This window comes from Dermacentor variabilis, chromosome 3 (genome assembly GCF_050947875.1).
Source record: "Dermacentor variabilis isolate Ectoservices chromosome 3, ASM5094787v1, whole genome shotgun sequence".
Taxonomy (NCBI): domain Eukaryota; kingdom Metazoa; phylum Arthropoda; class Arachnida; order Ixodida; family Ixodidae; genus Dermacentor; species Dermacentor variabilis.
In genome coordinates this window covers 187,495,733-187,567,821 of record NC_134570.1, presented here as the reverse complement: position 1 = coordinate 187,567,821, position 72,089 = coordinate 187,495,733, and the positions used below count along the sequence as shown (strand labels likewise).

The window sequence follows — 72,089 nt, the reverse complement described above, 5'->3', positions numbered from 1 at the left end:
GAAAAGTTGGCAGAGATTGAAAAGCAGTTAAATAGAGAAAAAAATAGGGGTGTATGCGGTTACAGAAACACACCTTAGGGGACTCGGAAGAGCCGCCAGTGATTGAGAATTATGTTTGGTAAGGGTGCGACAGAACGAAATTTGAAAGAAATGGAGGGGGAGTCGGAATGCTCATCCATCAGGGAGCCAAGTGGAAAAAAGTAAATACAAAATGTCAAGAGCATCTTTGGTTATCAAGCACAATGAGTGGAAAGAAAATTTGGCTGGGTGTAACGCTTTTGTGGACTGGAAATAATTGCAGAAAGAAGAATCAAGAGTTAGTGGGATGCCTGAATGTTGATATTAAGGTTTTAGGGAATGATGCCCGAAATACACTATTAGGTGACATGAATGCCCATATACACGAACAATATGGCTATACCGTCAACAACGGGAAGTCAATGCTAGATCTCTGTGACCTATAAAACCTCGTTATCGTGAATACAGGGCCTAAGTGTGAAAGGCAGACAACGAGCGAAGTGAAAAACCGGCAACTGATCATTAAAAACTGTTTGATGGCCGAAATAATTTATTATAAGCTGAGTGAAATGGTCACTGACGAGGAAAGGTATAGCAGAATTGGGAGTGACCATAAACGCACCGTTTTGAAAATGAGATATGCAGTTGGGAATGAGAACAAGGAGCGAAGAAGCGCTAATTGGAATTTCAATGTCGGACAAATAACAAATATAGTCAGAAGAGTCGAGGAAGAACTTGGTGAATGGCCAAGAAAAGACTGGGAATACAGTGAGCTTCTAAGTGTAACTACGACATAAATACGGAAAGAGAAGTAGCATGCTCGTTGTAAAGAAATACAAGAAACTGAAAAGCTGCTTGCACAACGAAATACGAGAAGTAATCGCCGAACGACAGAAAGCATCACGAGGGCACAGCCCGGCAAAAAAAGCACAATTGCCGCAGGATGAAGTAGCCAAAAAAGAAGAAATACGCCGGTAGAAAAAAAAAAGAAACTCTATGGTTCATATACTGGTTCAAGCAAAGATAAAAGGCGAAGGTGAATGTTGGTTGTCAGAAATACGCGAGAAAAAGAAGGCCGTACTTAGAATACGTTGGAGTCACGTGAACTTATTAGGTAGGAAGTCTGGAACAATAAAAGAACCTATGCTAGACGAATATGGAAACAAATTGGAAAGGGACGCGGTATTAAATTACAACCGAAAAATACCAGGCCGATCTTTTCAAGGCGATGGCGTTGTGTTTGAGGAAAGAAGAGCATGAAGGAGAAGCAAATGGAAGAGGAGCTGATGGTAACAAATTTCAACTGGAAGAAAAGCCGAAGAGAAAATTCCTGCGCGCAAAGCCACAGGGCTAGACGACGCTCCCATTAGGCTGAATAATGAACTAGGGCCAGAAAGTAAGGAAGCTTTGTTGAAGGCAGCAGACAAAAATCTTAAAAGAAGATGAATGCCAGGCAGTTGGCGACCAAGTAGAATGAATTCATAAAGGTGAGGGGGGGAAAGGTAGATTTCACTCATATAGACTATTGAAAATTACATCGGTAATACACAGGGTAGCAATGGAGGCAATGAAACGAAAGGTGCGAGAATGGGCAGAAAATAATCATATTTTGGGAGAACTTCAGAATGGCTTCAGAATAGGTAGGCGTTTGGATGATAACTTATTTGTTCGTACTCAGTGTATTGAAATATTCAGAATAGAAAGGAGACCGTTATATGTGGCCTTTTTAGATATTACAGGAGAATATGACATCGCATCATCATCATCATCATCATCATCATCATCATCATCAGCCTGGTTACGCCCATTACAGGGCAAAGGCCTCTCCCATACTTCTCCAACAATCCAGTCATGTACTAATTGTGGCCATGTCGTCCCTGAAAACATCTTAATCTCATCCGCCCACCTAACTTTCTGCCGTCCCCTGCTACGCTGCCCTTGCCTTGGAATTCAGTCCGTAACCCTTAATGACCATCGGTTATCTTCCCTCCTCATTACATGTCCTGCCCATGCCCATTTCTTTTTCTTGATGTCAACGAAGATGCCATTAACTGGCGTTTGTTCCCTCACCCAATCTGCTCTTTTCTTAACCCTTAACGTTACACCCATCATTATTCTTTCCATAGCTCGTTGCGTCATCCTATATTTAAGTAGAACCCTTTCCGTAAGCCTCCAGGTTTCTGCCCCGTACGAAAGTACCGGTAAGACACAGCTATTATACACTTTTCTTTTGAGGGATAATGGCAACCTGCAGTTCATCATCTGAGAATGCCTGCCAAACGCACCCCAGCCCATTCTGATTCTTCTGATTATTTCCGTCTCATGATCCGGATCCGCCGTTACTACCTGCCCTAAGTAGATGTATTCCCGTACCACTTCCAGCACCTCGCTACCTATTGTAAATTGCTGTTCTCTTCCGAGACTGTTAAACGTTACTTTAGTTTTCTGCAGATTAATCTTTAGACTCACTCTTCTGCTTTGTCACTCCAGGTCAGAGAGCATGCATTGCAATTGGTCCCCTGAGTTACTAAGGAAGGCAATATCATCAGCGGATCGCAAGTTACTAAGGTGTTGTCTATTAACTTTTATCCCCAATTCTTCCCAATCCAGGTCTCTGAATACCTCCTGTAAACACGCTGTGAATAGCATGGGAGAGATCGTATCTCCCTGCCTGACGCCTTTCTTTATTGGGACTTTGTTGCTTTCTTTATGGAGGACTACGGTGGCTGTGATGCCGCTATAGATATCTTTCAGTATTTTTACATACGGATCGTCTACACCTTGATTCCGTAATGCCTCCAGGACTGCTGAGGTTTCGACAGAATCAATCGCTTTCTCGTAATCAACGAAAGCTATATATAAGGGTTGGTTATGTTACGCACATTTCTCTATCACCTGATTGATAGTGTGAATATGGTCTATTGTTGAGTAGCCTTTACGGAATCCTGCCTGGTCCTTTGTTTGACAGAGGTATAAGGTGTTCCTGATTCTATTTGCGATTACCTTAGTAAATAGTTTGTAGGCAATTGACAGTAAGCTGATCGGTCTATATTTTTCAAGTCTTTGGCGTCCCCTTTCTTATGGATTAGGATTATGTTAGTGTTCTTCAAAGATTCCGGTACGCTCGAGGTCATGAGGCATTGCGTATACAGGGTGGCTAGTTTCTCTAGAACAATCTGCCCACCATCCTTCAACAAATCTGCTGTTACCTGATCCTCTCCAGCTGCCTTCCCCCTTTCCATAGCTCTCAAGGCTTTCTTCCTCCTTCCGGCGTTACCTGTGGGATTTCGAATTCCTCTAGACTATTCTCTTTTCCATTATCGTCGTGGCTGCTACTGGTACTGTATAAATCTCTATAGAACTCCTCACCCACTTGAACTATCTCATCTATATCTAGTAATGATATTGCTGGCTTTGTCTCTTAACGCATACATCTGATTCTTGGCAATTCCTAGTTTATTCTTCACTGCTTTTAGGCTTCCTCCGTTTCTGAAAGCATGTTCAATTCTATCCATACTATACTTCCTTATGTCAGCTGTCTTACGCTTGTTGATTAGCTTGGAAAGTTCTGCCAGTTCTGTTCTAGCTGTAGGGTTAGAGGCTTTCATACATTGACGTTTCTTGATCAGGTCTTTCGTCTCCTGCGATAGCTTACTGATATCCTGTCTAACGGAGTTACCATCGTATACCATCGTTGACATCGTATACCATAGCATTTTATGGGATATTCTGGAAGGTGAAGGCTTGGGCAACGATTCCGTACAGCTCTTGAGGGATATTTACCTAAAATATCATTTGCTTTGAACGCAAAGGGACGAAGAGTGAGGAGAAAGTTGATATCAACAAGAGACTGAGGCAGGGGTGCCCGTTATTCCCACTGCTGCTTTTGATGTACATGGTTAGGACGGAGAGGGCGCTAGAAGGAAGTAATATCGGGTTTAATATCTCATACAAACAGGCGGCTAAAGAAGTAGAAGAGCAGCTTTCTGGTTTGTTTTATGTGGAAGACATTGTGTTTCTAGCTAATGAGCAGAGTGATATGCAGCATCTGGCTAATATCTGTGGAAAGGAAGGTGCGAATATAGGTTTGAAATTGAGCATTAAGATGTCGGGGGTTATGACAGGCAAGGAAAACAGTGAACAGACAGTGTTAATTCAGGGCCAGGAAATGCCTTGGGTAAAAGAACATAGACGCCTTGCTATATGGATAAAGGAAGGCAATAGATATATATGGAAATAACAGGGGAAATACAGTAACATAAAGGAGGAAGAGAAATGCGGCCATAATCATATTCAGAGCACTATGGTGATGCAGTGCGTACGAGGTGCTCCGGCGTATGTGGAAATGGGGTTCTTTCCTTGTTTCTGCTGTTGTCTGTTTGCAATACTGTACTTAGCTGATTTTTTCTGTTTACTTGTCTATGTTCTTCTCTACCGTCTTCCGTCCCGTCTTCTATAAAGTACCTAGCCGGAAATTCTCAGTTGCCATTGCTTCATTTACATGCCCGATCTTTAGATCGATTGATCGAAAAGTTTATTATTCTACCGAGCTGCGGTGCCCGCCTTTTACGCTACACGCAGGTAAGGGAGGAGCACGAAGCAGTCCCCACGAGTTGAGGACGGTGAGTCTCCACGGCCTCAACGGCCAGGCGAATTGCTCGACGCTGGTCGTCTGCAGCCTCGTTCTGGAGCAAGGCCTCCCAGGCTTCTCTACTGTTAACCTTTTCCTTGACCCCTGGGCAGCCAGCACACTCCCATATTACATGGTCTAGCCTACCTTTCTCCTTACAAATTTTGCAGAGGGCATCGTTAGAGTCCTTCGTCTGAGTTAAGTATAGATCCAATCTGGTGATGTATAATTGTTTCCCTGGAGGCGCCGCCAAATCCGAGCGTCCTCGGGAGAGAGGGACCGATGCGGAGGCGGAAAGATTCTTACTTCGGCTTTGTAATGATCTACTACTTCCCTGTACGTGATGATGCTATCTTTGATCTCTGGAACTCGCTGCTCTAGAGTTGCCCGGTGGTAGAGTGCTCGGGTGAGCTTTTGAGAGGCTTCGTTACCTATCTTTAGAATCCAAACATAATGTGTTTGAATTGTTTATTGCTAGTATTGACGTATTCGTTGATGTTATGATGGTGTTTACAATTCGGTACACAAAAAATTTATTTCCATTTGCTCAAATAGGATATAAAAGGTTTGTGTTAAACCGCTCCAAACGCAGAGGAGGCTGTTGCTGAATAAGGCTGAACTACATGGGAGTATTGTTGAAGAATTTTCTTTTTCAAATGCTGACTTCGAGGTTTTGAGAGTGCGCCGTCGGTCGAATATTTTTGCTGTTGTCTACCTCCCACCCGATGCCGATATTAAAGATTCTTTATAATATTTAAAGAATTTTTGGCTTCATTCCGACCAACAAATACATCGTATTCATTGCTGGTGACCTTAGCATTGATCAGCTAAAAATTTCAAGGGCAAAGAATGACTTGTCGTCGTTACTGTAATCAAGTGGTTTTGTAAATATTATTGTGAACTCTACTCGCTTTACCCATTCATCAAGTACCTCTTCTTGGACTTTTCATCCCTAACACTGCAAAAAATGTTCTCTCTAGTGGTTCGATTGCAAGTGGTATGAGGGACCACCTTCCCATCTTTTCTTTCATCAAAAATGAAGCGCCAAGCAAGAAACCTTTTGAGCCATCACGGCGTTTCCAACATATAAACAGTGCTTACTTAGAGGCTTTTTGTGAGGATCTCCAAGCTCATGATTGGCGCCATGTTCTTGCACAATTTGACACAAATTCCATGTACAAGAGTTTCATTACTTAACTATAAATACTGTGCAAAAACATTTCCTGTGTGTGGCACGCTGTAGAAGTAAGAAGTTAGGAAAGCCACGGGGCTGACCAGTCATCTTCGCAGCCGTATGAAAATAAAAAACCGCCTTTACTGTGATTTTATAAAGAACAGAAACCCTAGCAAATGGGAAATTTTTTAGATTGTTTCGAAGTCGCTTGAATGCCAGACTTAAGAGCGCAAAGGAAGAGTAGTTTTGTAATTATTTCTCGATCGCGGCCAACAATACTGAGGTGCTGTAGAAACGACTAAAAACCATAATTAATCCTGAGGCTGACTGTACAATTTCAGGTCTGTCCATAAATGCTCAACTGAAACATGGAACAGACATGTCAGATGCACTCAATGACCATTTTGTTGCGGTAGGCCAGTCAAATGGTTACAACGTAAATCCGTATCCTATTCGGGGAACCAGTACGTCCTCTTTCACTATGTTTTTTTCCGACAACTGAGATAGAAGTCAACCGGCTCAAGGTGCACATCGAGGCCAATGACATGTACACCCACAATATGATTGGTTTCAGAGCCGGCCTCTCGACACAGGGCGCCATGATGCTGATAAAGCATCAGATCATCGACCGGAGCACGGGAGATACCAGAGCCATCCTTGGATTAGACCTGCAGAAGGCATTCGACAATATCTCACACGAATTCATTCTCCACTCTAATGCAGGTCTCGTGCTCTGGAAGAGGGCCTACGACTTCGTGCCATCCTTCCTTAGCCAGAGAACTGCCAAGCTCAAGATCGAAGGATACCTCTCGGAAGAGATCACCCTCGGTTCACGCGGCACGCCTCAGGGCTCAGTTATCTCGCCAACATTATTTAACATCGCAATGATCGGGCTTTCTAAGGAGCTCACGAAGATTCAAGGAATCAACCATACCATCTACGCAGATGACATCACCACCTGGTGCGTCGGCGGGAGCGACGGCCAAGTTGAAGCCGCCATGCAGAGCGCCATCGATGCGACCGAGCGCTTCCTCCGCCCCACTGGGCTCAGATGTTCTCCATCGAAATCTGAGCTACTTCACTTCAAGAAACGACCCAGAGGCGGCGGCCATCGTGATTGGAAACCGGCGTCCGAAAGCGAAATATGGCTTTTCACTGGTGACGGGTTTCCGGTGCCCAGAGCGGACTCGCTCCGAATATTGGGGATGTGTATCGAGTCTAACGGTGCCAATGAAACCGCACTCAGAAAGATCACCGCCAAGACGGAGAGTTCTCTCTGCCTCATTCGGAGGATCGCCAACAGGCACCGGGGAACCAAGGAAGACAATCTCATCCGCATTATACATGCTTTTGTTCTCTGACACTTTTCATACTCGACGGCCATGCATAATTCGCATGTTGCAGAGAGGAACAAACTCAATTTGCTCATCAGAAAGGTCTTTAAGCTTGCCCTCGGCTTACCTGCAAGCACCCACACCGAAAACCTGCTGAAGCTCGGAGTCCACAACACGCTCGAAGAAAATATCGAGGCACAAGAGCACTCACAGCTGCTCCGGCTGTCCGGCACTCCGACGGGCCGCAGGATTCTCAACGAGATGGGCCTCAATCCTGTCGACCAGTGCCCCGACGCCGTGCGGATTCCCAGCGACATCAGGTCTCAACTGCACATCGCGCCTCTTCCCCGCAATATGCACCCCGCAAACAACGTCGGCAGACGTCGGGCCAGGGGTACAGCTCTACTGGAGCATGTCCGCAATAACCACATTGAGGCAAGCTTCGTGGATGCCGCGGCATATGTCCAACAAGAGGCAATCGCCATCTCCATCGTCGACTACAATTCAAGGCTCACTTGCTGCGCTACGGTACGCACTTCGAGGCCCGTGGTAGCCGAACAGGTTGCAATCGCGCTGGCTGTGCTCGATGGTCGCAGAGAGGCAATATATAGTTATTCCAAGGCAGCCATTAAGGCCTACCAAACTGGTATGGTCTCCCCCCAGGCCCTCCGCATTCTCCAAAGCGTCAAAAGTATCTCTCCGCATTCTGTCATTTGGTTTCCCGCTCACTTGGGGTCGATTGAGGATTATCCCTCTAACCCTAACGAGGGCGCTCACGAGGCCGCGCGAGGACTCACTGACCGCGCCGCCTCAGCAGTCCCCCTGCCCCGCGGGGAACCCTTGCTCGTGTTTAATGAAATCACCACACATGACTATCTGTCAAGACGGGTATCCCCTCTCCCACACCCCGCCTTATGCAGAGCGCGGGCGGTTACCCTTCTACTTTTACAAGCCCGTGCGTGCCCTAACCTCACGGTTCTTCATGCCATATACCCTGAAAGATATCCCAGTGCGGACTGCCCTGCCTGTGGACTAAGGGCAACATTGGACCATGTGTTGTGGGAGTGTGAAGCCATCGGCTCCTCCTTCAGCGAGGATAGGTGGGCTGCGCTCTTGGGCAGCCCGAACTGAACGACCAAACCCTGGCCGTCCAGAGTGCCCGCGATCGGGCCGTCAAGCTCGGCATGGCAGTCCTTACGTGGGACTAGCCGGGTGGCGCGGGGTCTCCCCTGCGTCTTCTCTGGACCGAATAAAGTTACCTCACTCACTCACTCACTCACTCACTCACTCACTCACTCACTCACTCACTCACTCACTCACTCACTCACTCACTCACTCACTCACTCACTCACTCACTCACTCACTGAGATTGAAGTTGTTGAGATATTGAACAGCTTAAAAAATTCAAGAACACTTGACGCAAATGACATGCAAATTCGCCCTATCAAATATATGATACAGATAATCGCTCCTATCCTGAGTCAAATGTTTAGTGCTCGAAACTAGCTGCTTTCCGGAAAAGATGCGAATGGCAAGGCCAATTGTGATTCAGAAGGGCAGTGATGAAAATTATCTAGGAGATTTTAGGCCAATATGTATGTTACCAGTGTTATCCAAAAAGTTGGAAAAGATTATTAACGTGCGACTTTTTTGGGATTCTTAAATAAACATACTCTAATTTCAAAAAGCCAATACGGTTTTCTGAAAGGCAAATCTACAGGACAAGCTATTGCTGCACAAAAAGAACTTATAATTGATGCCTTTAGAGGATAAAAACCTTGTATTAGGTGTAAATAAAGAATTCTCGATAGCTTCTGACTGCATGCAACATAATGTATTATTATAGAAACTAGAACAGTATGACGTGCCTAGGAAGTCGAGCGACCTTCTGCGTTCATATCTGTAGTACCGAAGTCAGTTTGTCTGAAATTGTAATTTCAATTCACAGTCTAAAACCTTAACACTAGAGTCCCTCAAGGTAGTATACATTGGCCGCTCTTATTCGTTGCCTATATAGACGACATTTTCTGTTCTGTTACAAATTGTAAATGGTGTGGCTTTGTAGATGATACAGCACTTTTTTTCAGAGGTATAAAACCAGATAGGATGGTGTACTTAGCAAATGATGCGCTTGCATAGGTATTAAATTGGTCAAGAAGAAATCGCTTGATTATCACCAAACATTTATGGACACACACACACACACACACACACACACACACGCACACACACACAAACACACACACACACACACACACACACACACGCACACGCACGCACGCACACGCACACACACGCACACACACGCGCGCGCACGCACGCTATCGCACTAAGCAGACAGTTATTGAGCTGAGAGAAACCTTGATGATGATGTAGTTAGTATTGTTGACGAGATTAAGGCGTTGGGTGTTACATGTTCACAGACACTATCATGGAGCAAGCCAATGGAAAATATCTGCAACAAATTAATAGCGTCACTGGACTGATTAATAAAAACGGGGAGATATTACCAGGAAAAGGTAAATGTTTGATTTACAATGGATTACTGTATTCAACACTAAATATTGTCATCTTGCATGGGGCTATACATCATCAGATAACATTAAGAAGCTCAGTCTATATCGAAAGCGCGCCGTTCGTGCAATTGCTAACGCTTCATATGCTACTTCTCATACATCTTCTCATTTCAACGCATTTAAAATAGTAAAAGTGGAATTTAACCATGCATTCCGTCTTTCCTATACTTACCGTTTCGCCATTAAAACCAATAACACTGACTTTATCGGTTCATTTGGTTTAGCAAAGCGACACTACATATATAACACAAGAATCCAGGATCCTTGGCTCCAGCGATTATGCCGCTCAAATTACGGAAATCAGTCACTATCATTCCAACTAGCTGCGCTCTTAAACAAATATGCCAAGCATGGCATAATCACTGAGACTGCATCCACGCACACGTTTGATTTGTTCTTATAAGGTCAAGATATGATTTATTTCACATACCCATCAAGCCGTTTAGCCGCTTCTGCTTGCTTAGTTTCAGCAACACTGCTTACTATTTATTGCAGCAGTCGCAGCACGCTTTCAGTTGTATTTGTAGCACATGGATTTCTTAATGAGGGTATAATTCATTTTTTTCTCGAACGCTGTTTTTAGTTTTGGTGGCGCTAACTTCTTACTATATTCTTACAAATGTTCTTTTTGTGTCCTTTTGGCCTTTTCTTGGTATTTATTATCACGGAATTCTGAGGTTATATTAATTTTACAGGTGAGGGCAAATGACAAACTTTTTTTTCGTCGCCTCTTTCTGTTTTAGATTTCACATGCTCGATGCGACACTGATTTTTCAACCTCATATATTGCGAGAAGTTTTCTTCTTTTTTGTTCCTGATATGTTTGTTTTTTATTTCAGAGCTGTGTAATTCGTTTTGATTTTGTATTTCACATATTCCTACGTTGTATGACAAATTAAAACCCATTCTGCCCTTTGTGTAGGTAATTGTAGTTTACTTGTCTATCTTTTGTCAAAGTATATCTTTTTTCAATGAGTATATTTAGGTGATTCTTGTACACATTTATTTAGAAGTGTACCGCGGCTCACTTGCTGCTGGACATTGTAAGGGGCCGGAGCCTCGTCAAGCTGCAGGTAGTGGCTTTTTTTCCATCACCCCATATTGCTCGTGCTGAGATAGAACGTCATTTGAGTGATTGATTGAAGTCATGGATAAAATCAAGAATCGATGGCAACGAAAGGTCAGTGGGACGCCTCGCATTGGGCACTCGAGGGAAGACTACAAATGAAACTGTGCAGGGTGATATGGGATGGACAAGCTTTGAAATGAAGGAAACTCAGAGTAAAATATATTACGGAAGGACGACTGAGGAATATGGAAGAAAGTAAACGGGCTGGGGGAGTGTTTAGATATTTGTACAGGAAAAACATTCATTAATGGCGGAGGAAAATAAATAGCAAGCTTACCAGCAGGTATGGCAGCAGTATAGGGAGCAGCACAGCAACAAAGAACGTCAAACGGAATACCATAGAGGCTCAGTAAATCTCATGGGTGACGGCAATGGAAAAGGAACCTGCTGTAACTACTCAACAGAGAGAGAAAAAAAACGTAATCAGGAAAGAAACAAGTTATGATAACTCAAAGGGAAGCTCATTGCTTTTAGATGAGAGATCAGGATGCTTTAGACATCGCACTTATAAAGCGAGACACAATAAGGAAGAAGAACCATGTGCCTTCTGCGGTACGGTGTTCTAGGCGGTTTTCATAGTGACGAGAACGAAGCGGGAGTCTTTGGGAAGCGCTGTGACAGGGAAAGCTGTCAGCCGCGCGGGGCGCTGCTGCGCTTACGGGAGGGGAAAGCGTGGCAGATTGGGAAGATTTGGCGCAGGCCGGCGTAGCTCAACCCGCGAGTGGCCACTGTGAGTGCACGCTTGAGCTGGGGCGTCCTATTATTCTTTCCTATTTTTGTGTGCCGGAAGGAAATGACGCTCTCGATAGCGTAACGGACAGTAAGGGGAAGTTTTACACCCACTGTATCGCACCGGGTTGCCGGACAGGCTAGCCTGTAGTCCATTGCGCAGGACATGGACCAATGATTTCGTCGTCTTCGGCGCAAACACCGTCGCAAGGACATAAGAACTTCAAAAGTAAGGACAAACCACTAGCCAGCACATCCGCGGTCTGCGAGAAGCATATTTGCAGAACATTTGTTGTTCGCGATCGCGTGCATGCGATCGGTGGCAAGGAAGTACGAATTCAAAAGGCTAGAAAGTCTGGAGAGTTGGTAGGGTGACATATTCTTGAATTATAGCGCGAAGTGACACAGACAGAGACTAGACGCAGACAGGACGAGTGCTAATTCTCAACTAAATTTTATTGAAGCTATCAGCATATATATAGGTGATTGCAAATACCGCAGCATATGAACATGACAAGGTCTAAAGACTATCAGTTAAACAAATCAAGAGGTAAGGAAGTCAAAAAACCAAACAACAACAGGTACTACTTGAGATTAAAACAATCACTGTATATATCACTTGTATATATGTTGATAGTTTCAATAAAGATTTAGTTGAGAGTTAGCACTCGTCCTGTCTGCTTCTAGTATCTGTCTGTGTCTGTTCGCGATACAATCGAGGAATATGAAGTACAGATTTATAGAGGAAGGTCTGCTCTTGCTGCAAATGCGGTGGAAACTCTTTTCCCGGACCTGCCGGCATACGAAGATGAAGTGGTGAAACGAAGACCAGAGAAAAAGCGCCGCGGTGTTCCTTACGTCTGGATGGGCCAAGAAAGTGTGGCTGTCTCGTCACAATGAGCGCCACGCGAGCTTAGTCGACAGTGTTGGATGTGCTGACCGTGCTGAACTACTCAAAGTTCAAATGGTTGAATTTTTAGTTACCACTCGGTTGCCCCTCTTTGTAAAATGGCTCAGCCGATCCAGAGTACAGAATCGTGATACAGCGAAATACCTGAAGCTCAGCCGCTGTAGATAGACTACCCTCAACCTCATTTTGGTGTTGACGTATGTGCAGGAAGACCATGTTTGTTTATTCAATGTGACGAGGCTATCGTGAAGAGGCAAGCTTTTATTAACACCATGTCTGGGTTTTTCGAATTCCTTCCTGCTGTTGTGTGAGAACGCGGTACTTGTGTAAAATTTGTTTCACATATATGTGTGTTAAAACGGTTCCTAAGCGTTCCTGGTATGTCTGCTTCAATACTTGAAAAGTAGACTGTCTGTTCCATATATTTTCCTTGTGATAATTGGTATTTGTGCTACCTAGCAAGCTATTTCAGTTCAACATTTTCTTTGATTTGTTCATTGTCACACCGCTGTCTTCAGGTTTCAGAAAAGAAATAATTTTGTAGTTAGTGTGGCAAACAGAGTAAACCTCATATCAAGTGTTGTTGACGTAATTATTTGTTCTATCATATTAACATTTAATGTGAAAATTCACTATAGCCTATCCATTCATAAAAACTATTCTCTTCGTTAAAATAGAGTGGGACTCTAAGTGCTGAAATCACTACATAACAGGGCTATTCATTTTTCTACAGTAGTGTAGTTGTGCGGATATTGTTCACAAGTAAACCAGTGCCAAGAATCTCTGTACTGTAACATCAGTGTAGAAAGGCAAAAGGAATAGCCATCTAGCCTCTCAAATGGAACGCTCTTAACAGCAGAAGACTAACAAACGAGGCACAGATTTCAGCTCTGGTCAAAGGACTAGTCAGTCAGGGCACAGTAAAGCAAAAAAGAAACAATCGTGTCGAAAAATAGTGCTTTGAAGCTCAGGTGCTCTCGGAAACCACGAGACATATCCGGAAAAATTCCGTTTCCCATTTACTTTCGCGAGGCTGCGCTGGGAAAGTACGACGTGCCTGCGCTGCCAAGACGACGGTACTGCACGTGATGCTCCCGCTCTTCACAGCGCAGCCAGTCGTGCGCAAGTTTTGCTTCCATGTTACTCCTATCTCCCGAGCGAAGCGGAACTGTCCACTAAGTTCTTTATCCGTGTGATTCACTTTGCCGAAAATAACAACAGAACGTACCTTCTGTAATAGTTCTGAAACGAACGCCAGGTGGCTGCATGATTTTCACGTGCGCTGGATCGCAGGAAGAAAGGGAAAATCTCGCGGAGCTGTACCGAGCTGTAGCCGTTTCCTTGCCGCAGCATCTCGCGCCAGCCATCCAAGCGCCGCTGGCGGCAGTCGCTTCTAAAGCCTCACAAGAAGCGCCTCGCATTTGCCAACACAAAAATCTCCTGTTTCACTACAGCTGCGGTAAAGGTAAGGAAATGATGGAGCATGTTTCATTAGACTGTGAAGATACCTGCCCATCGGTCGATTTAGGCACCTCTCGCCTGCTTGAAACCCTTGCGTTCAGCGAGAGCAGGGAGAAAGTAAACATGTCCGCATTAGAGATTCGTAAGATGCGATTGGAAGATTGGTGGAAGAAAATAGGCAAACGACAAACAACGGATGCGTGCAAAAACAAAGTTCCTTATAGGGGTTCAGAAAGGTTGGTGATGGGAATTGTTCGAGAGAGTAAAACATCTTTATTAATAATATTTGAATGGCGAGAGCAGTGTGGGAGGAACCCTCAGTCCAGGGTCCCTAAGATGATTCCGTCGATGTTTCGAGCCCGTTGTATCACAGCTCGGAGGACCTCGGGAGGTCCGCCGCGGAGGGCATCGTCACAGCTCTTTGTTGCGTAGGCGGTAAAGGAGAGTTGGCAAGGAAGGAAAGAGGTTTGCAGTGCACTCAATCGTGACGTCGAAGATTGTGGGCGAGCTGCCACAGCCAGGGCAACGATCTGCATAACTGTGTGGGTAGAATTTATTGAGAGAGACAAGATTTGGAAAAGTTGCGGTGTTTTCTTTCTTTTCTTTTATTAACACAGGTAGGAGATTAGTACTATAATAACAAGTGCTTGGTGGCGCGTCCCAAAGGGGGCCAAAGGGTTCCAAAGCATAGCATCCATTCGTTCATCCATCCCGGCCGGCACCACCACTACAGCATTTCACAGTTTGCGCGTATGGCATGTGCGGCACTTACTTTCCTGTGCGACAAAAACGCAGATGCTGGGCTGTGGCGGTCGCGGGCTGGGCTGTGATAGTGTAAACATTACAGTTGTCAATAGCTTGAAGAGAGCGCTTGGAGCTTGCGTCCCTGACGGTAGCTGTGGTGTTGAAGCATGCTGCGCTGCCGCGTCTGTATGTGAAACGTCCGAACGCTCCTTACCAGCATGTGAACGCACAAGAGCATCTCCCTCGCTGACCAGCCATTGTGGAGGAAATGTTCTGTACACGTCTACCACTACGTGATGTGCCACGCGAGGCAATGATAATGCTCAACCCTCTCGGAGATTATGAGCAATGACGCAGAACAACGACTTAAGCAAACACGTCTCACTGTGTGTTCTGTGGACTACGCAGAGAAACAGTTGTGGTGCACGCAAGATAACGTTTAACATCAACTCACTACTGTCCTATTGGACTAAATGCTGGAGAAATTACACATTCGCCCCGAACATCACGCTAAGTATCGTCAATGAAAGCAAACAGCATGCAAAGCTTCGCTTATACCGATTCCCACAGTGCGTGAGATGCACATATTTTTCTCGGTTCAACGCACTGTGTCCCACCTCTCTCCTGCGACTTAAAGAGGAGGCTGTGAGGATGTCTGGTGACGTGTTCGCATGGTTCATGCTTGTCATCGCTATGCTTACCCGATAACTGAAAGCAGTTGCTTACATTGCGAGCTCTAGTGGACCAGACGTCTAATTTTAAACGCCATTACAGCACGTATCAAATATTGAAGCAATAATTTTTATTTTTCGTGTTTGTTATTCTCGAATATTCGTATTCAATTCGATTAAGAAACATCATTACTCGAATACCTTACGTAAAATGACGTGGTGGCCGTAGTAGACGTAATCATGTTGTGGCAACATAGGAGCTGTAGTAGAACTTTGTTTACAGTAACAGAAGACACCAGTGCCCTCTGGATTGCTGTGCCTACCATTGCATACGCTCCCGATGAGGCACTCTACAAGCTCGCCCTAGTAGACAGAGACGGAGAGAAGGAGCGAAGGACAGGAGATGAAAGCATAAAGGACCGTACAAACCAACTAGCACACAAGTATAGCCTTCAGCAAACTCGTCCATTGTTACTCCTTTCTTAAAGGACAGTGGCCTTGGTGACACTGATTGCAAACCAGGGGCGTAATTCACTAAGATACATTGTTCATACGCATTATCTTAGGCAAAAAATTTTTATGCTAAGATAAGCGTAAATCTGAACCGGCATCGTATGCGAGCCAGGAGTAAGCAAAACTGAGATTAAACAACAAGAAAGGGAAGGAGCACGGTCTATTGATTGCATGATCACACATCATGCATCTGTAGCTGCGGCTATATTCTTACGGCAAATCACTGGAAACCTCTATTCGACAGCTGCCTTCTGCGGGAGCCTGCTACAGCGCCGTCACGCTCGCCCGTTCACCCCACCACCGTCAAAAGAATTGCAGTGGCAGTGTTACTCAGTGTTCTAAGAGTTATGCGCGACATAGAACTTATGAACACATGGCGGCATACTTGGCGCAGGAAAACACGCTCAGCGAAGCAATTGCTGGCCAAGTCTTGAAGGCTGACCCCACCTGTAGCGCCACCACCTCCGCCACCATATTACAAAGCGACTAAATGTCTCTATTTCGATGCTAATTACGGAAAAGGGAAAATAGAAAGTTGCATAGTATAAAGTTCATATGGCCTCAAGGCAGGGTGACCAGCCCCAGTATGTTCATCGGTATGGTATGGGATCACGCTGCAAACGGTTACACGTGAAGTAGTAATGCCGCGCATAGGCTCATTATCAGCTCCCTCGACAGCCGGTACCGCCGAAGGTGCTGGTCGACGAGGCCGCCGAGCGCCAACGGACAACGAAACGCGCCCTGCCTTCGCATAAAATCCCTATTGAAGGCACGGAGAGCTATGGAAGCTGCCGTAAAAGAGAAATGCGGGAAGAAACCATGGCTACCGACACTCCCAAAATTAGGACAGAAAACTTAGCTATGTAAATCAGCACGTGCAAGCTCCACTGGCTATAACACTTTGACATCGTATCCCCCTTCATCGCTTCTTGTTGGCTTCTCCTCAGCTGAGAAAACGCGATTGTGCCTCGGACCAGGTCAAAAGTTTGTTTTGCAGTTTCAGGCGGCTGCATTACGACATAGGCAAAATGCACAAAGGCGCGTACACTTCAATTTTGGAGACCGGCAATAAGTCGTACGTTGATGGCGTCAAGGCCTGCAGCCCCTAAGTACGTTGGCAGGTGGCACCTCATATAAATCATGGGTGGTCGTAACCGTAATTATTAACGCCAACGTCGACATACATTTACTAGACTCATGAGAACATACGTCAATGTACACGTCGGAATACTGCGCAGCACCAAAAACAAAGCCGTAACGGTTCAACAGTCTGGCTGGTTTCAGATTAGATCTGCTCAAGTAGTCGATTTTGCATTTTGTTAGGAGCAGCCACTGCGCATGTATTATGAGGACAACGTCTGAGTGGTGGTATCCAAGCGGCGACAGACATTGTTCTGTGAACATAGGAATGCGGACTCACCGTATGAAGCGAACAAGAGTAACAGTGCGCTAAATTCCTGGAAAATTGGGTTCTTGTAGAACGTTATGAGCCAATTTTTATGTTCATTGAATGTTTATTGTATGACGAAGGCCTCTCCCAACAATCTCTTGCCCCTGACCTATGCTAGCGGATAAAAAGTTGTGCCTGCAAATTTACTTATTTCATTGCCCCAAATAATTTTCTGCCGTCCCCGACAGCGCTTCTTTTCGCCTACACCCACTGTGTATTTCAATTGCACCACTGATTATCTGCCCTGCGAATTACGTGGCCTGCCCCTCCTAATTTCAGCTACCACTACACCTCTTTGCTCTCTGATCCACACCGCTCTCTTTCCGTCGCCTAAACTTAGACCTAACACTTTTTTCTTCCATCGCTTGTTTAAGTGGTCCTCAACTTGTACTGAAATTTCATTTCGAAGGCATCTCGGCGTAACAGAGCGAAAGGGCACAACGAAGGATGGAAGAGCGAACGGCGAGCGCAGCGAGGTGTGAAAGATAGTGATAGCGAAGAAAGTGGGAGGGGAAAAGCGGAGAAGGTGGGTGTAGCGAAACCATGAGGCGGAAAACAGAGAAGGGGTGAGAAGGAAAGCGTAGTGGCCGCGCAAGACGGGCTCAGCGTTGACGACCGCTACGAGATGGCGCCAGAGTAGCGCGCCGTCGTTTGTTCACCGATGGCACGCGGCGAGTGCGTCCACCGATACCATACATGGAAACCAAGCGCTGCATGTCGGAGGTCTGTCTGCGGCGGCTGCTCTGAATCACGCCCACGCGTCACACAAGCGTTGCCTCTCGCGATCTCCTTATTAGCGAGGCAGTCGCGCTGCACTTTGCTACGTCTGTAATGTGCGGCACGAAATAGATTCTCCGCCCCAGTCAATATATCGCGAAATGAAAATACGCATACAGCTGCGGTCAAATTTCGCGTCAGGCAGTATCGTAATCGTGGGTGAATTGTTTATCATAAATGTCAACTAGAATACAGGCTATGCGCGTTTGGTTTCCACTTCACGCCGCTCTCCTGTCTCTTAATGTGGCGGCTAACATTTGCCGTTTCATCGCTCTTAGCGCGAACCTCACCTTCTTCTCTAGCTGATTGCTAACCTCTAATTTTCTGCCCCTTGTTAGCACAGGTAGAATGCAATGATTGCACCCTTTTCTTTTCGACGACCGCGGGGAGCTCCGTCATTATTTGGCAATATCGGCCGTAGGCGCCCCGACCTATTTTCACTCTTCTGCGAATTTTTCTCATGATCAGGGCTCCCTGTGAGTAATTGAGCGAGGTAACCTTACTCCTGAACACGCTCTTGAGGCTGACTGCCGACCCGGAATTCTTTTTCGCTTGACAGATTATTCCACATAACCTTTGTCTTTTCCTTGATAATATTCTACCTACCCTTACACTTTTTCGGTTAGGGTCCTCAATCGCTTGTTGCCATGTGTCTCCAGGGTTGCTGCACAGAGCAACGTCATCGGCAAGCTGAAGTTTGTTGAGACATTCATCGTTGATCGGTCGCTCCTAATCCCTCCCAGAATAACTGGTAGAATATTTCTTTCAAGCATGTAGTGAATATTATTGCAGCAATTGTGTCTCCTTGCCTAAGCACTTTCTCGATAAGTATAATTAAAACATGTGAAGCTGGAACTTTCACTGAGGCAGAGTCGAAGCTTGAGAAGTTGCGGATGCGTGCGCTGTGGCTGAACGTAACTATGGAAGTTACACATGAGTGAAATGGTTTTTGAGTTGTCAGCCTAATGCTGCAGTTACCACGGCCTTCATGTGAAGTTCGCTGAGCCCTTCAGTATAATCCATACGATATGCACTTGCAAGCTAATTACATGCAATTGTAGCTTCGTCCAAGTGAGCTGAATGAAGTGATCGGAATGTGCGCTTCTGGCAGAGCAGACAACATAATTCGAGTGATGCAAACGCTGATATAGCTGATATCACGCGTTTTAGTGACAGCACTTATCGTTGCGCACACTTCACATCGTTCACTTCGCGATACCAGGCCAATGTGGCCGGATTTTTCATCCGTAATGCTGGCCCGACTACTGCGAAGCAGGCGCGGAGCACCCTAAGACCGTCACCGGCTGGAAGAAAATTCTTGCGCTGAATTCACAAACGACTATGATGGGCTTCCTAAGTGAGAGGGAAAATAAGATAGAAAAAACACCGCACGAAGCGATTGAAAGGCGTGAGTGACCTTATTTCACCCCATACTGATTTTAGTCTTGGGTTTAGAATAAGCATATCCAGCCAATCAGGCGACGATGGCTGTCGCCTGCTGTCGCTTTTCTTTGTCGCCCGCTGTTCACACGGCCTGTTGCATCTTTCATTGCGCATGCAAAAGAAAAACGTAGGGGCGTCGTTATGAGGGTGATTCTGCGCGCTTTTTTAAAAACTGAAAACGAAGTGTCTGCAGTGACACGCGTGCGTGCGTGCGTGCGTGCGTGCGACCAAGCGCTGGCGAAGCGGCCGTTAAGCCCTCGCCTATTGACGTGGTACACGGCGGCGAGGCTCGAGCGAGCGCAGCGGCAACGCCTCTCCGCAGCGAATCACGTGACGTAATGGTCACGCCTTCACACTTGGGCGTGTGTGTGTGCGTGTGCGTGTGCGCGCGTGTGTGCGTGCGCGTGTGTGCGTGCGTGTGCGTGCGTGCGTGTGCGTGCGTGTGCGTGCGTGCGTGCGCGTGCGTGTGTGTGTGCGTGCGTGCGTGTGCGTGTGTGTGTGTGTGTGTGTGTGCGTGTGCGTGTGTGTGTGTGTGTGCGTGTGTGCGTGTGTGTGTGTGTGTGTGTGTGTGCGTGTGTGCGTGTGTGTGCGTGTGTGCGTGTGCGTGCGTGCGCGTGCGTGTGTGTGTGCGTGTGTGTGTGTGCGCGTGCGTGCGTGCGTGCGTGCGTGTGTGCGTGCGTGTGTGCGTGCGTGTGTGTGTGTGCGCGCGTGCGTGTGTGTATGCGTGCGTGTGTGTGTGCGTGAGTGTGTGCGCGTGCGTGCGTGTGTTTGTGTGTGCGTGCGTGTGTTTGTTTTTGTGTGCGTGTGTTTGTTTTTGTGTGCGTGTGTGTTTGTGTGCGTGTGTGTGTGTTTGTGTGCGTGTGTGTACTCATGCGACAATTATTGGGTCCGTTTGTGAGGTGTATTTTATTTTACAGCATCACTCTTGTACGAGCAGTCCACATGATTATTGTATCAATGGTGGCAGGTGATGTTATTCCCCATTTAATTTTCAGTACATCATCGCATTTGACCTCCTGCTACATACCATAAACAGGATTGCCGTTCGTCGTTCGCATCCATTCCCTCACACAGTATAGGCCACAGGATGAGCAAAACCGTGAGCATTGACACTTCGTCGATTTGACTTACTGATGAATTCAAACTATGAGCAATATAATAAAATACTGAGGCTAATAGTGAGGAAGTCGACAGAGAATTGTACGAAAGGAATAGGTTTTCATAATTTGAAACGTTTAAGTGTTTCCTTTTTTTGTTGGTAATGTCTCGTCGCGCGTGGACAATTATAGCCTAAAAATCGTCGGGAGAAATAATCAAATATACTCTACGAGCGAGAGAAAGCTCTCTAGAAAAGAAAGAGACAGATGGAAGTGTTCAAAATACACAATTTACAAACGTGATGGTTGTCAGGGACGGATGCCACACTTCTATTTGCTACCATCCAATACATTGTCGAGAGGAGTATGAAAAATCCACCTTATTGGCCGCATAAAGAGACACAGCCTATCAGACGTTGAGCAGGAGTTCTCAGCCCCGCTTCAGTGTTAGTGCTTTCCGCAGCAGCGCACGTTCAATACAGTTACGCACTAAAAATGTTGAATGCACTTAGAGAAGACAAATCAGAGCGCACCACAAAGATGTAAGCGCGCGCCATCCTCGGCTATCAGTTGTGGCCTATGGCCAATCGGCCGCTACAGCGGGTTCCAACGCTTACTCATATCAGCTGGAGCGGCGCAGATAGACGATTACGTTCGTCAGACTGCTACGTGCCCATCGTAGAAATTTCTTATGTCGGCAGCTGCGCTGGCTGTTTAGGTTTTGTGAATCGACTTCCGCTTACTATTGACGCGAGTACTGAAGTTCGCACCTCCGCCATCATTACATAGACGCTTTTTTTTTCGACTACAGCGCTCGTCTTTGCAGCGGCGGGCATCGGAAGCTTGCTGATCTTACGAACAGCTTTAGCTTTCAGAATACGCCTTTTCGTAAGATCTTTTCTACGTCAAAATTTGTTCGTAAGTTCGCCTTAGTGAATTCCTCCCCAGAATATTTCCCTCTCCTTGGCCCGTTCGGACCCATGCGTCAGTTGTCGTGGTAGCCCACGCTCGGCTAAAACGCGGGCTCCAGAACTACGAAGAGCGAGCACTGGCGGCAAACTTGCTATAACAAATGGCCGAGCATTATCGCGGTTGCTGTCAGTACTTCCCGCTGGTTCCCGCTATTCCGTGCGTGTGATGGCTGCTCTGTAGAACTGCAATTTTCTGGTCTATAGATTGAGGGATAGTGGCACAGATAGATTTTTATTGTGGGCAGGGTTTTTGGCGGCGCCGGCTAGATAACAAATGCAGTGACGTCGAATCTTGTTAATACAGGCGTTGAGCATGGTGTGAACTCTGGGAGGACAGCTGGGCTATAGTTTCGGTATCTGGCAAATAGCGTAGCCATGTTTCTGGTGGCCGACGGAAAATGAAATACATTTAAATATTTGGCTCTATCTTACGAGTAATTACAGTAAAACCACAAAACTGTGTGTTGAAAAAACTGCTTTCTCGTATTCTTTTCTTCTCTTTCTGGCGCGGTTTCACGTATTTGGTCGCGTCACTCCTTGCGCGAACGGGCGGTGCATTTGCCTTTATCGCTTCCGCTGCCATTATCTTCGTCTGCTCCTGGTGCACTCCGCACACGTGCCCGCCTTTGACCTCTACTGTGCGCTGCAAGGTTTTGTTTCTGTATCGCACAGTGATCCAGCAAAGTGAACGAAATGAAAGAAAGGTTCCAAGGCGTTCTGCTGGGCTCTATGTTTGTCCTTGACGGGCAGGGAAAGCGGAGCCGCGTTTTTCTGCTTCCGAGAAACTGAAAGGCAAGTGCGTTTTCAGAGCGAAAGCTCTGCTCCTCGAGGTACAACTCCTAAGGTCAATCTCGGCGCGCCTTGTACCTTCAGCCGACGGTGCCCAAGTGTGAAGGCGTGACCATTACGTCACGTGATTCGCTGCGGAGAGGCGTTGCCGCTGCGCTCGCTCGAGCCTCGCCGCCGTGTACCACGTCAATAGGCGAGGGCTTAGCGGCCGCTTCGCCAGCGCTTGGTCGCGAGCTTCCACATGAATGAACCACGCGCCGGTGGAAGCGCGTTACGTCTTCGCCGCAGGCGCCAGGCTGAGTCTGATCACCCTGCGTATGTAGCTCGCCGGGTAAAAGCACCGAAGATGAAGTGTGCTAAATTAGCGACTGAGACAGATGAAGAGCGAGAATCTCGTCTGGAGAAGAAACGCAGGTATGACGGAGACAAGCCTTCGATGTGCAGCAAAAGATTAAAAGATGCAAAACCAGGTCTAACCATGCTTACCAGAGCTTTCGCTCGTATAAACAGGTTCAAGCCATGTTAAATCCCAGCCACTTTTTTATGCACTCATTGTGTAGCAAATAAGCGCTGACCTTGTCGAAACGGCTATAAGACGAAAGGAAGGGTCTTCCGTAGCGGTACATTTGGCTGTGCTGGGCAAATCCATTGAGGCTAAGTATCGACGATACCACACGAACTGAGTGATTGCCACCTAATCTGCTGAGGGAAACTGCGCTTCGCTATGTCTTGGCGTCTGCTGTGCGCTTTCCCCATGACTCATAATTTATCTTTCCTGAACATGTGCGAATTTGTGATGCGCGGACGAGGTTGTTGCGTTAGAGGACACTGTGCTTCCCTGTTCTTGGTTAGCCATTGGAAGCCGCCTGAAGCGGAAACCAATCGAAGAAGCACTGCAGAGAGGCAAAAAAGCACTGCACATGCTTTTTCCGCATTGTCTGCTACGGCACCGGGCGAATTGCCCGTCACTAAGTAAATCGTTTTTTCGTGTGTCGCCAAGAAACAGCATGCTTGTGCATTCTTCCTTATCGGATAATCATCTGTGTTGTTAACGGTTGTTAAGTGAGAACTAAGCAGCCGATGATATTTGGCTGAGAACAGGCGAATTTACTTGCACGGCAAGTCGCGCTGCCCCGCATTGCGTGCGAAGGTGCTTTACACGTCGGCGCGCAGCGAGGCACGCTCTCCAATGTTCCCGCAAAGTTTTGTGCCCCTTTGCGGAACAGGACCCGCCGTGGTTGCTCAGTGGCTCTGGTGTTGGGCTACTGAGCACGAGGTCGCGGGATCGAATCCTGGCCACGGCGGCCGCATTTGGATGGGGGCAAAAACGCTCGTGTACTTAGATTTAGGGGCACGTTTAAGAAACTCCAGGTGGCCGAAATTTCCGGAGACCTCTAATATGGTGTGCCTCATAATCAGAAAGAAAGGGGGTTAACCGAGGGGCCCGATTTTTATTAGTCATATCATAAGAAGCCAACAAACACTGACACCAAGGACAACATAGGGGAAATTACTTGTGCTTAATAAACGAAATCAGGAAACTAAAAATGAAAATTAAAGTGCATAAAAAAACAACTTGCCGCAGGTGGGAACCGAACCCACAACCTTCGCATTTCGCGTGCGATGCTCTACCAATTGAGCTACCGCGGCGCTGTTTCCCCATCCACTTTCTTGGGTATTTATGTGTCCTAGTGGAACCCTGGGAGTGTTAACCAGCGCCACCACTTACAGACCTTGGCGGCGGACGTGGAACGTGGACGTGGGACGTGAATAATCAGAAAGTGGTTTTGGCACGTAAGGCCCCACAATTTTTTTTTTTTTTGGCGCAACAGGAATTCTGGTGGAGTAGGAAATGCTCACGCAGTTTACCAGTGGCTTACAACTTTTGAAAGCTAATCTCTCTCTGATAGACATTCGGCAGAACAAAGCATACAGGGCGTAAATAAAAGGGCGAAGCAAGTATCCTCGAGTGCCTTATTTACAAGTGAATGAGACATTCATGGATCAACATAAATAGGCCCTCAGGAAGTGATCGGTACCTTCAAACACCTGTTGAGGGCTGTTTTCCGGAAACAAGCGTTGAAATTTGTTTGAGCAGTTATGTTGTGAGCAAGCATATAACTTGCTACATGCATTTTTTCCAGAGCACAGCCCAAGCGCGGAAAACTCCACCTTCCCTGAATTTGTGCCTCGTCTGTGTCTGGTTATGCGAAATGTTGTGTATTCAGCCTTTGAACCGGCCTTGTTTAGTAATAATTTTCGCATAAATAATCACAAACGTATGCTGTGACAAATTATTTGATTTTATACGTTTGTCCCATTCAAAACAAAATAAAAAAGAAATACTTTTGCAATTCACAAAATGTAAGAATCTTTGTTATGTGCTGATGCGCCTATAGAATGTTGGGGTTGTACTGCAATTATACGAGATATTCACCTCTGTAATGTTGCTTTGTGTATTGAATCTCTTGCTGGTACAGCATTTGCGAATAAAACGCAAATAACGCACATTACTCTACCTATATTTGTCCTCCTGAAACGCCATAGCCGCATGCTATGACGTGCTTGCTCTATATATACAGAACAGAACAGGAGAAGTATTTACGAAGCATGGTTGGTGCTGCTGGCACTTCGTTAATACTTGAACAATCATACACACAAAAGCAAATTGCTACTGCAAGAACGGAGAGGCTGAAAATGACAGCTGTTAGAACAAGACAGACTGCAACAGCGAGCTGCAGCTCGTGTTCGCTTACTCTGGCGCCTGCCAAAAAAATCGCGGGCTTGTCGAGCGCATAGCGGACGACCAGCGGAATGGTGCGCACCAAGAAAAGCGTTGCCAAAGAGGCGTTTTCATTTCGTTCTTTTTTTCTCTCAGAAGCATGCACTACGAGGCACTAGGGGATAAAGTGATGCAATCCATGTTTGCCTGGGGGCATGCCAGCTGACATAGCCGTGGTATGAATTTGGACTGGTTGGCTCACGACTGCATGCATGTGGGGAACAGCGCAAAGACAGAACACAGCAAGAGTGACAGTAAACACACTAACAGGCATTTGATTTTAGTGGCGCACTTACGACCTTACGTACATGGTGTGCATAGGTTGCAGGAACCAAGAAAAAATAAACAGACGTCAAGCTATAGCAAGCCGCACACCATCAATACATGCCCCTCTTTCAGTGCTCCGTGTTCGCACTATTTAGCCGCATGTAAAAGAGCGGTTCCACGCGTTCCACGCTGTTTTGCGTGCACTCTGGACCAGGCAGCACAGCTTGAATGCTCTAAACAAAAAGGTACCTCCATACTGTAGCAATATAATTCCGCACTAACCGAGCAGTTGTGAATAATAAAAGAAAACATTAGTGATTACAGAACAGGAGAGAACAAAGAGTGAGTGGCATAGTGAGTGCAACAAATGTTCGCGACAGTAAAATAAGAATTCTGGCAGACTCTATGTCACGAAGGCTATCGATGTTAATGCGACTGACATAAAAGCAATGTAGGGACACACCATACTGCTGAAAACGCCTTTATAGAGGATCTGCAAGGATACGGATGACTGCAAAGCGACAGTAGGGTGACGATGTGTGTATGACGACGATGGCGCGACGACTGTAGGAGACAATTGTGTGATGATGCCGGCCTATAACAATGGTGGTAAGCCGAAATTTGGATGACTATGCTGGAATGACGATGATTGAATCACCACAACGGCGTCAGGACGACAGAATGGCCACGAATGCATGAACGGCCGTATACGACGGCTCTACGATGAAGACTGCACGACAACGATGACATGGAAACGCGACATAATCACGATTCAATGACGACAGCATGGTTGCGATGTAATGATGGCGGAATTACGTCGATGGATTGACGGAAGCGGTGGACGACGACGGCATGACGACAGTGCGATGAGGTTTCTGAAATGATGAGATGATACGAAGACGGCAGGACCACAATGGTGCACGACGTTAATGACGATGGCGGAATGACGAGAGTCGAATGAAAAGGTGGAATGACGACGATGGACAGACCGCAAGGGCAGCTTGTCCATGAGCACAAGCCTGCTGCTCCAAGCTTGTAAACACGTTGGGCCACTGGTTTGCCGTAAGAATGCTTTACGGTTAATAGATACACACACACGAACACGCACATGCACACGCGCACACAAGCACAAAACAGGTAGATATGCAACTGGTGAAGCTTTTTGAAGAACGGACGTTTGGCATCACTCAAGTACAGTTCGTTGCCAGATGACAGCTGAAAGGAATACCGTAAAAGAAGGCTTTAATAGCGCGCGAATTGATGTTCATTTCGCCAAAGGAAATGCCGAATAGCCATTTCTTCCCTGCAATAATATTCCTATGTACATATGGCCTACGTGGAAAGAAACATCAGCGTACCGATGTGTCGAAATGAAACATGGCCGAAATTTGTTGGTTTTTCGCGTTAGCGTGCGACAACGTGCCCTACACGTTCATGCGTCAGCAGAGCCATTATGCTTACTTTGGTTTCGGTGGTGCGTACATCGGCTCTTATCGCTAACTTGGGCTCATTAGCTCTGTTCAGTCACGCGTTAAATAAGTTGGGGGAGATGTATTAGTGGAAGTTGCATCGAATGATGGGGTTCATGGGCGTGCCCTGGGCGCAGCCGAATGCGACCCCGAATTCGCGCGTGTTCATCACGGGCGCGTTGCAGCGCAGGAACGGGGGCGGGTAGATGTCGTTCTGACTGAACGTGTAGCCTTGGCCGGAGCAGAACATTAAGCAGCCGCTGACGAAGAACAGCTGCTGCGCCGTGTAGCCCAACGAAGCTGCCGGCCCATTGCCACCCAGCTTCACCTCGGACTCTTGCCGCAGCAGCGCCTTGAATGCCAGCTGAGCCTTCTCGAGGCCCGCGTTGTCGGCGAATGCCTCCGAGATGGAGTTGTTGCCCAGGGTCTGGCTGCCTGAAGCGTCGTTGATCTGCTGCAGCGATCGCGTACGCAGGGTTTTTTAGGGAAAGTGCAGGAAACGAGTGAACATGCAATTGGTAAAACAGAGAACTAGGAGGCCGCTTAAGCTTCGCCTTTAAGCGTGAAACGGAAAGCGTTCAAAAATCCCTGACTGCTTCTCACGCATCCCGACAACTGCAGCTTGTGCATCCGTAATGTTTACCTGGAATCGCTGGTCGCGAACGCTATGCGCGAAGGTGAGCTGTAAGTCTTTTTTCCTCCTTCACCTTCACGTGCCGCTGCCGCGGATGCGCGGAGGCGAGCGCCATCTGGCTGGTGCCTCAAGGAACCTAGCGGGCGGGGTGCGCCGCTCTGTGAATGGTGTAAACACTCGAAAATGGGCATATGTTTGAGTTTCCGCATCACAGAATTATTTTTTCTCGTATGTTCAAATTACACTCCGACGATATCATGTCTATAGGTTGTGTGTAAGTTGAACTTTAGAATTTTTTACGCATTTTACTTTGAGAAATTCAATTAGTTCAGTAACTCCACTGCGCCTTGCGGAGGGCCCGCGTGGTTCGGTATGCGTGGTTCGGAATAACTTTTCGCGCACAAGACGGCCGGTGCCGAGGCCGGACGCCGATATAGGATTTCTTGCAACACTTCATCTTATCGCGTTAAAAAGTGAGCTGAAGGTTTAAGGAAACGCCATTTCACTCAGGTGTTACTCGGTGAACTAAATCACCTGCTTGGCAAGGCAGGCGAGGCGGGTGAGGAACTCCTTGTGCGAGGACGGGCTGTAGAGCATCAGTGGCTGCACGTGCTGGTCAAGGGTCGAATGGGTAGCGTCGAACGCGTGGGACAGCTCGTGTCCGATGACGCGGCCCAGGCTGCCGAAGTTGATGGCCGGCACATCGGCGTCCATCGCGAACGGCGACTGCGCCGTCCGAAGGGCATGCGACACGTTCACAGTTTCCAAACGAATGTCCACGCCAACTTTCGGTGTTGTCCTCGGAGATAATCGATTAAATTTAACACGCAAGATTGCTTGTGGCAGACCGCATGGAGTAGTCAGTCGATGCAGCACCTCTCACCAGCCAGTAATATTGCTTTGTTGCTAATCACAGTTTCATATGCGAATTTTTTAGCAAACGAGAGGAAATACAGCAAGTATAAATAGCGGTTATAAGAGAATTAATTTTGTAGGAAATAAAACAATCTTAACTGAGGATATGAAAGAAATAGGGTGCGGCAGGCAACCGAGAACGAACACACGAGTAAAGGTAGAACACTCGCACTTGTTAGCATCGTGTTCGAACCTGATTTCCTACAAGAGTCCCCATAATGACTACGCTACTATAGTTTATTTGATTAAGCTATCAGAGACATCAATGACGGTCTTGATGCGGTTCTGAAAGCGTTAGTAAACATTGATGTGGCGAATCGTTTGAGTGTTTGCTACTGTGTTTGCAATGGCTGCCTTGAAATAGGGTTGGTGTTCGAGGTTCATTGTTTGATTCCCTATCACCAAGTTTCTGCACGCAGTACATAAGGTTTAGGCCTGGACACTTCGGTAGCACATCTTAGCAGTCAAGTCATCACGAATGCTTGTAGACGAGCGCGTCCATGCCCCGAATCAATGTGCGCATGCGCAGACTCATACTGGAACTCGCATGCTTATTTCACAACATGTTCAGTGTTCATCTGAGTGAGTGACTACTAACTCATTTCCTTCAACGTGCATCGAAACACTGCATCTGAGGATTTCAGCATAGAATGTTGGTGGCATGACGCAACCCTGCTGTAGAAAACCCTAAAGCCGTCACAGATGACTGAAAGTTGGTTTTTTTAATTTTGCGAGAACACACATATAGGGCTAGAACCAAGCAGGTAGTCATTTATTTTGTTGGGTTTCTGAACTCACATACACTTATTCGCCTGCAAAAGGGCCAAAGCATGGCTCGCTTTCGGAATGCTTGAACTTTTTCAGCGCGAGATTGTACATAATTGTTCGTACATAAATCATTGTACAGAATTATTTGCCATTTGGTTGGTCAAGAATTGCTCTCTTTTAATGATTTAAGGCTAGTACCAGTTGTTTATGTAAACGACGCGTCTGATGGTACGCTCATCAACTTGAAGTTCTTCTGCAATCATTTGCCGTGACTTGCTGGTTTCGTCATCAAAGGTCTTTTGTACCAGTTGGGAAGTTCCGCTGCCGAAACCTACCCGCTCGTTGGCGATGGCATTTTTTTTTTGGCCACTGATTTTATGTGTCATTCTGGGTCGACCCGCTTTATTTATCTTTAATATAAATGATTCCCTTTAAAACACTCTTACGGCAGAAGGCAGTGAAAATAAAGTACCCTCAACGTACTTTGAAAACACGCAATTGCCACAGCTTTTGCTGCTTTCGCCAGCAGAAACGTCCAGCAAGATGAGCATTTCATGCGTCCGCCAACAGGGACCTGCGACCGTATCTTCGGCCTACAGGAGCTTGCGCACACCGCGGACGCGAGCCTTAGCATTCCTGCGACGAGTTATACATGTTCTGCATCCCCACGGTCCCGTCGATTCAGAACGAATCTACTATTCCTTTGCAGCGTCCGTCGACAAGAAGGGCAAAAAACTAGTGGTCGCTATGAGAGTGGCTTGTACTTTGCAAGTTAGTAGCTATAAGTTCATCGATGTTTCATTAGTTATTTGTTCATATCACGTGATGTTATCATCCTTTCCTCATTGAATAACGTATTGCTTGTAGAGAAGCCGCTGACTCAACTCTTGCCAGAATTAACAATGTTACCAGAAAACATCATTCGCGGCGGTTGTTTCTAAAAGAAATACAACACAACCATCTCCTGCAGAACGGCCTCGTCCATGTTCTGGCGTGCATTTTACGATTCTTCGACCTTGCAAAAAATTAAGAAAAGTATGTCATGACAGACGCGAACACGATCTAGCAAGACTGAAATGGAGTCACCTTCGAGATCAAGGTGTATCCCATTTTGACACTCGTTTAGCTATATTGCATTGCTGCATTATAAGAACTGTTAAGTAATAAACGAATAACTAACATGTTTTCTGAAAGAGGACGAAATATCGAAGGCTTCTTTTTTTCTTTTCAGCAGCGGAAACACCACCTAACACGCGCTGAAAACTCGTGAAGACGTCATCCGTTACTCGCCTGCAGTATTGTCCCGGAAAGGACGACCACGTTGAAGACCGGCATGTAGTAGGCGTTCACTGTCATGACCGGCAGCAGCATCTCGCTGCGGCGCTTGATCTTCTCCGGGTCGGTGTACATCAGGCGCCGGAGCTTGCGGAAGCGGCGCCGGCGAGCCTCGAGTAGCTGGTCACCGAAGGCACCCGCGTCCCTCGAGAAGGAAGGCAGGAAGTCGTAGCTTTTGTCGGCGGCACCCGGCTCTAGCATGTGAGTCGTGATTCCGTCCACAATCACGAGACTCGTCATCCTGTCCTGTGTGTCGACATGCGTGGACATCAGAGAGAGAGGGACAGGAAATCATGCATAAGTTAGGAGGATTTCTAACGGTACCAATAGTCTACTATTACACTATTATAGCGATTAAATGCGTTAAGTTGATCAATTAGGCATTTATTTTGCAGATGTAAGGCGTCACGGAACGGACAGATTTTGCTAGGGTACTCGCCAGAGTACCACTTCTAGGCAGCGCGTGTGTTGGCTATGGCGGCCGAACCATTTCACAAGCCCACCGTAAGAGTTGCTCTCGCAAAGTAAAATAAAGTATGAAATGTGACCACCGTTATAGCAGTACCGAGGTTACAGTAGTCAGTAAAGGCTCGCGTTTTTTTTTTTTTTGCTGACTCCAACGCTTTACCTATTAACGTGTTTGCACGGTGGTGATCTCTTATGAACAAATATTTTCACTGCTTGGCGTTCAACTTTCTCAGATCTTTTGATGAGCGGACACTGTATGCTCCCTCGGACGAAACCCCTCGAATAAGGAGCAGTTATAGCAAGGATATATTTGTTTATCAATAAATCTTGAATTCAACAAGACGCTAGTGGAATAGTCATGGGACGTGGTACGCAAGATACGCATAAGTTGAAACGTAGTTCCCGCTTAGCGCCATCTGTGGATATTACGGGTGCCACTTCACTCTATATTTATCGTTATTTGCAACAGCACATGTCTAATTTTTCTCAATAATACTGCCAGCCTGCATCTGACGTAAGAAGTATGTGCGAACTTATTTTAGCGTGTAATGTATAATGGCTGACAATATAGAAGTGTGTGCTTTATTCTATACCGACTTTTACTAAATATCTATGCCACACCTCTCTCTGCCTATTTCTCTCGGATTTTCGTGCACTAGCTTTGATAGTGTAAGGAAGTGTTAGGTGGCGATGCTGAACATGTAGTCGACCAGTCGCATGCTCGTGTCTGTGAATTTCCTTTGTAGCTGCGCGCTACATTCTGGTGCACGACAATTTTTCGCTTTCACAGATTCTTGTCGAGCCTCGCTAATTCAGTGTCAACCTCCTTCCACTGCAGTAAACTAGAAAGAAAGTTTTCAACCATTCCAAATGTGGTAATTCATCGAATCTCTTATTGCGGACCTTTGCTGCTGGAGACTGGCTTTGTGTCTGCCCGAGGTGCTGTGTTCACATGGCGGGATCACTTAATACACAGCATGCTATATACGGGCAAGCAGGAATTATAATGGTGTCGGCAAGAGCTGCGAGTTTTTCCAAGAAGTTAGTACTGACAGGCGGGTTGAGTTAAGCTTGGGACAATGCCAATAAGCGTGCAGCGCATCGGATTAAGTTCAGCGTGCTGGTCAATGTGGTGCGCTCTCAAGATGGCGCTGCGTGAACGCTGCGTGAACGCTGCGTTCGGTCGCGTTCAGTGTCCGCACGTTGCGCATTTGGTCAGCGGCCTCTCGTGCGCGTGTGCGGAAATATAATGGCAGGAGCACCTTGTTTTCGCAGTGTGTGCGTGCGTGTGCGCGCGCGCGCGCGTGTGTGTGTGCGTGTGCGTGTTTGTGTGTGTGTGTGTAATAGTTTTTCATCTAGGAGAGCGTGATTGCACTAATTGAATTCCGGCGCAACTCACTCACACTTTCGCATCGTTGATGGCTTGCATACTTAGCACAACGTAACATTTTATGAATTATTGCGGATACCATCAAATAAATTACGAATCTCGGGGTCCTAAAAGAACAGTAATAGTGCATGGTTGGTGTGCTGCTCTTTTTCATGAGTCGTGACAAGTGCAACGAGCTTCTCTTCCAGGCCCCTTTTAGTTGCGTCATATGTAAACAATTTAGCCCCGTGGGTAGTGGTAATAGAGAAGTCAAATTCAGTCTTTTGACAGTAAGTACCTATTGCCATTGGCCAGTCGCCGTCGGTGACAGCGTGTACGATATCATAATTCGCTGACATCATATCTTATCAACAGTTTTTTGCGTAAGAAGTTTTTGTTAATACGGGCCATTAATTTTTAAGGGATTTCCGCACGCTAAGCTAAATTAGTCTAATTTTTTCTCTCAATTCACTTGCTTTTTGACGGATTTAACCTTAAGGCAGCGGAGATCGCGATAAGTTGAGTGGCGGTGGAGCGGAACTAGTGAAAACAGAAGTCAGAAGTTCCTGCGTGCGTATCTTATTCGGATGATTCTAATACCGCAATATTGCGAACTTTTCTTATGCTCTCTCCATTACTCGCTACCTTTACATAACATGGCACACAAGAGAGAGAGATCCAGGCAGCAGAAACTTCGGCATGGGCGCTAATCGCATCTTGTGCCAACTGCAGGACTGCGAGGAACGGGGAAGCTGCTACGCGGTTTACCGTGAGCTACGAACAGGGCGCTGACCTTGGCAGGTCCGTTGCTGGTCGTAGGGAGCCTGGAAACAAGGCTACGAAAGGACCGCGCCAGCCACCAATGTGTCAGAACAGTGAGCGATCCAGGCAGAATAAACTTCGGCGTGGGCCCTAATCGCATCTTCTGCATATTAGAGGTGCATTTGCTTAATTGCTCGCTCTCCGCAATGACTAGTGATTAATCTCCAACCTTGATAAAAGAGCCGTTAAAATATGTGAATACGCTTACGCGAATCTGCGACAACAAACTTCTGATCTGAAGCAAAGCGTAGCGTAAATGAGCGAAGCCTTTGAAGAACTTAGAACTGAACAAGAAATGACAGCACTTAAATAAGAGCATGCTGCCTTTAAAAAAAAAGACCAACTAGAAAGGTCACTTGCTGGCACGATGAACGATCTAACACAGATGAAGCAATATAGCTGAGGAACTAATAATCAAACCAAAGGAATCAAACTCCACAGGTGCCCGCGTGGCATACTTACGTCTACAGTATTAAAATACAGGAAAATCGTGCCCTCAACAAAAAGGAGGTTCGGAGAGTAAGAAGTTCTTTTTATCCATATAGAACCCACGTGACCATAGGCGTTGTATGCTAACCACCGAAGTCATATCTTAGGTCTTTCCTGGCAAATTGAAAAAGAAAACTTGAATGTTTTACAAATAGAAAACATAATGTGGTACTATGTGAGGATTTTAACGTTGACGTGCGTGACTATTCAAGCACCCAGTATCGGCATCTAAATTAAATTATGGGGTTTTACATGCTAAAATCGCGATCTGATTATGAGGCTCACCGTAGTGGGGCATTCCGGAAATTTGGACCTTCTGGGGTTCCTTAACGTGCACCTAGATCTAAGTACACGGGTGTTTTCGCTTTTCGTGCGCATATAGCCTCCTGAGACCCCGCTATGGGGATTTGTCCAATATATTGGACATTCAGATATGAGACAGTACTCCTGTGACAAGGCTTTCATCCTCATAAAACCGCACTGTACAACTTATTGGACACCTGCTTGCGCCATCTATGCAGCATTGATGAACATACATCATTCAAATTCTCGCCGAAACAGTTCCACAATGGCGGCATTGAGCGGCGCGGCATTTTACGGCAGCTGCCGGAGAAGTAAGCACTGTTTCTCGTATTTCTACCTGCTTTTAGGGCATATCTTTGATTTTATATTAAAGTTAATACAACAGCGTACGCGCAGAATGCAAAATTTTAACTGTTCGCGTGCCTACTTTTTTTTACTCTTCCTTTGATTTCGCGTGTCCATTACGTTGGACGCTAGGACTCAACCCGGTTACTTTGACCGCGCTTTTGCGATAGCCTTGTTATGAACAGCAGGCGAGTACTGTTGGCGTTTAGCGGCTTGTGGACGAAATCGCGTCTCTTTTTTTTCTTCGGGGAACCGGCCTCGCGTGTCTGATGAATTAAGCCGATAACGTTTCTTTTTTCAATCCATGGCTTGGACCCGCCAGACGCCTACTGTCGCAGGTGGTCTCGTAAGGGAAAAACATATCAATACCCCTCTACCAGATATTGTTCGCATGTACAACGTCAACATGGGCGGTGTTGACAAGGCAGACCGAATGATAAGTTACTACAGGATAAAAGCAGGCGTCAACAACTGGACAATCAGAGCCATCTTTCACATCTTCGAGATTGCCCTCAACAACTCCTGGGTGAGAACACGCCGGACATACGCTCCCTAAAGAAACAGCGGAAAGAAATACTCAAATATATGCAGTTCCACCAATCTGTTGCTGAGACTCTCGTGGCTCAAGGGAAGAAGCAGGATGAAACGGAGAGTGAGAACGAAGCCGAGTGGCATCCGCCATCAAAGCAGGCTTGGCTGTCTCCTCGAGAACCCCAAGAAAAGAGCGCTACTCACTGCTCAATACTGGCAGACACTGCAAACGCTGCCCGTTGCAGACTACAGGGCTGCGACAGAAAAACAAAGTTCTTTTGCACCAAATCTCGGCTCTTCTTCTGCATCACCAAGGACAAACAGGTGTTGTGAAATTGCTCACGGGAAGCGAACACAAGAGCAAAATTTTTTTTGAGCAGAGGAATGCTCTTCTTACGTACTTTATTGACTACTTTGCCTTTTGAGTGATTAAAATATTTTTGCACACGAGTTTTGCGTAATATCTGCGGCACGTCATTACGTGCGCGCTGGGTGAAGAAAGACCGGGTAGCATCCCAGTGTCCAATATATTGGACATCTCGCTGAGCTGAAATTATCACGGCTATTGAAAAAACGTTTAACACTTTTCACCTTCATAACCATACTGATTTATTCTGAAAGTTTGGGAAAAATCTGGGCGCCCAAATGCATCCCGGGTCTCAGGATGCGACCGCCATGGCCGGAGTTTGATCCTGCTACCTCGTGCTTAGCAGCCCAACACCATAGCAACTAAGCAAGCACGGCGGGTAATATCGGCATCTACTTGAGTGGTATGGTACTGAAAATCCTATCAGGGATCTTACGCGTGTAACGGCAGCTACATCGTCCATATTCAATAATATAGTAACAAACATTAAAATAGTAAACACTCTTGCGGAATTCTGACAGGTCATCATTAACCATTTTCCTACATTCACTAGGGTTGAAGATTGGGCGAGTTGGTATTGCATTCTAGAAGTGGTACAGCGCAACATACAAAAAAGTAACAAGCCTGTTTATCTGGCCGGCTCGGCTTGTTTCTTCCTTTGTATGTTGCGCTGTACCAGTTCTAGAATTCCTACATTCATTATTAGCCCTAGAAACGATGACTGTGCAAGGGTGTCAACCACAAGCATTTCCCCCGATTGGATTATGTTACTAGCAACCATGCTCCCAGGCAGCGGATTTCTTCCTTTTTACATAACAGTAATACAAATGCAGTATATTAAAATTTGATTCCAATTTTGCAGCCCGCCAGCATCAAGAAAGATGTAGCTCGAGCAGAAACGCTTACCTATCAACTCCTATACGCCCCTGGATGACGAATGTCATGTTAAAAGTAATTAGCCTCAAATAGCCATTGGCTGTGGAAGATGAAACAAAATGGCGGAAAGACCTATTACAAAGAACCATGCAATATAAAGAAGAATATATCGCTCTCGCTCATGCGCTAATGGTAGAAAGCTGGAGTGCCGCAAGGTTCCGTACTCGGCCTTCTTGACCTTTTCTTGTTGGTTGATTATTAACCTTCATATCTCGCGCATTAAAAGGCTGTGCTCTATGCCGATGACACTGCATTTCTGTAACGCACCGCTCAATTGAAGCAGCCGAAGTTCTTGCGAACGAGAGCCTGAATAAGGCAATGAAGCGGCTTGACAGCAATAAATTAGCGATGAGTTGAAACAAAACAAAATTGATAGTTTTCGCCTCAAATCGCAAACTTTCCCTAAATAGCTGCCGTCTCGACCCTAATGGAGTAGCTACAGAAGGTGTCGATAAATAAATAGAAGCGACACTTGACTCGGTGTTTCATTGGGTGTTCCACATAGACCACCTATGTAAAAATTTGTCCATAGGCTGTTTGGAATTATTCGCGCGATGACATTTTAGTAAAGAAGTACTGTGACTAATATATTACAGCATTTTTCACTGTTATATAACCTATCGTAGAAAACCATTGGGTCACACTTACCTGTCGCATTACGCCGCTGTAGGCACTTCGAAAAACAGAGCGCTGAAAATTTTGGCTTTTACACTCTCTTTAAAGATTTGAGCATTATGCCAGTCAATCAGGTTCGTCATTATAAAGTCGCAGTTCTAATTCACAACGCAGCATGCACTTACATTTACTTTCCGTCATCGTACTTAGTGTAGCACGAACGTAATTCAAGGCTGGTCATGAACATGAAATTAAAGTTGTCGCAAGACAACACTGTGTGTGGCCGTGATGTGATATGCTTAGCTGGCCCCAAAATTTGAAATGAAATACACCTGGGGAATAGGCATACCAAGAATTTTACAGCCGATTTAAAAAACCACTTATAGCAACAGAATTTCTTTTGTTATTAACGTTAGACGTCAATGTAGACTGCCTGTAAACTATACGTTACCTTGGTTAAATTTTACATGTATCTGAGAATATCTATTATATCTTATGCATTCATTACGCATGTATACACTTCATATGTGTTTGTGATGTGTGTGTCTTTTCGTTTGTGTTTCGCTTCAGTCTCTTCTAGAATATTTTTATGTACTGGATCTATTACCAGCCGAATTGGCTGAGGGTCCAGATGCTGGATCACAATATCGTCGTACCATTTATTTTTGCCAATAAAGGGATTTCACTTCAATTCATTACATCCAAACTTATCTATCCTTACATTTCGTCTGTCGCACTGCATCCGTTTAGATGAGACCCACTGTTGCGGCTCTGTGGTCACGACATGACGCTGCTCAGCAAGAAATCACAGGTTCGGTTCAGTGTCGGCGCACTGCATTCTAATGGGGCCATCGGAAGCACAGTGTTGCCGCTCTGGGGCGTTAACTCACTCAATCAGTGAATTACACCGTCAGTTGACCGGCTGTAGCGTAAGAGCCGGGACGCACCACATTCGCCTTTGAAGTGTTGGCGTCCATCCAGGCGAGGCTTCGGAATGAGCGCACGGAGGCGTTGCGGATGTGCTCGGTGAGCGCGGCAGCCTGCTTCACCATGTCCATGCGCCCGACGGCCCTGAGAAGCAGGTGACCCATGGCAGCCGGTGCCAGCTGCAACATGGCGTCAACGCAGATCTTGGCGCTCAGCACGGGAGAATCCCGGAAGCGTAACTTCTTGGAACAGTCGGACAGCGTTGCGGAGAAGGCGTACGCCTCGTTCATGACAACCTTGTAGGAAAGAAGATATTATTTTTTGACATTGCATGGCTTTGTATTAGAATGGTTTATCTGAAAGATATGTTCTTCCCATCGATTGCATCATTCAATTCACGTAATTATCAACGCGAAATTAAAGCTGCCATCATCGTCGTGGAGTCAAATTTCGTCTAGCCCATCTTGCGACTTGTGGCTCACGACATTCGCCTAGTGGCCCACGATGACACCGCGAGCCTCTCGTGTTGTGCTTTATTACATACTACATTGAAAAGTCGCACTTTCTGTTGATTTTGATTTGAGAGTAGGTATGCAGTATGAGGAATTCGAAGCTAAAATGAAAGCACCCGATTACCGAGCGCTACGAAGCACTGACGCATTGCGGGGCTTGAGAGCCCATTAAGATCAAAGAATGCATGGTGGAATGACACAATGTGAAATGAGCAGAACTGAACTTTCGAGTATGGGCGCGGCACTAATAGAGCTTGATATATCGGCAGTTTTTTCTTGGCATTTAAGGTACCATAGGCATGGGCACCGCCATATTTGATAAAGGTGACAGCACCTTCCAGTGAGCGCATCCCGAGTTGCGTTTGCTGGCTTGATTGCAAGTGCCATAGCGGCAGCCGGCACGGCGCTTACAGCCGCTATTTCGCTCACCACTGTAAGTAGTGAGCGGGCAGACGACAAAAAGACTTTGGCTAAAGCTGCCACGATAGTCTATGTGTATCTTTCATTTATGTATTCTGCCTTCGCTGCAGTCTTAATATCGTGCAAGTTTACAGGCTGAAGGCGACGAATGCAGCTTGCCTGATGTTTGCTTTAACATTGGGATTCCCTTTATATTGTGGTCTTTACAGTGATATATTTCTAGGGTTGTTACAGCCGTGCGCAGGCTGTCGTGTTTGACTGTATATGGCACAACTTCGTTCGGCAACGAATTGTGTTCTTGCACAGAAAATGCCTGTTTGCGACCTTCTCCGGCTGTGATAGGTTGCAACCGAGTAAATGTCGCGAGCGCTGATCACATAACTTGTCGAACGGTTTTATGAGGACTTAAAGCGCAGCTTAAAATTTACTCGCGTACGGGTGGACAAAATGTTGTAAGCGGCCGAGGATTCGTTCACCTTCTTTTTTCATTCCCGGCTCACAAAGAAAGCTCGCTGTGCCCGCTTATTATTCCACATTTGACTTCTATGCATTGCAAAGTAAGGTTTCTCGAGTAGGTCAATCGCGCTTGCGCGGGAAGGACATGCCGCTGAAATCCGTATTTGTGGAAGTTTGAAATTTCGTAATTTCTTGTGCCAGTGGTGGCGGTAACGCTGTGTTGTTGTTGCAGTTGGTGTTACCTTGGAGTTCCTGCCGGCAATCGGGTGCCGGTGATTGCAGACAGTTAGCTGTCCAGCGCTGGCGGTGAAGCTTGTTGTGCTCGTTTGTTGAAAAGTGTGGATCACGAATAATCGTAAACATGGGCAGCCCTTGTGCAGCAGAGGCGGCCGAAGCTTGCATACAGCCTCATCCAGCACACTCAAGTCTCTGTAAGAGTTCTTACTGCTTACGACAGAACACGTCTTGCCTCTGCTCCTACACATTTTAAATAAATAGCACGAAATAACTCGTGTCGTTTCAGCGGAACCTTGCTGGTGCGGCTGCTGCCAGCTTAGTTAAGGGCCAATTAAGCTAAGAAAGCCTGCTTGCTTTCAATTGAGAAGGCCTTCGTGTTTTAGGCACTTAGATAGATTGTTAGCAGACACGGAGTTTTCCTCCTGGCGTCTTCTGTTCTCCAGATGCATAAAGAGAAGCACAAGAAGGGACCGCCTCGCTGTGCCCCTTCTAATTTTTACATTCTTTCTTGCACGGCTAATACGCTTCGCGTAAATGCATTTTTCACGCTTCTGCGCATAAGACGCATGTACTGCTGCCTGACATAAAAACAAATAGTATTTATTGAGCTCGAATATTTCGAATAGTGAAAGTGTCCTTCAAATTGATTAGAACAATAACATATTCGAATCGAATATTTGAAGTTGGAACATTCGCACAAGACTTCTCCTATACCTATTTTCTTTCTTTATTTCCTTTTTGACGTGTACTTTCCTTACAAAGCGGACGGCAGCATTGAATGAGCGGAGGCCCCTCATCTACAGTCAGATGCCGCGACGCATATGGCGTCGACGAAAGTATATATGGAGAAGATTTATCTCCACGTAAACATGATGCCATACCCGCCGTGGTTGCTCAGGGGCTATGGTGTTTGGTGGCTAAGCACGAGGCCTAGGGATCGAACCCCGGCCACGGCGGCCGCATTTCGAGGGGGCGAATTGCGAAAACACCAGTGTACTTAATTTAGGTGCACGTTAAAGAACCCCAGGTGGTCAAGATTCCCGGAGACCCCCACTACGGCGTCCCTCATAATAAACGTGGTTTTGGCACGTAAAACCCTATAATTTAATTTCTTGTAGCCATCAGCGTCTGACAATCCCACCGGAGTCACTAAATGTTGCCCTCGTTACGCCATTCCGGGGCGCCATGTTGGATCATGGTGCGGTAGAAACTTCGGTTGGTCGATGTCAGTCTTTTCGTGCATGTTCGGCGATTACTCAACAGATTAGGGACTTTTAGCTCAGCCAGTTTACGGGTCAGTTCGCCCAGCGGGCTAGCTGACACGCTATTGCGCATGTGCAGTGGCGTCAGCATGTTTACGGAGCGCGTCGCTCGCCCGCTGTTATCCTCTCTTCAGCGGACCAACGCCGGCGTCGTGTTAAACGCGGCGCTGGATAGCCTGGAGGCGACAAAGCCTCGGAGGTGTTTCGCCACTGAATAGGACCTCTGTTTCCTGCAAGTTGCAATAGGGAGGCCGTTTGGCGACGACTTGGAGTGGATGATCGCGATCGAGAACCAGAAACGAGCGCACTGATATTTTCACGGTAATTTCAAGCTTGCTCGACTCGACAGGTAGCGCAGCAAAGCGTCCTGCTCTAAAGTTCCTTGATGATTGGAAAGCACGGCAACACTACGAACAATTCCTTGCGTATTTTATGACAGCCTCGATTTATAAGATTGCAATTAGCTGCGAAAACGATTGGTTCAATTAAGCGGGATGCTATATTGGGGCAGTACTCTGGCTTATCATGTACTTTCTTGCCCGTTAAACTTAGCTGGCTATGTTACTGGCAAAAACCGGATTTCCTGGGGTGCCTGCATGTTAACGTCCAAATATTTTGTATTTATGGCCAGCCAGTACTCATGCAGTATCAGAACTTGATTTGCACCAATACGTGAAAATGCGAACATTTATATGTGTCTATGCAAAAAAGACAACAGCAAACAAAAAGAAAATGTACGTAATCTCTTCGTAAGCTTCAAGGAAACGTGCGCTGAGAACATACCCTTCGAATAACCGATGGTCATTAAGGGTTACGGACGGGATTCCAAGGGAAGGGAAGCGTAGCAGGGGGCGGCATAAAGTTAGGTGGGCGGATGAGATTGAGAAGTTTGCAGGGACAACGTGGCCACAATAAGTACGTGACCGGGGTAGTTGGAGAAGTATGGGAGAGGTCTTTGCCCTGCAGTGGGAGTAACCAGGCTGCTGCTGATGATGATGAATATGATCTTGTTGACTACAATGTTGTGAGGACTCTCAGCAGTGTCTTCACAAGCTCTACTCGGATTTCACAGATATTCCTCTCATAACTTTTGCCATCTGTATTTGGCCATCACGAGACGTGGCAGCTTCCACAGGCGATGCTGCCACTAGCCACACTTGACACGTCTGCTATAACCGATTGAATGGACAGGAGAGGGAGGCTTTTTGCCCTTATCAGCTGCCATTAACAAATACGTGAAGTGCGTTAACTGCAAACTGCCGAAAGCGTGTTAGAGGTGCTCTGTTCCGCTATCAGTGAAATGCATCTATGTTCATAACTCGTGCCCGTCACTTTCGGAGCAGTCCAATCAAATCGAATGGCGACAGTCCCAAGATTAGGAACTTGCGAATACTATTCATTTCATCACCATTAAGCATCGGTGTGACTGTGGTCGATTGGAAGATGATGGTGTACTTACCTTCCAGCCCAAGAACAACATCAAGTCGGACATAGAGTTTTCGTAGCGGGACATCACGTTCCACAGAAGGAAGAGGGGGCTCTCGCTGTACGCAAAGAAGACGTCACTAGGGCCAACCTGCACGAATCAAGCGTTCGATGCGTCTATCCGTGGGCCGCAATGAATGCAACTCTGTAATCTTAAAAGCGAATGGCTTTCGTTGGCTATTCCGCCCGTTCTCGCGGCGTGGGATTTTCGCCGCCCATAAAAAAACACACGTGATATCACCTGACCGTGTAGCGGGGAGCCGTTCGTCCCCGAACGCCAACTTCTATTACAGCTCTCTGAGACGCACGTGAGTCGCGCGAGAGGTTTGGGACGTAGAAGGTTTACATGTCAAGGTGGAACGCTGGGCAAGGACAGCGTTTCTCCTCCAGCCTCTATCCCGGCGGAGACTGCAAAAGAGGGCTCGGGCAGCGAGAGAGGAGGACGGCAGTTGGCTTGCACTCCGCTGCGCTCGCGCCACTAGGCACAACACACGTACGTCGTATCGACCTATACAACGGCATTGGTCCAGGCGGAATGAAGCAATGAAGCAACAAACGCTACTAAAATAACCGCACTTCAACAAATACCCGCCTTTAAGTGCACCATTCATTCAGAAATTTCGGCAGGCACACTTAAGTTTGCTAGCGTGTGGCAATGAGAAAGCGTAATATCGTTTGCAGACCTCGGAACGTCATGGACGCGCTCTTATTATAGGCTCATGAGGTGGCGCCACCTCCTACCCATTGGCAGCGCCGTCACGTGCGCAATGGCGCACGCACTAGGCGGCACCTTTAGCAAGCCGGAACCTTGGAGGTGCCTTGGCGTCGGGGTAGCGTGCTTGTTCTGCACCCCAAATGCCCGGGTTCGATTACGACTTACACCAAATTTTCTTCTCGAATCCATAACAGGAACCTGCCTTAGAAATGTGAGGTCAATCCGAGCAATGTTTGATGCGTGTTTACTCTTTGCGGGATAGGCCATTGTTGGTACCATCTTTCGGCCACGTGGACGGATTTTCACTTAATTTGCGACGTAATGCTTTCACATAATTAAAGCCAATTGCTTTCTACAAGCGTTCCGCCGGAAGAATAGTTCTCACATGACAGCGAGAAAAATCACTGAGACCCCACACGTGGAGGTTCTCAATGTTATACGAAGCATTTTGCAGTTACGTGGCTATCCGGCATCGTTTCGCTGCTTCAAAGCGTAACCAGAGGTTCCAACTTGTTCATGTGAGACGAGCAATTGTTTGGCTACTTGTTGTAGAGCAATAGTTGGTTTAATTTATTCCGATGTGTTAACAAGCGAGCCGTGTTTAAAAAATTGACACAGATAGGAAAGAGTGTCACTCTCAGATAAGTTCATTTGACGAAGACAAGTTCACTTATACGCGAAATCTGGCAGAGGAAGCCAATACGTCCCCGCAATGTTATTATACAGAGGGAAGGAAATTACGGAAAAATGCGTGCCTACTGAAACATACAATCAAAGAATTGACGTTCAGTAGTGGACGGAGCCAGTGGCACATGAGTTATACAAATATCGTATTTCTTTCTGATGTAACAAGCATGTAATACTTCTTGTGGCGAGGAATTTTCGTTTCTGACGAATATGAGGATGTAGGAACGACTTGGCTCACGCATGCCGGAATCACAGTGCATATGAAAATGCGCAGCGCAACGCCCTATCTTTGCGAGATACGTTGTGATCATTTTTAGGTTGCCTCGAATTTTTAAATATCGCCTGTTGCAGACAACATATTTGTAGTACTTGAGCTAGATTTTTCAGAGAGACAGAGAATACTTTCACGAGAAATCGAAACACACATTTAACTAGTCTACAAACATTCACGAAATAACTTCTTATTTTACGGCCAATATTGCAATATACAAATTGTAGCCGATGAGTTTGCGATGCGCATTCACCTAGAATTGATTTTCAGAATGACACTAGCTTAGAGATGTGCGCCATCAAACTCTGTAAAAAATGCGCTTTTCCATTTATTAACGAAACGGTCTTTTATGCATTGAAGCACAAAGACAACAAGAACGCCCATGTATTTTCCAATACCGTGAGAAATAATAATTCGATGCTGGTGTCATCCTGGAGATTCATATCGAACGGAGGCGTCTTGTGAATTGATCGGCTACAATCTGTAAATCGCAACACCTTGCGTGACGTAATTAATTAAGAAGGCATTTAGTGAATTTATTGTAATTAGTTAAATATGTGTTTCGATTTCTCGCCTTAGTAACGCCCACCTCTTCGAATAATCCAGTTTAAGACGAAAATTATGCTATCTTCCACAGGCGACATTTAAAAAATGCGGAAAGCATAAGAAATTATCACCCTGTATACCCTACCGCAATTGGACGGAACTGCGTACAGCACGCCGACTGCGCAAGCTACATGCGGCTTAGCACGCTTTCTTTCTCACAGGGACAGCTTCGGCGATACTGAAATGCATGGGCACAAGCCAGCAAGCTTCCGCAGAGCCGAAAAAATATTACATTCAGATGATGATGATGATGATGATTTATTGCCATGTTCACTGAAACGGGGCAGTGAGAAATAGTCACATAGCCTGCTTGAGTTAATCATGTGTGCTATGCAGGCTTTTCATTGTAACATATTTGCACACATCTCCTTAATCTTTTCTTTTTCTTCTTTCGAACCGCTCTGTCTACGTTGTACGTTTACCTGTGCCTGTAACTGATCCGGCCGCGTCATTATCTTCGCGGCTTTTTTCCACCGAACTCTAAACGTCGCTTTCTTATCTCGACTAACGCGCGGTTGATGCTTCCACACACATTGAACGCAAGCGCTTCTCGAAGGCGTGCGTTCGCTACAAGTCTCACTGGGTGAAAGCTTCGCATATTAGGATGTGCTCAGTTTTCTCCAGATTTCCGCTGCAGTGAGCACATGACTCATGTGGTTACGAATATTTGTTCGGCTGTGTTTTAGAGCGCAGCTCTTTGGCGTCCGTTCCTGGGTTTCGCGTCGTCGTCGGCGTTGTCGTCGGCCTCGTAACCAGCTCCGCCCCCCTTTCATCCCCCCAGCGCTAGCAGCGACCGACTGATACCGCTGGATGCCGCTGACGCCGCTAGAGAGTCAAGATAACGTGACTGCATAGAACACCGTCGCCGCCATGCAGAAAGAGTATCAGTCAAAGGCATCAGTCAGTCGCTGCTATCTCTTCCCTCCTCCCTTTATCGTGTTGTCCGCTTGCTGCGCGCGCTTCTGCCCCCATCGTTTGCCGCTGGGTGTACACGCCGCCCCCCTCCGCTTCCGCTTACTGCTGGTTGCTCTCGACGGCGGCGATGAGCCTCCGCTTCGGCGGCGCGAACTGCAGGGTCTTCTCGGCGGCGGCGATGAGCTTCTGCTTCAGCCTCGCTTACTGCTGGTTGCTCTCGACGGCGGCGATGAGCCTCCGCTTCGGCGGCGCGAACGGCAGGGTCTTCTCGGCGGCGGCGCTTAGCCTCTGCTTCCCCCACGGCTGTGACAACCTCGCGAGGCACTTGTATAGATCTCGTCTTTGAGAATCAGGCATTGGTGTACCAAGTCGAACATATATCAGTCTATTTCTCCGACCACAAAGCTTCCTTCATGACTGTCAAGAACTGTTAGTGGAGTCTTTGTTAAAGGAATACGTGTGAAAAATAAAAAAAAAATTCTGCGATAGCGCATACATGTGTTGCTCGATTTCTTTGCCTCAATCTATCCAAAAGGTGAAACAGCTTATTTGCTGCGCTCAAATTTCGCATTAGGAAGTAACGTAATCGTCGGTAATTTTTTTTTGTATTTAGGCAACCAGCTCGAGCCTGAAGTAGCAAGGCACTGCCCTTTGTGTTACAGTACAGATTTTCCGTTCTATTTTCTTTCTTCCCATTCCTCTGATTCTCCATGGTCCCTTTTGTTTCCATTATTCGCATTCAATTCACTGTCTGTGTTTCTCCAACTATAATTTTGATGACTCTACACTTTCCATTAACTTGTACTTTGTTGCCAACTTTCTTGACGTCTTCCTCCATTCTGTGTACACGCTTTTCAAGTGCAGATACTCGTGACGTTTTGCCGCCCATCTATTTCGATCATTCTGGAAATAATAGGTTATTTGTACCAGGTGGTCACCTTTATTAGGCTATGGGCCACGTTGTGCACAAATATGACCACCTGCAGCTTTTTTTGCACTATCGGCTTGTCTTTCTGTTTGTCCTTCAGCTTGTGAATAAAGGTTTCGGCTACTGCGACCGTAAAAGAGAGAGGTACCCGGCTGAACGATGCCGTGCCGTTAACCGATTGCGTTGATCGAACGTACTTGCACATTGCGGTGCCTTTCGAATCAAACTGAACGTGTAATATATAGATAAAGTATGTGGTTTTACGTGCGAAAACCATGATTTGATTATGAGGCTCGCCGTACTAAGCGACCACGGATTAATTTCGACCCCGTGAAGTTTTTACCGTGCACTCATTACAATGTACACTGACGTTTTCACATTTCGCCTCCACAAAAATGCGGCCGCAGGCAGCGGCCTTGATTCGACCACAAGGAGACGCCCAGGCAGTGCAATTGCCGCCGAGGTCTGTCAGCCCAACTGCGCCTGTAGCCACGTACCACCACCACCACTACCCCGACTACCGCCCCAATATTACAAAGTGACTAAATGTATTTACTGCCCTACTAATCAGCGAAAAGAAAAAAATAAGAAAGCTGCATAATAGATAGTTTATATGGCCTCAAGGCAAGGCGACCAGCAGCCGTTCGTTCATCGGTATGGTATGTGATCGCGCTTCATGGGTTGCTGGTGTGGTTATAATGCCGCGTATAAGCTTGATGCGAGCTACCTCTGAAGCCGGTATCCGTCTAAAGTACTCTTTGACGAGGTCGTCAGGCACCAACCAACGACGAAACGCGCCATGCCTTAGCATAGAATCCCTATTGAAGGCACACAGAGCTATGGAAGCACCCATGAAAGACAAGTGCAGAAAGAAACTGTGGCTACCGACAATCGCAAAATTAGGACAGAAAAAAATTCACTGCGTAACATCCGCACCTGCAAGCTTCACTGCCTATAACACTTCGACATACTATGAGCTTTCATCGGTTGTTGGCTCCTCCTCAGCTGATAAAAGACGACCATGCCTCGCATCAAGTCAAGGGTCCGTTTGCAGATTCAGGCGGCCGCATTCCGACACAGGCGAAGTGCACCAAGGCGTGTAAGCTTCAATTTTGGAGACCCGTAATAACTCATAGGTTGATGGCGTCAAAACCTGCAGCCCCTAAGTGCGTTGTCTATCACAGCCCAAGTGGCACCTGATATAAGTCAACACTAATCAGAAAACACCAGTTTAATTATTAGCGTCAACGTAGCATTAATTTACCAGGCTCATGAGAACACACGTTAAGGTACACGTCACAATAATGCACAGCCCAACACACGAAGCCATGACAGTTCAACAGTCTAGCTGGTTCCGAATCAAACTGGCTCAAGTAGTCGATCTTGCTGCACAGACGCACTTTGCTGGGAGCCATCAGTGCACATACAGTACACATACAGTACATGGACAAGCTGGGATCTAGTGGTATCTACGCTGCGAGAGAGACGGTTCTGTGAACATGTGAATGCGGCCTCGCAGTACAAAGCGAACTGCGGCTCACGAGCACCAGTACGTTAAAATTCTCGACAAATTTTGGATGCTGTAAAAAAAGTAATAAGCGTATTTTTATGTCTACAGCAAGACAAAGGCCTCTTACAGCGTTTTCCAAATACCCTTGTCTTGCGATAGCTGATTCCAACTTGCACCTCCAAATTTTGTAATGTCATCACGTCACTTAAATGTCAGCCGTACGCCACTGCGATTCCCTTCCCTTAGGACTCATTCTGCAACTCTAATGGTCTGCGAGATATATGCCCTAACATGTCCTACCCAGCTCTTAGGCGCTCATTCCGGCATTCAGTTTCGGCATCACAGTGTCGTCCCGTGGCGTAACCAATCGAACGAGCACAGAAAAGGAGGAAAGAGCGAACGGGGAGTGCACCGGGGAATGAAAAACGCCAAAAGCGAAGAGAGCGCGAGGAGGAAAGCGGAGCAAGAGGGTTCAGCGGAATCATGAGGTGGAAAATGGAGGAGGAGTGTATGGCGAAAGCCTGAGAACGAAAGTGTAGTGCCGTGTTACAACCGCCGATGGCTAGGAGCTGGCAGGCGTAGCTCGCTCGGCCGTCGAATCCGACACCGGTGGCGCTTGTGACACGATCGCTTGCAGCTCGTATAACGAAGCGCCTATGTGACTCGGCACAACGTTAGCACAGTTATGTCATGCTTAAAGTGCAGCACATTTGATTTCATTGGCGCTGACGGAAGCGAACGAGCATGCCAGGCGAGCTTGCGATCGCTGGGAGACGGTATAGGACTAGTTCGCCGGCCGTATATCCGGGGCCGCGGGCCTTGCGATGCGTCCGCAGCTCGTAATTAAGCGCCTAAATTCGTCAGCACAATCAATGCCTGAACATTATTGTTTCTCTTAAGTGAAAATACGGGTAGTTTTCCCGGCGCCGTTAGTAGCGATGAGTAAACACGCCAGTCAGGCGAGCCGCTTGCTGGTGCTTCTGCGCTGACCGCGTCTGAGCAGAAATCACGCCAACGATCTACTATTCCGCACAACGTTTTATAACACGCATTCATTCGAGTTCACTTTATTCTATAAGTTATTTCGTGTCAGAAAGAAATTGTAGCCGATTTATGTGCCGCCGTCAGCGGCGAAAGAGGCCCGCGTTTCGACCAGGGGGAAAAAAACAAAACAGACATGATCGGAGCGGCGAAGCGCTCGCTCGCCGGCCCCGTCCCGCCGGGGCTACGACGTGACCACGACGTTCACGCTACCGGCGCTGTCATCGGGCTGCGGTCGTCCGACCGATGCGGCAGTCGAACGACAATTTTGGTCGTATGCGCGGAGTGCGATTCGGCGCCGCGTGTGGCGGATTTGGTAGAGAACCTGTTGAGTGCGGCTGCCGATGGCAATGGTCGTACTACCGATGGCAGACAAAATCGCACCATGTGTCTCGGGCTTAAGACAGGCTCCGCTGAGACGACAGGCTGCCGTCGTCTGTGCACGATGGCATGCGGCGAGTGCGTCCGTCGATAGCATTTACGAAAGCGAATAGTTGCGTGAGCGCAGGTCTGTCTGCGGTGGCTGCTTTGAATCACAGCCACGCGTCATCCATGCGCCGCCTCTCGTGATCTTCCGATTAGCGAGGCAGTCACGTCGCACTTTGCTACGTTTGTAATGTGCCGAACGAGAAAGATCGTGCGCGCCAGCCAATCTATCGCTAAATGAAAACAGGTTATAGCTGCACTCCAATTTCGAGAGTACCGTAATAGTCGGTAAATTCCTTTTCTTTTATTTTAATGCAAACTAGACTATTGGCTAGGCGCGTTCGCTTTCTAATTCACACCGCTCTCTTCATTTCTCTTAACGCTGCGCCTAACATTTCTCCTTTCATTGCTCCTGGCACGATCTTAAATTGTTCTCTAAATTATTCTCAAGCTCAAATTTTCTGCCTCATCTGTTAGTACTGTTAGAGTGCAATGAATGTACCCTTTACTGTTCAACGACAGCGGTGAGCTCCTAGTCAGCATTTTGTAATGTGCAGCGTACGCACTTGAACCATTCTTTTTATTCTTCTGTGAATTTCTTTCTTATGATCAGGGTGCCCTGTGTGAAAATGACCCAGATAAACGTGCTCTTGCACAGAATATAGAAGCTGACTGCCGATTATGAATTCTTGTTCGCTTGAGAGACTATTCGACATTACGTTTGTCTTCTGCATGTATTGGCCTCGAGCTCCACCACTGGAAAAGCTGGCGCCACCGTCGGCGTGACGTGCTAGGAGGGATCACGTGGACATAGCGGCCGCGTCGGCTGCTTCGGGAGCGCCGAAGCGAGCTGAAAACGAGTTTAAATTCCCGTGTACGTTGCAGTCCTCATTTAGTGGCGAAATTTTCCCGCTTCGAGAGTCTCCTTTACAACGCTTGAAGGCACTAGTATAGGTAGTGGCTGCCTTTGAGGCGCGCAACATGGTAGGCTACTGCTCGGTGCCGCAGGGCCGGACGCATGTAACGGCGGCCGGTGTCAGCCTTATTCACACGTAGCCGCAGGACAAGAAGCAGCGTGAAGCTTGGCCCGCGAAACATAAAAACGGGAAACAGTCATCGTCTACAACTCGGGTATGCAGCCAGCACAGACGCGAGGAAGATTTCTGTTACGGCGCCGTGTCTGCGATGTTCGGAAAACGCGCACTGAGACGCTCGCCCGAGTCCGCTGCCCGGCTAATGTCATGACGGTTCGGTCTGTGAACTTGTCGATGCTATAGATACTCGCAAATTTAGTGGAGTGGAAAGGCAGCGGTAAGAAGCACATTTAAAAAAAGCATGGCATGTGGTCATGTTTGTGTTCTGAATTAATGCACTGGATTACAAAAAAGGAGCAGCGGGAAATTGCACGCTGAAAACACCGATAAACATACAGTGCGACGCAACTCGAGGAATAATATTGAAAGGTCAAAGAATTTAGAAGAAAAAGAAAGATTGAATCGTCGCGACGGGACATCACAGATCCCGTAGGCGTCGAAGTCTCTACAATGAAATTATTTTTGAACAGCTCTGATAGCGCCCACGCAACAATGGTTGCTTGTATACTGTCAAATGCTCATATTCTGCGGTCTAAAGCTCATGGCACGGTGCGAAAACGCGCGCGCGGTGAAAGCGAAACAGTGCGCGGACAAGCATGCACACTAAACATTTTAACACCCTTAAGGGTGTAAATCAGTTTGTCGCCAGACGAACACCCTCAGGGTGCTGTTGACTGCACCCTACAGTTGGGGTGCCCTTATAGCACCCTAGAGGAAGGGTGTCCAGCAAAATAAATTTAGGGTGTAGGGGTGCAAGTCCATATTAACACCCATCTATGTGGGTGTTGGAAGGGTGTACACCCTTTTATTTCTAGTGTGTATGGAAGGCAGGTTCGGCAGTACACGCCTTCAATTACTACTATGTACAGCGATCCACGCGTAACTTTCGCGTGTGTCCGAAGGTTCAAGTTCGGCTACCAAACGCACCGTCGAACAGCCGGCCTTGAAGCTTCGATGGGCACACACACACCTATACGAGTGGATCACATTGCATATTAGTAATTCACGGTGTATATTGCAAAATCTGTCTTCGCTGCACAAATACAACCTAGCAAATGTCACTTTTGAGAATGTATATCAACACCAACGGTTATCACGATTTCCAGATCCACATAACATGCAACACAGACTGGTACGATATATGCTGCATTTTCAAGAAAAATGTAAATATATTTATTGCATGCTGCAATACAGAGTACAAGATATACATAAATCACAGGAAATATAAATATGCACAATCACAAAACACATCGGTAAGTACAAGAACATGTACATTTCCCACAAAGGTATTGCATATTAGTAATTCACGGTGTATATTGCAAAATCTGTCTTCGCTGCACAAATACAACCTAGCAAATGTCACTTTTGAGAATGTATATCAACACCAACGGTTATCACGATTTCCAGATCCACATAACATGCAACACAGACTGGTACGATATATGCTGCATTTTCAAGAAAAATGTAAATATATTTATTGCATGCTGCAATACAGAGTACAAGATATACATAAATCACAGGAAATATAAATATGCACAATCACAAAACACATCGGTAAGTACAAGAACATGTACATTTCCCACAAAGGTATCTAAAATATATGTATTGATCAAATCTGTTATTAGAGAAAAAACTATGTATAGCGGCACTGAAAGAGCCTGAGTTGACCTCGCAGTGTTTCGGGCCACATAAAGGAATAAATTTTCAGTATGAGGCTCAATGAACGAAAATTCAAGTTTTGATGCCTTGAAAAAAAAGGGATATTGCAAAGGTGAATTAGGGAAGCAATTGAAATGCAGAGCAAACGCACAAGACACCTGTTATTTTGTAAACTAATGTAATCGCAAAGCATTATGAAAAGTTTGGAAAGCCAATATAAGCATAACTGGCGAACATTTTTCGGACTGAAACAATACTTTCCAAGCGTAGACGTGCTTTAAGTGAGGCTTAAGCCAGCAGCATTATTGCTAATTTTCTCTAACAAGATTACTTGAGCACGAAAAATATGTAGAATTTTTTAGTGCCTACATAGTTTGTCCTCTTTTGTGAAACGAGAGTTCTCTGTGATAAAGGTGCTGTGTAGCAGATTTTCTAACTACAATTCCAGTTTCTATAAATTTTTGTCTTGCAACCCGAAGGCACTGGTACATATACAATATGTAGTTTGAAAATAGGTTCTTTTCTTACTATAAATCAAGAGTGAATATTCCACATTTACTATTGTGTGGGTGCAAAGTGCAGGAGAAGGCCTGATAAAAGCAAACCACTGTTGAGTAAACGATTTTGCTGAGCACGAAAGGTGGACAGTGTTTTAAAATACATAGTAAATTTCTAAGTTATTTGCACTTAGATGCAATAATACAAGATTAGGGCTTGCTGCAGCATGTGAGTATGCAAATTGGCAAATATGGTTTAATAAATTAGCCATACTCTGGTTACTAAAAGAACACAGGCAGCCATGTAAAAGTTCAAGTTAAATATCACACTGTTAACATTTGTCAGCAAATGGTCGTATCACACATTATAAATATATTGAAAAAGGTGATTTCTTGGGATAGTTGGCAATTAATGAGAAAAAATTACGTACAGCGTGAATTACAAGGACTGCGAGAGACGACACACTGCTCTGACTTCCAATAATATTTTATTGCGTTGCCACATTGTGTGTATGTATACAAGAGCGGGCATGCGCAGAAAATGAGTCACAAGGGGCGTCTAACAGCAAGTCATTGTACTAAGCACGTGGTCGCCTGAAAAAAAATTTTATTTCTATCTCATGAAATACAATACTTCACTAGGGTCAGCGTGATAGAGGGGGCACTAACGCACACATTACCCAGTTTTCTGGTCAAATTTGCTTCTATAATTTCCTGGATGACTTGTGTCTCGCTAAAGCTTCCGTATCTTCAAAGAGGGGCACGCAGCCAGTTCCAGGGCAATGGATGCCGAAGTGGCCTTGAACAATGTTATGGACGTTATAGTGCACTCTTAAACGATCATTTAGGCACCCGCCTGTCCGTCCAACGTATTTACTGCCTCAAAATAGGGGAATATGGTAAACCAAATTCGTTGCACATATCGCAAAACGTTTTCTGTGCCCGACAGAGCAAGAACTCTGACGCGATTCAGGCGCGTTTACACACTTACAGAGCTTTGCCAGCCTTTCCGGGGTTGAGAAAAGGACTGATTCCTGGAGGTTGCCGAATATTTTTTAGCCTATCGGAGACATCATGCACATACGGTGGCACTGCGAACCGATGTCTTTCAACCAGCTGGTTTCTTGACTGAGCAGGCTCATCACGGTTTGTGCCCCTCAGAAGCTGTTCCACTATGGCTGAAATTAAGGCCAAAGGGTAGTCAACCCTAGAAAGGCGATCAACCTGTGCAGCAAGACTTAAGTTGCATCTGAGGCTGTTAAGGATGCAAAACTTTTAATACCTCATTTAACAAGGTTTGAGTGTGCAGAGTTAAAGGGCAAGAGTGACTTCTTACTTCTCGGTTCGAAGCACCAGCCTCAGATCTACAAAGCGCGAGGAATCATCAATGGGGACCTCATGCGTTAGTTGTAGAGGCTTTCTTAAACGTCTCCAAGACTCCCGAAGCTGCAGGCTCGAAAGCGTGATCAGTGCAATCAATAAATACCAGGTAGTCATTTACAAACCTGCACACTTTGACAGGAGATGCATCTAGGTGACCTTCAATATCGAAATCATGAGCTAGATAAATATCACATAGTTGCGGCGTGAGGCATGATCCTATACAAACACCATTTATTTGTATATTGTGAAGGATCATGCTTGGCGCCGCCACTGATATTTATCTAGCTAATCATGATTGAAACATTCAAGGTCACCTGGATGCGTCCCACGTTGTCAAAGTGTGCAGGTTTGTGGACGAATACCCAGTATTTATTGATTGCACTGATCACGCTTGAGCCTGCTGCTTTGGGAGACTTGGAGATCTTTAAGAGCTGCAGCCTCTAGAACTAACAAATGAGGTCCCCATTGATGATTCTTTGCGCTTTCTAGGTCTCAGGCAGTGCCTTGAGAACAAACAGGTGTGCTAGTGCTTTGAACCGAGAAGTAAGAAGTCACTCTTGCCCTTTAACTCTGCATATTCAAAGCTTGTTAAACGAGGTATTGTGAAGTTTTGCCTCGCTAACAGCCTCCATAAATCTTGCTCACATGAAATGCAAGGTAGTATAGCTGTACTGGTTGATCACCTTTCTTGGGTTGGCTACCCTTTGGCCTTAATTTCAGCCATAGCAGAACAGCTTCTGAAGGGCACAAAACGTGATGAGCACGGTCAAGGAACCAGCCGGTTGAAAGACACAGGTTCGCAGTGCTACCGTATGTGCATGATGTCTCCGATAGGCTAAAAAAGATTCGGCAAGCTCCAGGAATCCCAGTCCTTTACTCAGCCCCGGAAAAGCTGGCAAAGCTCTGTAAGCATGTAAATGCGCCTAAATCGCATCAGAGTTCTTGCTCTGTCCGGCACAGAAAAGATTTTGCGATATGTGCACCAAATGTGGTTTACCATATTCCCGTTTTGAGGCAGTAAATACGTTGGACGGACAGGCAGGTGCCTAAATGATTGTTTAAGAGAGCACTATAACGTCCATAACACTGGTCAAGGCCACTTGGGCATTCATTGCCGGGACTGCTGCTGCATGCCCCTCTTTGAAGATACGCAAGTTCTAGCGAGACACAGCTCACCCGGTACATTATTGAAGCTGATTGCACCAGGAAATCGGGTAGTGTGTGCGTTAGTTCCCCCTCTATCACGCTGACCCCTAGTGAAGTCTTGTATCTCCACAGATAGATATTGTGATTTTTCTTTTCGTGACCGTGTTCTTAGTACATTGACTTGCTGTTAGAACACCCCTTGTGACTGCCTTTCATTTTCTGCGCCCCCGCCCATGACCCCTCGTGTATAAACACACTATGTGGCAACGCAATAAAATATTTTTGGAAGTCAGCGCAGTGTATGTCATCTCTCGCAGTCCTTGTCCTTCCCACTGTACATCATTTTTTATACTGCACAGTGAATATTAATTGATTCAAAATTAGAAAAATATAGTACACATCTGAGCTGCAAAAATGCAATTGATGCAGCAAATGACGTTTAGCTTTCCAAAAGAAAAAACTGTTCACGGTTAACGACGAGGTGTAGGGACTCCATTCTCTGAGCATCTTGACCAATAAATGCAGCGCATGGCATTGCTGGAATCTTGCGTCCTGCATTAGCAAAATAAGAAGAGAATTATGAGAGTTCAGTCTGCAATTACACATGTACAATGTGGAAAATTTGATAAGGCAACAAGCTCCTGAAAGTAACAAACTTAATTAATGTGACTGGGAACAATGCACAGCTCAGGCAACTGGGCAAGACAGGTGAAAGGTAGGAGAAATATTTATTTTGCAAATTTAGGAATTGCATTTACTGTGAACACTAAACCACTATGTCACTTTGAATACAAGGCACATACAGCAGCAAAAGCAAATAAATTTACAGTAGCCTTTTCACCATAGAAAATAAAAGTGAATTAAATTTAATGACACTACCAATGACATCTCTCAACAGACATTTGTCCAAGAGTGTGTATGTGACCTTAATATAAATTGACATGAAATCTGCAATATATCTTTACATTACACTTTATAAGTGCTGCAGCTGAGAACCTTAAGGGATATGGCACATTAAGAGTGACATGCATAAGACATTAAAGAATGGCTGTTTTTACACAACATTATTACACTAGGAGACAGAGTAGTTTTACAGAGTGCACACAAAATGAAAATGAGGGAACCACCACTGGCATTCTCATTTGCCCTGCAATACCTGCATCCAGCCCAACAATCTCCAACTCTCCAATGCAGTTTATTAGACCATTTCTGTATACTGAAATTTATTGTGTATTTCTTAGTAAATTTACTAATTTAGGAAGAACTGACATTTCGGCATACTTTTCTTGAAAATTTAGCACGTGTTAACTATTTTCCTTACAGCAGGCCCCTTTCTTTCAATGGGTTAGCTTGGCGATATGGTGACAAGTAGTATTCCCAAAGATCATAAGTTTAAATAAACTTATGATCCTTCGTCATGCTCCCACTTTTTATTTCATGCTCTAAACTGTGATACCCCTCCTAGGCAGTTTATGTTATTCTGCGAATACATACATGGTCCTTCTATATGTAGCCTCTCAACTAGAGCCTGAAATTTCTCGTCTCCTAAAGAAATCATCTTTACCACCCGAAATATATTGCACGGTTACCCCTCATTGGGGGAAGGAGGGATTGTATATAAGTGTTCATATTCAATGAACCTCAGAGCCACAACCATTTCTCATCCTGTGTTGCCACTACCCGCATGAGTCGCTATAATTGTAAATTGGCTACCCACCCTCTCCCGCCTAAAAGTACATTTTTCCACATGGAAAATCACCACAGCATTGCATTTGATTGAATGAGCCCTCCTGTGCACGTTTTTTTTTTCTCGTCTTGTAATGGCTAGGTTCAACATGGTCAAGTTGTCTGAAAACTGCCAAGCCCCAACCAATATTTTGTGTAGTTTCAAAATTATGAAACATTCATTTTTCAAGACTTGTCGCAAATTAAGCATGAGGCAGATTTTCATGATGCAAATGAGGAAAGGTTGTGCTTAGTGACAATGATCGGCCTACTATATCCTGCAAAACTGTGAAATGACATATGCTTGCAATATTCATGAGCAGCTAGCTCAGTACAAGAAATAGGCGCAATGCCTGCGGAAATGTTTTTTAACACCCATGAGAGTTCCTAGTTTCTTGTAATTTCTTCAAATCGCTTGCAGTCTAGATTGCAATCCGGCGCATTTTGATATTGTATTTGAAATAAAAACAGCTCAAATTTTAAGGTTTTGAGAATTATACGGGATTAAATTAAAGGTAGCAGAGTAATGCAACGAGCAAATGACAAGCTCATTGCATGGAGTAAAGAAATATTCCTTTCCTGCAAAAACATTGGTAGCAGGAAGGTCATACGAAATTAGCACAGAATGCACAATAAAGAATATCATGCTGGAATGCTCCAGTCTGTGAATATTCTTGCACAAAGAAAATCCTCATTATGAAAGGCCATCAAGAAAATGCAAGTGTATGCTTTGGATCAGCAGTCATACCTGCAGTATGCAGTACAATCGGCAATATTTAAAAACAAACACAACTGCACATAATATCAAGCTTAGGCCGCCAAGGAGCCGCAGCGTTTTAAATTATAACTTGACTTACTATATTAAACTTCACACCTATATCTACTTACAATGTTGTCTTCCCAACTGCTTCCTAGAAGACATCAACCATCTATCTGCCTGAAGGCGAATGCAAGTGGCTTGCTCTTGATGGAGGGCACCAAGGCTGGGCATTGTGAAATTGCTGCTATCATCTGCATGACCTGCGAGAAACAACGCTCTAAGTTCAAGATAAACAAATGCTATTAGAATGAAAGACAAGATCACTGGCAATGAGCCTCGTTTTGATTTGCACGAGAAAAGCAAAAAATATGGACTTTGTGCTGCTTACTGAAAAATAAGCAAGCTTCCTTCCAGATGTTGCAGTCATGCATTAACATTGTCACACAGCTGCACGTTTGTATGCTCATATGCTGCTGTCGCTACTCTGCCAGCATGCTTTGCATCGCTTATTATTTCAAGTTATATTGATCATTGTGTTTTCTTCCCAATTTTCGGCAAATAGCACCAGCAAAGTAGCTCACTTACACACACACTCCCTTGTGAGGAGCGAATTCACATACACGCACGCATGCATGCATGCACGCGCGCGCACACACACACACGCACACAAAACAAACACACAAGCCTCTACCACATAAGCAGCTTCCCACGCTTGACACACTGCATTTTTTTATCCTTTGACACTCCTACTGCTAAGGCATAAAAAAGCCTTCGTGTGACCAACCCCAAACTCCTCAACCTACACTTCCAGCTTAAACACTTTCTCGAGAGCCAGGACAAGCCTTGCAGCTTCCCCAGTTCCCCAAACTGTAGTTACGAATTTCAATAGGGCTGTAGGCGACAGCTCTCGAAGGGCATGTAAACTACCAGGAGACACCTAAAGCTTGCATATGATACCTCTAAAGCACAACAACACTCAAAATTTTCAAAATTCATTAGAGCTCCTGAGGACAATTGCTATATACGTAGGACGTCTCGAATAACCTGCTGTTCACAATTTCAGCGGTTGTCTGTATCAACGGAAATGTGGGCTAATGGGAAATTCACGTCTTTAAGATCAGAATTAGTGTAATGGTGAAACACACTACCAGATTTCTTAATCATTTATTTATGCTCTGGATGTGACGTTCCCTTTAGAATAACAATCAAGGATATCAATTCATCAGGGCAGAGGAGGGAAAAAGGAGGAAGCGTATACCTGACGCCTTCCCACTGATCCTCCTGAGAAACGGCGCCTTATACAGCAGTTGTCCAGGTTGGCTTGAAACCAAACTCGGGTTTCAGGCGGCAACACTCGCTGCACCAAATTGGAAGAGCTTTATTGCGAGTAAAACTCTACCGGCCTTATGCAATACACATGCACGCACACAAAACGCACTCGCGCGCACACAAATATACGCACTCTCAAAGCGCAGACACAAAAGCACGCACGCGCACATTGATAAACACAAACAAGCACACATACATGCAGGCAGCCACACTATCACGTGCACGCACACACAGTGACCCACACAGAAACAAGCTCACAAAACACGTACGCACTAGACACACGCAAGCACGCCGGCCCATACAAACCGGCATGTACGCGCGCGCGCGCGCGCTCACACACACACACACACACACACACACACACACACACACACACACACACACACACACACACAAAGCGAGCTGAGCGCACGCACACACACGAATCGAGCCGAGCGCGAGCACGCACACACGCACAGACAAAACGAGCCGAAAACACGCTAAAGGCGACCGGCAAGCAGCAACAGCAGCACGCGACCGCATCAGGGAGAACCAATACCGCGCCAGTTCTTTCGAAAGGTGGCAAAGTCAGTCGTCCTTTTTCTACGCGACGCAAAAGTGGTCGACCACATTACAAGAAGCCACGCTGAACGCACAAAAGAATCACATGCACGAACGTTCAAGCGCTGAGAAACAAAGCGTAACTATGCAGGCGCACCGCGCCCGATATAAGACGGGGCGCGATCGAGGTAGTTAACTTGCCCTACTAGGAGTGCAGCTGCTCTTGCTCTTACATTAGTGAATTATGCTACGAGATCACAGTAAGAAACTTCTAGAGCGAACAAGAACATTTAACCCACCAAAGAAATACCAAATAAATGGGCACTTGCCTGAAAATTCCCATTATGGCAGTACTACCGACCGCCGACACAGGGCGCATTGCAACTGCTCGTCTCAGCGTCCGTGGATCCATCTTCCAGTGCGTACGAACGCTTTGCTTTGAAGTGGAGCACGAGTAATACACAAAGCACGGGCCACACCTTTTTCTACGCCGCGCACAAAACTAATCACACGTGTAAAATTATTTCACACAGCGCGAGACGCGAACGCATTTCATGTAGCGAGAGAATGCAATAATGGCGTAGCTTCCGCCTTCCCGTCCTGCCGCGCGCCGAAGTGACGGCATGTGACTGTACAGCGTCCTCCCGTCACTTCCGGTCGCTTTTCATTGGGCAGGGGGCGGCCGCGCAAATTGAACGTTTATTCTGACAGGTTTGCTTGCTCGCATGGCCGCCTGTTTGCTGCTGCTTCGTTCTGGTCTCCAACTAGAGCGGTGAGGCGGGTAGTTGTTACTACGTTTTGTGCCGAGCATTTTTTTTTGGGGGGGGGGAGCGCAGTCTGTGCTGCATGACTGAGGGTACAGTACACAAATCGGGACCGTGAGCGAGACGATCGGCGCTCCTCTGCTGGTGCGATTAGATTATTTGCTGCGTCCGAACGAAGCAACCTTGCGAGGTCACAGTGTAGTTACAGCGATATCCTGGCTCGATAAAGACCCTCACATCTTGGTAGTGCGACAGCGACGCGTGAGCATTCATGAGGCGACTGAAGAATGTGTTTGTAAGAGCGTATGCTGTGGATAAGCAATTACAGCTTAGACGAGACCAGCCCCTAATATATAGGCTGAGCCTTACAAACTGTGTCCGAGGATGCGCTTAGAAAGCAGACCAGTAGCTTAGTAAAACTCTGAATAACTTAGGCAACGTACGGGGAGATTCGGATTTGAGAACTTCCAGCGTGATCTCGCCGCTATAAATGTCTTCGTTATGGCTTCACCAAGCAAATTGTACGTTGATGACATTGTACAGCAGAGGCTCGTCTAACAGCACGTCCCTGTTTGTTCAGCAATGTATCCACACAGCTTCTTTAATTTCGCCACTTTTTGTTGGGCTTTTAAGGACACCGAAACATTCGTGCAGAATTGTGCAAGTTGCTCGCGCGTTTTCATTCTGCTATTGCAGTTTGTCTTAGAAGTGTTTAATTGCATGATAATATAATTGTGAGCACAAAATATAGTGATAATTAAATTGTAAGTGAAAGTGCGTACATTTTCTCAGTGATACATTTTGGAGTGGCCGTCATGCCAGTAACATCAGAATCCTAGAAAAAGATCGACAGTCACTTAGGAATGCGAAAACTTAATGACTTCATGGATGTACAATTGCAATTATCACGTGACCGTGATACGCACTACATTGTCACGTGTCCTTTACAATTCTACCTTCATCTGCCGCAATCCACCTTGCTACAGTTTGTACGAACCTTAACCGAATTTATTCCACCTTAATACACATTATTTACCCATAATTGCTCATAATTAACGTTGTTCTATTTACTACCTTCTGTATCACTACTGACGTCATACAAGACCCTGATGATGTCACATTTTATCGCTTTATTATACATACTTTCAAGGCCTAGTAGATACAACAGAAAGAAGGGGTGAAAGTATACAATATTGCAGTGCAGGGCAAGAATAGAAAATCAAACTGTAAGACACTTTGAACAGCGATGTTGAATTAGTGGTGACACAAATTGAGACTGGAGGCGGAAAGGCGGTTCCATTCAGTGGCTGTTCTTGGCAAAAAGGAAGAATGGCACATGAATTTTGTGTTGATGGTCCATGTGAGACGAGATATAACTTGGTGGGGTGAAAATATTTTCTTAAGAGAAGGGTTAAAGTACCATATTCTGTGAAATATACAGAGACGAAGGTACCTACGACGTAACCAAAGGTCAGGTTGACCTAGTGTTCTTTTCATGGACGTGATGCTAGAATGACGTGAATAATTTGAGAGAATAAAAGGGCGGCACGGTTCTGAATGCTTTCAAGGCAAATGACAAGATTGGCATGAGCAGGGTCCCGTATGGATGGTTGTTGCGGAGAACGCCATCTTTCCTACCTGAAAGGCCATAAAATGCTTTCGCATTAAAAATGCAATACATACACACCTTGCTCAATGCGTGGACGTGTACACGTTACTTAGGTTTATGCATCAATGCCTTCAACGCCCTTCAGTCGTTGATATAACACCCTTCTTCTAGCAAAGTCGCACCTTATGTGTGGTATACACCCTTGTGATAGGGTGTTTTGACCGAAAAGGGTGCTAATAGGGTGTGGACGTGGGTGTAAATGCAGAAAGCACCCCTCTTAACACCCATAAGGGTGTAAACATGTTTAGTGTGTGCAGACGCGCAGTCGGTCGCTGCGAATCTGTGCGATCGCTGCATTGAGGTTTCGTTCTATTCCGCTCCATTTAGTTATACAAATACTATAAGAGCATATTTCACATAGTTTGCTCTCAGCGTTTACCTAACTTTCACGCAAGAAGCCGGTTCAGGAGACTCCATCGCGGCGACCGCGCTCAGTGGCGTTCACTGTACGTATTCGGTAAAGAGATAGCGTCTGTAAACGATTGTGTGCTTTCAGTTTGCCCAAGATTATAATTTAGACAGTAAAAAACTTATTTCGTTTCGAAAGTACTTATAGAAATGTCCGGGAGAGCTCGCGCGTAGTGTTTTCAGTGAGCGCTGACAGCAAAACCTATGAGGAGCGCGCCGCGTGATCCCTCATACTACGCCAGAGAGGCGCTTCCGATAGATGGCGACTCCGTAACTCCTCGCCGCCAATATTAAACTTCTAACTGCTCTTACACTTTCTCAGTTAAGATCCTCAATCGATTGTTTCAAAGTGTGCATAGCGTTGCTGAACATGACAGTGTCATTGACAAGCGGAAGATTTTTGAGATATTCGCTTTTGATCCTCACTCTGAATAGTTCCCAGTCTAGCATCTTGAATACTCCTTGGAAGCATGCAGTGAATAGCTTGTGAGAGATTGTGTCTCCTTGCCTGACCTCATTCTCGCTAATTATTTTTCCACTCTTCTTGATGATAGTTGAAATATGTTAAACCGGAAGTACCACTTATGCAGAGTCCAAGCGAGTCTGTGCAGTTGCAGATACATGCGCTGTGGCTGAACGTAAATATGTGAGTTCTATATAAATGAAACAATCGTTGAGTTGTCAGCCGAATGGTTGGAGGCATTACGTCCTTGTTGTGAAGTTCGTGCAGTCCTTCCGTAATACCCATACGATATGTACTTACACCACTCTACACCGCTAAACACACACTAGTATTGTAGCTTCGTCCAAACAAACTGAATTAAGTGATGCAACTGTGCACAGGGGAGAGAGCACACAGAAAAGCATAATGCGCAAATGCTGACCTAGCTGACGCGACGCGTTTTAGGGCGCTCAGTGTCGTATAAGCTTCAGATTGTTCACTTCTAGATACCTGGACACTATAACCCGCTTTTTCATGTTGTGATGTTGGCTTGGCTACTGCGTAACAGGCACAGAGTACAGTAAGAACGTCGCCGGCAGGAAGAAATTTCTCGCGATGAATTCACGAACACCTTTGAAGGCTTTCTTAAGTGAGAGGAGGAAAACAAAATATCGCACGGAGAGACTGAAAGACGTTAGCGGCGTCATTTCGCCAAGGACTGACTTTAGTCTGGAGTTTCGAATAAGCATTTCCTAGCTAATCATAAGACGACGATGCCTGTCGTCTGCTGTCGCATAGGTCGCATAGGTCGCATAGGTCCGCATAGGTCCGCATAGGTCCGCATAGGTCGCCGCATAGGTCGCCGCATAGGTCGCCGCATAGGTCGCCGGTTGTGCTCGCCATTAACAGTCACGACATTAACGGACGCTCCCTAATTTGCACCCACTCCGGCTCAACCAGCTACGCCTACTTGGTCCGTCAGCGCACCGGACCGTGACCCTAAAGCTTTTTCTGGTCTTCGCGGCGAAGACGTGGAAGACTGCCTTGAACATTACGACAGGGTGAGCGCTTACAACCATTCGAACGAGGCACACAAGCTACGCAATGTTACTTTCTACCTTAGCGAGGTCGCTAAAACGTGGTTTTTCAGCCATGAATATGACATTCCTGATTGGTCAACATTTACTGAGCAGCTGCGTCAGATATTCGGCACGGCTGCTGGGCGCTCCGAAGTAACCACACAGAAGCTCGCTACCTCGCTCACACCGTAGGTCAATCATGATGAAGACCGTGGGCGCAGACCCTACGTCGCTTGGACTTACCGCTGAATTGGAAGCTATATATGAGCTGTATGTAGAAAGGTGAGGCTAAAAGCACGGAAGGCGACGGCAAACTGTCCAACAGCAACAAATTTTCATGATGAGAAACGTTTAGCTGTGTTTCTCCAGTTGTTTCATTGCGCATGGGGAATTATAGCCTCAAAAACATTGGAAAAATCATTCGCAGCCTTACAAGCAACGGAAAGCTAAATATAGAAAAACTAAGGGGATCCCACGCACTGTGGGAATCGAGTTGAGCGAAGATTTCTGTGCTGCTTGCTTTGATTGACGATAATTACCGTTGATGTTGACGGCGAATGTTTAATTTTTTTCAACGTTTAGTCCACCAGGAGAGTCGTGAGTGGATGGTAAACGTTACCTTGCGTGCACAAGTGGTGCTGGTCTGGGTAGCGCTCAGAACGTAGAAAGAGAGGTGTTTTCTAGAGGTGGAGTTGTACGCCATACTTCATAACCTCTGAGAGGGTTGAGCATTGTCATTGCCTCACATGGCACAGCGTAGCATTACAGAAGTATTAAACGTGCGAACACCACAATCGGAATATGAAGGATGCCTTGATGGCAGGCTCGGGATTACTTTGACACCGCGGTGTACTTTATCATGTCCCGAAACCTAATTTCGTGAGTGTTTTTTATTTGTCCCCCGTCGAAAAGTGGCTGCCACAGTCGGAATCAAACCGGCGACCTCGAGCAAAGCGATAAACGCAAGGCTACCGGTGCGGACGCAAAAGTGTTGATTTCATGTCCGACCACTTCAGTAGTATGTCAACTAGTCTCTACTGTGCGCTTTAATGCGGCTCCACTTCTGCACGCCCTGTGTAAGTTTTCCGCTTGAGAAATTTGCATGGTGGGCATTTTTCAGACATAGCAGAAACTTACCGTCCATGGAACTTAAATTTATTCCGTTTACCCGCAGCCACTGTCCTGTCCTGACGTCACCTTTTCTAGATATCCCCCTCCCACTTCGTATGGGAACTGCACGCGAAGAATGGCACTAGTTTCTCCCTGGACTCGCACATTAGAAAGAAAGATAAGCGGTGCGATGTGTGCAATGCTCTTGCGGGGGCGGGGGTGACGGATAATTACAGCTGTCAATAGGCCAATGTGGCTGTGGGCAGTGAGCCCCAGAGGTAATTGTGCACATTCGACGCCGTGCAAAAGTCCAAGCGAGTCTGTCGCGTCGCCTTTCCTCTGTGCCGTGCTCCTCTGATGTATACACACGCTCTGAACCGTCCCCCGAAGTGATGTGCCAGAATGCAACAGTTGCAGCAGGAAGCAGCAACATTGGGAAAGTCAAAGGAAGATGGAAAGAAAGCTTCGATTTCAGAAATAAACCGATAGAAGTTCTCAAAGCACATCAATGGCAAACTGAACGTTTCTCATAAACAGATATTACACTTCTATTTGCTACCGCCCAATAGAGTTTCATGACGAGTATGAAACGTCGGGCTATTGCGCGTATAGGGAAACAGCTTATCAGACAATAAGCATAAGTACGCAGCACAGAATTAATGTTACTGCCTTCTACAACAACGCGCGCCTGATGGAATTATGCACTAAAACTACTCAACGCATTTTGAAATGATAGATCAGAGCGCGCAACAAAGGTATAAGCACACGCCATTCTCGGCTATCAGTTGTGGCCTCTGGCCAATGGGCTGCATTAGCGCGCTCCAACGCTTACCTGCGTTAGCTCGAGCGGCGTAGACAGACATAATTACGTTCATAAGACTTCTACTTACCTATAGCAGAAATTCCTTACGTCGGCAGCTGCGACGGCTGTTTAAATTGTGTGAATCGACTTAGACTTACTATTGGTGCAATCACTGAAGTTCGCACTTGTGCTACCATTATATACATATATCCCATTACATGCCATTATACACTGCGTTCGTATCGCCTACTTCCTTTGCCCATCATCCGGGTTGCGCAGCCCACGTATAGGAACATCCTCGCTTACAAAACCGTCAAGCTTGCCGTGTTAATTCAATTACATACACGCCTTTTTTCGAATACAGCGCTCGTCTTTGGAGAAGCCGGCATCGCAAGCTTGCTGATCTTACGTACAGTTTTAGCTTTGCGAATACGCTTTATTTGTAAGAGTTTTATTACGCCAAAAATTTCTGAGTTCGCTTAGTGAATTCCGCCACAGCTACGGCTACAGATCTGAATGAGCAATGGAGCATCTGACGCGAGCATTTGCGCGACGACAGGAGCAAGACGGCGACGGCCATAGTATTACAAGGACCCTGGTATTATATGTTGATGTCATGAGCACTATTTTTTGCGTGCTCCGGCAAAAAGAAAAGCAAAAGAAAAAAAGCACATCATAACCTGTTCCATTACGACCTTGGCTGATCTGGAAGGCTGTAAAACGTCGCGCAGCGTCTGCGTAGCACCAGGAGCAATACGAAAATGAATAAGATAGCTTGGTGATTCTGAAGGCAATGCAGTATAACACAGCGCTTCAAAGTTCTAGCTAAAAGAGAAAAGAAGGGCATAAACGCACGCACTCGCGCTTTTATATAAAAAAAAAACTCGTTCCTAGGGACGCTGGCGCACTCGGAAGACAGGGGAACGTCGATTAATATACGCGCATTTCATTCCTGCGTTTGCCCGCAGGGAAGCCAGACTGGAACGTACGCACCTTCTGCAATGTGCCTGGTATTAGGTAAAGTGCGCGTCACATTAAATCTCACGGCGGTATTCCTAATATGCCCAGGTCAAAGCATGGCGACCAGCATGCGACTTTTCTAATGCGTTACCGACCGTACCTGCGCGTCTGGCGCCAGGTAGCTGTTGAAGGCGTCCAGCCAGGTGGTCACGTTGACGCGGTGATGCGTGAGCGCGTCGAGCTGGCTAAACTGGTAATAGCGCGGCGAGTACGGGTGTCGGGCGTGCGAGACCGCTTCGAGTGCCCGAATGTCGATGCGGACGCGAGCCATCCGCTCCATTAGTGCGCTCGGGTCCCCGACGCCGCCAAACGCGCGCAGGCAGTCTGGCCGCACGTCGGTGTCCGCTGCGCGCCACGACCGACGATCGGCGTCGGCTACGGCCAGCGAGTAACCCTCGTCGGTGAGCAGGTACGGCTCCAGAGTGATCTTGACCAGCGGGTGGATGTCGTATCTGCGCGCCCAATGACGGGTTCGTGAGACGCGCTTTTAAAAACCGGTACACTAAGGAGAAGAAAAAAGAATATGTTGAGCACTTCTACCATGACATGGACTTCTTCGTGAGCAAGCAAGCTTTGCTGCAAAATGATGCCCCGCGAATATATCCCAGAGGACCTGTACAGCGCCAGATCTCGCATGCTCGCAGCTCTGCCTTCAGTTTCCTCGTAGTTTACAAATTTCAGTTAGAATGAAAAATTAGGAGCCATTATGCTTTCAGCTGACTCCTTTATTTGGTGTCTTCATCATTGTAAATGACAAACAATCAAAGCTCTCGTATCCTTCGATTCTAGCTCATTGCACAGCGAGAGTCTCGACCCTGACAGCATTAACCACTTCAAATATGATACGAGGATCGCTTAGCGCAAACCAGAAAGGACGGAAATGTACATGGGGAGCGTTTGTGCTTACGACTGTTTATTCGATATTGTATTGCATCCTATATATATATATATATATATATATATATATATATATATATAGTATATACGCAAGCGAATGCGCGACATACCCAACCACTGCAATCGCGCAACACCCCAATCACAGCCGGCTATGAAAAAACGTTCTTTCGGCACGCAAGAGTGACACTGATGTGTCGCTAATACAACATGAACCTCGCTCTTTATTGTGAAACGCCTCTAAAAATTCACCTGCCGTGGCGTACCTGCTCTTTCCAAGAATCCGTATCTTGTCCAGTCGTGGCGCGCATACTCATGTGAATGGCAGTGCGTGGGAAAATGTGCTCCGTCTTTACATTTTAGCGAAGGCTCATGTTCCCGCACTTCACATCAGAGTAATTAAGCCTGGAAGTAAGCACGGTTTAACGTATTAGATAGCTTGACAGGAGTGGCGGGAAAATTTTGAAATCGTACTGGAATGGCGGGATATGAGGAGCGAGCGTGCAGCTGTCGACTGTTTTTCCGAGTGATGCCGAGCCGAGCGCCACCTCTTCTGGCTGCACGCGCCGCCCGAAAGCCGAGGGTTAAGCAACCTTCACAATTGAAGGCATACTATAGCAAACCCACTCGTTCATCGTTGTGCCACTCACAGTCCACTAAAGACGTGGCATAGCTTGGGTGCCACTTTGGAGTATGTACCTGACATAGTCATTCCAGCAAATCTATAGCGTCCGAGCATCTACTCTCGTATGCTGGTTGCGTGGCCATTCAGAGGTGTCAACTTCACCCAAACATCCAAGCGAACTGGCATTCCTTCGCTCTGTAAAACAGAGCAGGTGGTTTAAAAGCGTAAACCAGTAAAGCCCACAGGATGGACGTGCGCCTGGCGCATCTCCCTGAGTCCAAGAGGTCTGTGTTGGAGAGGTGGAAAGCGCAAAGACTAAACAGCAAGCTTAGAAAGTGGAACTGCGGAGCTTAATCAAAGCATAGAGAGACACTGTATGGAGTTCAATAGACAACACTGAAGCGAAGCTTCCTCGGCAAGAGAAGGGCGAATGCACACGGGGGAAAAATAGAACCTTCGTAAGCACCTGCTCGATGATAAACAAACCAAGGGTAATTAGAGGCTAGCCATCCTTAGACTAGTGCATAAACAAAAAGAGGGGGGGGGTCATTTCGATACCTCCCTTCTCCGAGATCTGGCAAGGAAGTATCTTTCGTCAGGGAAAGTTGAACTACCGGAATGCCCTCAATACGAGGGGGAGGACGCCCCAAAGCTAGATGATCCGTTTTCGTAGGCGGAGGTCAGGGAGGTCCTCCACAATCTCAATAGCAGGTGGACCCTGGGCCGGATGGCATAACCAAACGGCTCTTGAGGAACCTGGACGACCGGTCCGTTAGCGCAATTGCAAGTAAATCAACAAGGTATGAGAGGAAGGTAAAGTTTCGGACTCGTGGGAGCAGGCGACTGTGATACTGATTCCTAAGTCTGGAAAGCCCGTAAGCCTGGACAATCTCCAGCCCATTTCGCTGACGTGGTGTTTAGGAGGGGGAGGAAGGGATGCCGACCATGTGATAAACAACAGGATCTCGAAACACACAGAGCGCGCGGAATTGTTCCCGTACAATATGGTAGGGTTTCGACCATCACTTTTCACGCAGTACGTCATGCTACCCTTTAAGAGTCAGGTTATTGACAACAAGGCCAGAGACGACAGGGGTATTCTGGCACTGGACTTGTCCAAAGCTTTTGACATTGTGTCGCGCGACGTTATTTTAAACGAAATTTCGGCGTTGAACTTGGGAGGTAGATTTTTCGCGTTCGTAGAGTCCTTCCTGAGGAGCAGGATGGCGGTCGTCAAGGCGGGGCAGACCAAATCAGAACCATTCGCACTAGGAAACAGAGGCGGGCCACAAGGGATGGTAATCTCCCCCTTCCTGTTTAACATTGCAATGCACAAGCTCACAACGCGGCTGTCCGCCGTACCAAATGTGGGACACGCGCTCTAGGCCGGCGACATGAAGATCTGGTGCCTAGGAGGCTCGGAGGCGCCCGTGGAACAGGCGCACCAAGAGGTCTTGGACGTGACCGAGTCTTTCCTGGGGGGCACGGGTCTGCGATTCTCCCCGTTCGAATCAAAAAGCTCATGTTATACAGAGCGGCAAGGCAGGGCGTTTGGGGGCTCGTGCCGCTCGAGCAGATCCCCATAAATGTGTACAGGCGCGACGGCCAGATGATCCCCAGGGTAAACTCGATCAGAGTTACTGGGCGGCTGCGCGATGCCAGGGACTGTATTGCCAAAACGATAGCGCATTTGACCTCGCAAACCGAGAGTATTCTCAGATTAATCATGACAGTCTCCAATAAGAAGGGGGGGGGCTAGGTGAGGACAACCTACTTAGGGCGCATCACGTTTTTCTTACGAGCCATATCAACTACGTGGTCTCGGCCCTGTAGTGCGCCACTCCTGAAAGGGACAAATTTGATGCACTGATGCGAAAAAGCTTCAAGAAGGTACTGGGTATTCCGGTCGCGGCGAGCACGCACAGGGTAATTCAGCTCGGCGTTCACAACACCACTCTCGTAGTAATAGAGGCGCAACGGTCGGTGCAGATCACGAGGCTCTCGGGCTCCAGCGAGAGTAGGTGCCTCTTGGAGGCGGCGGCCTTGGGGCCGCGATACAGTCACAGTGAGGAGGTTTAGTTAAATAAGAACTCAAGAGGGACCTACCTCGTCGGTCCCTTCCACAGAAACGTTCACCCACCGCACAATGTGGGCAGGTGAGCAGCTCGTGCCAATGCGATCTTAAAGAAAGCTGTCGGCATAGAATCTTTCTTGGACGCAGTTCAGTATGAGCGCTCCGGTAAATTCGCGGTCACGGCGGTGAACGAGAAGGGCGAGCTCCTATCCGCGGCCTCGGTAGACGCTTTCACAGACAACGTGGCAGAGCAAGTGGCGGTTGCGCTGGCGATTGCAGGATTCTAAAAGGCCGTATATCTACACTGACTCCCGCGTGGTCGTGAAGGCTTTCGCCTAGGTAATGGTTGCGAGACAGGCGGCGGCGCTTCTGAAAAGCCAGTCCAAAACCAATTCTGACCTTGTGCATTACATTACGTGGTTCTCCGCTCACATGGACGACGACGTGCGGCCGGGCCGCCTTAATCCAAAAGAGATTGCTCACCCCTGTGCGCAAGAACTCACGGGGCACTATGGCAATAGGGCTTCATTGGATCCGGAGGAGATCAGCCACAGCGACCCATTACTGATCTTCCATTAGATCGTCTCCCACTATGAAGAGGAACGTAGGCAACTTGGAGAAATGGCCGTTTCGCCCATATCTCCAAGTGGGTTGGGGCTTCAACCAAAGGTCGTGGATTTTGGTACCTTAATTACCTTTATTTGAATTAACTGCGCCTCCATTGACTTTCTCTTAATTAACACCACAGGTAGTGCTGACGCTTCTTCACCATGGCTTCACGCTTTCTTATACAGTCATGTTCTAATTTGCCTTAATACCACAGGTCGTGTGTTCGACTCCCAATGACTTTTGGCGTCATTTATTTTGGTGCCATAACCCCGGACATCGAATTTTTCGACCTAAGCGCCATCTAAGGCGTTCGTCTCAAGAAATAAATATATTATGCGAGCTCAAAGGTATCTTGCTAGCACATTTTGGTCTTTCATTATAATCCACGGTAATCATTTGCCTCGAAGCGAAACCAAAGGACAGTAGCAGGTCTGGAATGGGAATCAGCTGCTGCCTTTCGCATAATTCGCCCGCGGTGTATATTACCTTACCGAAGCCCGAGGCCCAGAAGGAAGCGTAGAAAGTCGAATTCCATTCGCGGTGGGTCGAGAGAGGGCCACGCGAGGTTGAACTCGGCGAGCAGGTCGTGCAGGGCGCCTGTGTTTTCCTGCTTTTCACCCATCACAGCGAGGCAGCTCTGGTATCCGGCCATCACCCGGGAGCCGGACGTGAACGACGAGCTGTTGGGGCTCTTCTCCAGTTCTTGGAACAGGCGCAACCTGCATGTGGTAAGCGGTCACGTGGTGCATGTTTTAGTCGGGAAAAAGAACTTGTAAGGTAACGCAAGAGGAAGTGCTTTGCTTTTGAACACCCAATCTGACTGAGAAAAACATAATTGGGTAGGCTGTATCAAGGACGCAGCCACAGTGGGCTACGTAAAACTCTTGTGTGTTCTGCAAACCGTTTATGGGTACTAGGGTGCACAAATGGGAGAGACATTCAAATACACGAGTGATGGTTATTCGCGCATTGGAAAGCTTGCATGCCTAAGCTATGTTACATATTGTGGAGGTCCCATGGCCTGATGTTCCAGTCGTGCTCGCTCCTTTATTGTAGTAGGCGCGCCCTGGTCAAATGGGGCGGGATTGAATCGGCATCCTTCTGGCTTGCTGCCCGAGTATCTTCACAACATTTCTGGACTCTACGAGCCTAACGCCGGGGCGTAATAGCCGAGCAAGCCTGAAACTTCGACACTTGTAAGCCTTACAACTCCTGAGAACTGGTTTGAGTT

At 46.5% G+C, this 72,089-nt stretch overlaps 2 protein-coding genes, 1 long non-coding RNA gene and 1 other non-coding gene across 4 annotated transcripts; all 4 read right to left on the bottom strand.

Annotated features, from left to right (window-relative positions):
• Positions 1–23,993: 23,993 nt before the first annotated feature.
• On the bottom strand, positions 23,994–24,066 carry TRNAS-CGA (transfer RNA serine (anticodon CGA)). Its single transcript has one exon. It is a non-coding gene; the product is annotated as a tRNA-Ser (tRNA).
• A 2,953-nt stretch (positions 24,067–27,019) lies between these two features.
• On the bottom strand, positions 27,020–28,282 carry LOC142574950 (neprilysin-1-like). Its single transcript, XM_075683934.1, has 2 exons — positions 28,103–28,282; positions 27,020–27,388 (listed from the first exon to the last, which is right to left on the bottom strand). The coding sequence occupies exons 1-2, from the start codon at positions 28,280–28,282 to the stop codon at positions 27,020–27,022; spliced, it is 549 nt and encodes a 182-aa protein (XP_075540049.1).
• A 2,244-nt stretch (positions 28,283–30,526) lies between these two features.
• Positions 30,527–42,338, bottom strand: LOC142574949 (endothelin-converting enzyme-like 1). Its single transcript, XM_075683933.1, has 3 exons — positions 42,105–42,338; positions 37,779–38,054; positions 30,527–30,832 (listed from the first exon to the last, which is right to left on the bottom strand). Exons 1-3 carry the CDS (start codon positions 42,156–42,158, stop codon positions 30,527–30,529), a joined length of 636 nt encoding a protein of 211 aa, XP_075540048.1. The 5' UTR covers positions 42,159–42,338.
• A 13,134-nt stretch (positions 42,339–55,472) lies between these two features.
• On the bottom strand, positions 55,473–58,858 carry LOC142574365 (uncharacterized). The gene is made up of 3 exons (XR_012826514.1): positions 58,752–58,858; positions 57,622–57,753; positions 55,473–55,560 (listed from the first exon to the last, which is right to left on the bottom strand). It is a non-coding gene; the product is annotated as an uncharacterized LOC142574365 (long non-coding RNA).
• Between the last annotated feature and the right edge of the window lie 13,231 nt (positions 58,859–72,089).

Bases quoted from the DNA above. Each gene is read 5' to 3' on its own strand.
- LOC142574950 (XM_075683934.1), bottom strand. From the start codon at position 28,282: ATGGACGCCGATGTGCCGGCCATCAACTTCGGCAGCCTGGGCCGCGTC. The intron at 27,389-28,102 runs GTGATTTAGTTC...CGATCGCTGCAG, and splicing joins TCGCCTGCCTTGCCAAGCAG to CAGATCAACGACGCTTCAGG.
- LOC142574949 (XM_075683933.1), bottom strand. From the start codon at position 42,158: ATGTCCCGCTACGAAAACTCTATGTCCGACTTGATGTTGTTCTTGGGC. The intron at 38,055-42,104 runs GTAAGTACACCA...CTTTCCTACAAG, and splicing joins TGTTGTTCTTGGGCTGGAAG to GTTGTCATGAACGAGGCGTA. The intron at 30,833-37,778 runs GTGCGTCCCGGC...GTCGACACACAG, and splicing joins ACACTTCAAAGGCGAATGTG to GACAGGATGACGAGTCTCGT.